Source organism: Cherax quadricarinatus, chromosome 7 (genome assembly GCF_038502225.1).
Source record: "Cherax quadricarinatus isolate ZL_2023a chromosome 7, ASM3850222v1, whole genome shotgun sequence".
In the NCBI taxonomy this organism is placed as follows: domain Eukaryota; kingdom Metazoa; phylum Arthropoda; class Malacostraca; order Decapoda; family Parastacidae; genus Cherax; species Cherax quadricarinatus.
The window spans coordinates 41,569,247-41,641,335 of record NC_091298.1 but is presented as its reverse complement, the minus strand read 5'-3'; the positions used below and the strand labels follow the sequence as shown (position 1 = coordinate 41,641,335).

At 44.0% G+C, this 72,089-nt stretch overlaps 1 long non-coding RNA gene across 1 annotated transcript; it reads left to right on the top strand.

Annotated features, from left to right (window-relative positions):
* Positions 1-61,497: 61,497 nt before the first annotated feature.
* Positions 61,498-66,995, top strand: LOC138852353 (uncharacterized). The gene is made up of 2 exons (XR_011391679.1): positions 61,498-63,425; positions 66,710-66,995. It is a non-coding gene; the product is annotated as an uncharacterized lncRNA (long non-coding RNA).
* The last annotated feature ends 5,094 nt before the right edge of the window (positions 66,996-72,089 follow it).

The following is a 72,089-nucleotide window of genomic DNA, read 5'->3' as shown; positions in this document are numbered from 1 at the left end:
CTTATATCGAGGGACTACATTTGCCGTCTTCCACATCTCGGGTAGTTGCCCTGTTTTGATAGATGTGTGGCACACACAGCACCTCTGCTCCCCCTCTCAGGACCCACGGCGAGATGCCCAGTCCCTCCTTCTCTGTTATATGTAATGTGTACAGAACTTGTTGGTGCACCCTTCCATCCTAAGTTGCTGGAGCATTTTCTGTCTCCGCTGAAAGCACTTCCCTGAATCTCGTGTTGAGCTTCTCACATCTTTGTCGTTTCTTGTGATCTTCTCTCCTTCCTTCTTCATCAGTATGATTACCTTATCCCATGACTGTTTTTTTCCTCTTGGTGTAGCCGCACAACAGCCACATCAGGAGCCAGGATGTCTGTGTTGTATTAGTGCTGGATGTGGTGATAGTGGTTGGATAACTAGATGTTAGCGCTGGTGGTGGTTGGATGAATAGGTGTTGTATTAGTGCTGGTGCTGGTGGTGGTGGTGGTGATGGTGGTGGTGGCTGGATGACTGGGTGTTGTATTAGTGCTGATGGTGGTTGGATGACTGGGTGCTATATTAGTGCTGGCGGTGGTTGGATGATGGTGTTGTATTAATGCTGGTGGTGTTTGAATGACTGGGTGTTGTATTAGTTGTGATGGAGGTTGGATGACTGGGTGTTGTATTAGTGCTGGTGGTAGTGGTGATTGGATGACTGGTTGTTGTATTAGTGCTGGTGGTGTCTGGATGACTGAGTGTTGCATTAGTGCTGTTGGTGGTGGTACCTGGATAATTTGGTGTTGTATTAGTGCTGGTGACTGGATGACTGGGTGTTGTATTAGTGCTGGTGATGGTTGGATGACTGGTGTTGTATTAATGCTGGTTGTGGCTAGCTGACTGGGTGTTGTATTAGTGCTGGTGATGGTTGGATGCTTGGGTGTTGTATTAGTTCTGATGGTGGTTGGATGATTGGGTGTTGTACTAGTGCTGGTGGTAGAGATGACTGGATGACTGGGTGATGTATTAGTGTTGGTGGTGGTTTGATGACTGGGTGTTGTATTAGTGCTGGTGGTGGCTGGATGACTGGGTATTGTATTAGTGTTTGTGGTAGTTGGATGACTGGGTGTTGTATTAGTGCCGGTGTTAGTTGGATGACTGGGTGTTGCATCAGTGCTGGTGGTGGTTGAATGACTGGGCGTTGTATTAGTGCTGGTGATGGTGGTGGCGGTTGGATGACTGGGTGTTGTATTAGTGCTGGTGGTGGTGGTGGCTGGATGACTGGGTGTTGTATTAGTGCTGATGTTGGTGGTATCTGGATAATTGGTGTTGTATTAGTGCTGCTGGTGGTTGGATGACTTGGTGTTGTATGAGTGCTGGTGGTGGTTGGATGACTGAGTGTTGTATTAGTGATGGTGGTAGTGGTTGAATGTCTGGGTGTTGAATTAGTGCTGGTGGTGGTTGGATGACTGGGTGTTGTATTAGTGCTGGTGGTGGTGGCGACTGGATGAGTGGGTGTTGTATTAGTGCTGGTGGTGGTTGGATGACTGGGTGTTGTATTAGTGCTGGTGGTGGTGGTGACTGGTTGAGTGGGTGTTGTATTAGTGCTGGTGGTGGTTGGATGACTGGGTATTGTATTAGTGTTGTTGGTGGTTTGATGACTGGGTGTTGTATTAGTGCTGGTGATGGTTGGATGACTGGGTGTTGTATTAGTGTTGTTGGAGGCTGGATGACTGGGTGTTGTATTCGTGTTGTTGGTGGTTTGATGACTGGGTGTTTTATTAGTGCTGGTCATGGTGGTGGTTGGATGACTGGGTGTTGTATTAGTGCTTATGGTGCTTGGTTGACTGGGTGTTGTATTAGTGTTGTTGGTGGTTAAATGACTAGTGTTGTATTAATGCTGGAGGTGGTTGGACGACTGGGTGTTGTATTAGTGTTGTTCGTGGTTGGTTGACTGGGTGTTGTATTAGTGTTGTTGGTGGTTGGATGACTGGTGTTGTATTAATGCTGGAGGTGGTTGGATGGTTGGGTGTTGTATTAGTGTTGTTGGTGGTTGGATGACTGGGTGTTGTATTAGTGCTGGTGATGGTTGGACGACTGGGTGTTGTATTAGTGTTGTTGTTGTTTGGATGACTGGGTGTTGTATTAGTGCTGGTGGTGGTTGGATGACTGGGTGTTGCATTAGTGCTGGTGGTGGCGGTGGTTGGATGACTGGGTGTTGTATTAGTGCTGGTGCTGGTAGTGGTTGGTTGACTGGGTGTTGTATTAGTGCTGGTGGTGGTGGTGGTTGGTTGACTGGGTGTTGTATTAGTGCTGGTGCTGGTGGTAGTTGGATGACTGGGTGTTGTATTAGTGCTGGTGGTGGTTTTGGTGGTTGGATGACTGGGTGTTGTATTAGTGCTGGTGCTGGTAGTGGTTGGTTGACTGGGTGTTGTATTAGTGCTGGTGGTGGTGGTGGTTGGATGACTGGGTGTTGTATTAGTGCTGCTGGTGGTGGTGTTAGGTTGACTGGGTGTTGTATTAGTGCTTGTGGTGGTGGTGGCTGATTGACTGGGTGTTGTATTAGTGCTGGTGGTGGTGGTGGTTGGTTGACTGGGGGTTGTATTAGTGCTGGTGGAGGTGGTGGTTGTTTGACTGGGTGTTGTATTAGTGCTGGTGGTGGTGGTGGTTGGTTGACTGGGTGTTGTATTAGTGCTGGTGGTGGTGGTGACTGGATGAGTGGGTGTTGTATTAGTGCTGGTGGTGGTTGGATGAGAGGGTGTTGTATTAGTGTTGTTGGTGGTTTGATGACTGGGTGCTGTATTAGTGCTGGTGGTGGTTGGATGACTGGGCGTTGTATTAGTGTTGTTGGAGGCTGGATGACTGGGTGTTGTATTAGTGTTGTTGGTGGTTTGATGACTTGGTGTTGCATTAGTGCTGGTGGTGGCGGTGGTTGGATGACTGGGTGTTGTATTAGTGTTGGTGCTGGTAGTGGTTGGTTGACTGGGTGTTGTATTAGTGCTGGTGGTGGTGGTGGCTGATTGACTGGGTGTTGTGTTAGTGCTGGTGGTGGTGGTGGTTGGTTGACTGGGGGTTGTATTAGTGCTGGTGGAGGTGGTGGTTGTTTGACTGGGTATTGTATTAGCGCTGGTGGTGGTGGTGGTTGGTTGACTGGGTGTTGTATTAGTGCTGGTGGTGGTGGTGACTGGATGAGTGGGTGTTGTATTAGTGCTGGTGGTGGTTGGATGACTGGGTGTTGTATTAGTGTTGTTGGTGGTTTGATGACTGGGTGTTGTATTAGTGTTGGTGGTGGTTGGATGACTGGGTGTTGTATTAGTGTTGTTGGTGGTTTGATGACTGGGTGTTGCATTAGTGCTGGTGGTGGCGGTGGTTGGATGACTGGGTGTTGTATTAGTGTTGGTGCTGGTAGTGGTTGGTTGACTGGGTGTTGTATTAGTGCTGGTATTGGTGGTGGTGTTGGTTGGTTGACTGGGTGTTGTATTAGTGCTGGTGCTGGTGGTGGTTGGATGACTGGGTGTTGTATTAGTGCTGGTGGTGGTTTTGGTGGTTGGATGACTGGGTGTTGTATTAGTGTTGTTGGTGGTTGGATGACTGGTGTTGTATTAATGCTAGAGGTGGTTGTATGGTTGGGTGTTGTATTAGTGTTGTTGGTCGTTAGATGACTGGGTGTTGTATTAGTGCTGGTGATGGTTGGACGACCTGGTGTTGTATTAGTGTTGTTGGTGGTTGGATGACTGGGTGTTGTATTAGTGCTGGTGGTGGCGGTGGTTGGATGACTGGGTGTTGTATTAGTGCTGGTGGTGGCGGTGGTTGGATGACTGGGTGTTGTATTAGTGCTGGTGGTGGCGGTGGTTGGATGACTGGGTGTTGTATTAGTGCTGGTGGTGGCGGTGGTTGGATGACTGGGTGTTGTATTAGTGCTGGTGGTGGCGGTGGTTGGATGACTGGGTGTTGTATTAGTGCTGGTGGTGGCGGTGGTTGGATGACTGGGTGTTGTATTAGTGCTGGTGGTGGCGGTGGTTGGATGACTGGGTGTTGTATTAGTGCTGGTGGTGGCGGTGGTTGGATGACTGGGTGTTGTATTAGTGCTGGTGGTGGCGGTGGTTGGATGACCGGGTGTTGTATTAGTGCTGGTGGTGGCGGTGGTTGGATGACTGGGTGTTGTATTAGTGCTGGTGGTGGCGGTGGTTGGATGACTGGGTGTTGTATTAGTGCTGGTGGTGGCGGTGGTTGGATGACTGGGTGTTGTATTAGTGCTGGTGGTGGCGGTTGTTGGATGACTGGGTGTTGTATTAGTGCTGGTGGTGGCGGTGGTTGGATGACTGGGTGTTATATTAGTGCTGGTGGTGGCGGTGGTTGGATGACTGGGTGTTGTATTAGTGCTGGTGGTGGCGGTGGTTGGATGACTGGGTGTTGTATTAGTGCTGGTGGTGGCGGTGGTTGGATGACTGGGTGTTGTATTAGTGCTGGTGGTGGCGGTGGTTGGATGACTGGGTGTTGTATTAGTGCTGGTGGTGGCGGTGGTTGGATGACTGGGTGTTGTATTAGTGCTGGTGGTGGCGGTGGTTGGATGACTGGGTGTTGTATTAGTGCTGGTGGTGGCGGTGGTTGGATGACTGGGTGTTGTATTAGTGCTGGTGGTGGCGGTGGTTGGATGACTGGGTGTTGTATTAGTGCTGGTGGTGGCGGTGGTTGGATGACTGGGTGTTGTATTAGTGCTGGTGGTGGCGGTGGTTGGATGACTGGGTGTTGTATTAGTGCTGGTGGTGGCGGTGGTTGGATGACTGGGTGTTGTATTAGTGCTGGTGGTGGCGGTGGTTGGATGACTGGGTGTTGTATTAGTGCTGGTGGTGGCGGTGGTTGGATGACTGGGTGTTGTATTAGTGCTGGTGGTGGCGGTGGTTGGATGACTGGGTGTTGTATTAGTGCTGGTGGTGGCGGTGGTTGGATGACTGGGTGTTGTATTAGTGCTGGTGGTGGCGGTGGTTGGATGACTGGGTGTTGTATTAGTGCTGGTGGTGGCGGTGGTTGGATGACTGGGTGTTGTATTAGTGCTGGTGGTGGCGGTGGTTGGATGACTGGGTGTTGTATTAGTGCTGGTGGTGGTGGTGGTTGGATGACTGGGTGTTGTATTAGTGCTGGTGGTGGCGGTGGTTGGATGACTGGGTGTTGTATTAGTGCTGGTGGTTTCGGTGGTTGGATGACTGGGTGTTGTATTAGTGCTGGTGGTGGCGGTGGTTGGATGACTGGGTGTTGTATTAGTGCTGGTGGTGGCGGTGGTTGGATGACTGGGTGTTGTATTAGTGCTGGTGGTGGCGGTGGTTGGATGACTGGGTGTTGTATTAGTGCTGGTGGTGGCGGTGGTTGGATGACTGGGTGTTAAGAACATAAGAACATAAGAACGAAGGAACACTGCAGAAGGCCTACTGGCCCATGCGAGGCAGGTCCAAGTCTCCTACCGGCTTAAGGCAATGCACCCAACCTAGTCAGGTCAGGTCACATTGACTTAAGGGAGGAACACGGCAACCGACCTGGTAGCACAAGCTATCAGGTCTAACTCACACCCACCCACATCCACTCATGTATTTATCCAACCTATTTTTAAAGCTACACAACGTTCTGGCCTCTATAACGGTACTTGGGAGTTTGTTCCACTCATCCACAACTCTATTACCAAACCAGTACTTTCCTATATCCTTCCTGAATCTGAATTTTTCCAACTTAAAACCATTGCTGCGAGTCCTGTCTAGGCTAGATATTTTCAGCACACTATTTACATCCCCTTTATTTATTCCTGTCTTCCATTTATACACCTCAATCATATCCCCTCTAATTCTACGTCTTTCTAGAGAGTGCAGATTCAGGGCCCTTAGTCTATCCTCATAGGGAAGGTTTCTGATACATGGGATCAACTTTGTCATCCTCCTTTGTACATTTTCCAGAGAATTTATATCCATTCTGTAATAAGGTGACCAAAACTGTGCAGCATAATCTAAATGAGGCCTAACCAAGGATGTATAGAGTTGAAGAACAACCTGAGGACTCCTATTATTTATGCTTCTTGATATGAAGCCAAGGATTCTATTAGCTTTATTGCGAACACTTATGCACTGTTGTCTTGGTTTCAGATTACTGCTAACCAGAACTCCTAAATCTTTTTCGCAATCCGTAATATTAAGATCTACATTATTTAGTTTATATGTGGCATGGTTATTGTCCTGTCCAACATTTAGAACTTTGCATTTGTCTATATTAAACTGCATCTGCCACTTCTCCGACCACTGCATCAGTCTATTCAAATCTTCCTGGAGTGCTCGGATGTCCTCGTCAGAATGAATTCGACGGCCTATTTTGGTGTCATCGGCAAACTTGCCGATGTCGCTCTTTATGCCCTCATCTATGTCGTTTATGTAGATTGTGAACAGCAGGGGGCCCAACACTGACCCCTGTGGAACACCGCTCGTGACACTTCCCCACTCTGATTTCTCCCCATTTATGCAAACTCTCTGCTGCCTATTTGTCAACCATGCCTCTATCCAGGAAAAAATTTCTCCTCCTATTCCATGTGCTTTAATTTTCCTCAATAGTCTCTGATGTGGGACCCTGTCAAAAGCCTTACTGAAGTCCATATACACAATATCATATTCATTACCATGATCTACCTCCTCAAATACCTTAGTGAAAAAAGTTAATAAATTCGTAAGGCAGGAACGCCCCTTTGTAAAACCATGCTGAGATTCGTTGATTAATTTATGCTTTTCAAGGTGGCTACGAACTGCCTCGGCAATTATTGATTCCATAAATTTTCCCACTATGGAGGTTAGGCTTATTGGTCTATAGTTCGAAGCTAAGGACCTGTCACCTGTTTTGAAAATAGGTATCACATTTGCCATTTTCCACTTATCTGGCACCATGCCAGTTTGTAGTGATATGTTGAAAAGATTAGCCAAAGGTGTGCTAAGCTCCTCTTTACATTCCTTTAGAACCCTTGCATACAGTTCATCAGGGCCTGGGGATTTGTTAGGTTTTAATTTATCTATTTGCCTAAGGACCATGTCACTTGTGACCCTAATAGTACACAGTTTATTATCGTCCTGTTCTACATAATTTATCATTACTGGAATATCGCTGGTATCCTCCTGTGTAAAAACTGAGAGGAAGTATGTGTTAAAAATTCTACACATTTCCTTATCACTGTCAGTGAGCTGACCCGAGGAACTTTTGAGTGGGCCTATCTTGTCCCTGATCTTACTTCTGTATACCTGAAAGAATCCTTTTGGGTTAGTCTTCGATTCTCTTGCAACTTTAACCTCATAATCTCTTTTTGCTTTTCTAATTCCCTTTTTTATTTCTCTCTTTAACTGAATATATCGATTTCTCAATTGCCCCTCTCCTCTTTTGATTTGCCTATATATACCTCTCTTTTGACCAATCAGATATTTTAATCTATTGTTCATCCATTTAGGATCATTTTTGTTTGATCTGATTTCCCTATTTGGAACATAATTTGACTGAGCAGCCAGAACTATGCCCTGGAAAGCATCATATCGGCAACCATCACCACCTACCTGACCCTTAGTCAGGTCATTCCAGTTCAGCCCACCTAAGTAATTTTTCAGTCCTATGAAATCAGCCAAGCGAAAGTCAGGGACGGAGACTTGATTGCCATTATTAGGGGAATTCCATGATATATTAAAACTGAGTGATTTGTGATCACTTTCCCCAAGCTCATCATTAACCTCAAGATTATTAATTAGTGTTTCCCTACTGGCAAGAACCAAGTCAAGGAGGTTATTTCCCCTAGTTGGCTCTGTCACAAACTGTTTAAAAAACAATCCTGGATCGTATCAAGAAAGTCACCTGACTCTAAATTTCCTGTCAAATTGCTCCAGTCAATCTGTCTATAGTTGAAATCTCCCATTAGCACAACATTTTCGTATGTAGATGCCTTACGAATTTCGTCCCATAGAAGTTTACTGCACTCCCTATCAAGATTTGGGGCCCTGTAAATCACACCCAAAATTAGTTTTTCTCGGCCCTCGAGAAGCTGTAACCAAACAGATTCAGTGGCTGACGCTTCTAATTTAATATCTTGTCTAACACAACAATTTAAATTGTCTCTGACATACATCGCTACTCCACCACCTTTCCTGTTGACCCTGTCAGTGTGGAATAATTTATAGCCTTGTATGTGACATTCAGAGGGCATCTCTCTATCTTTCAGATTGAGCCAGGTCTCTGTTATAGCAATAATATCTATGTCTCCTGCACTTGCAATTAATCTTAGCTCATCTATCTTATTTCTTACACTCCTGCTATTAGTATAGTAAACCTTAAGGGAGCTAGTCCCTTGCTGCCCTCTGCTGTCCCCCTTTGTTTGCTGACCTGATCTATTGTCTTTATTTATAACTTCATGCTGAATGCCTTTTATACATTTACTGTTTCCAACCCAAGTGTTGCAACCTGCTTGTTTCCCACACACACCCATACCTCTATCTTCCATCAGTTTAAAATCATAGGCATTTCACCAATGGCCTTCTCAATCGAGTCTGCAAGTGCTACCACCCCAGCCCCAGAGAGATGTACCCCATCCCTTGCATACATATCATGTTTGCCATAAAAGTTGTTCCAGTTGTCAATGAATGGGATTGCAAGTTCCTTGCAGTATTTGTCTAGCCAGCAATTTACACCAATTGCCCTAGACAACCATTCATTTCCTACTCCCCTTCTAGGCAAGATGCTACATATGATTGGGATCCCTCCCTTAGACTTAATGAAATCTATAGCTGACCTGTACTTATCTAGCAGCTCTTCTCTCCTACCCTTCCCAATATCATTTCCACCAGCACTGAGACAGATGATGGGCTTGCTCCCATTACCTGACATGATATTATCCAGCCTGTTGACAATGTCCCCAACACCAGCTCCAGGGAAGCACACTCTATCTCTCATCTTCTTATTCCTATTACAAAAAGCACGGTCAATGTATCTTACCTGAGAGTCACCAACCACAAGAATGCGCTTACCTCCATTAGCAGGGGCAGTAGTACCCTTACCTTCACTGGCCACTGAAGTACATTCATCCTGAAGAACAGAGAAGCGATTTCCTACCTTCAGATCTTCACTCTTAACTTTCCTTACTCTGATGCGCCTTCCATTACTGTGAACTACTCGCCACTTGTAGCAGGTGCTGGGCTGCACCTCACTGCTGGTAGCCGTTGCTGCCTCCCCAACTACAGCCTCCTCACAGCGAGAGACAGACTGCACCTCGCTGCTAGAAGCCTCATTCCCCACAACTCCAGCCACCTCACACTCTCTCCCAGACCCATTGAGGTGGACCTTCAGCCTCCTAATCTCCTCCTGGAGAAGCAAGACCTCCTCCTTCAACTCTCCAACCTCAATTTTTAAAACACTGCAGAAGCAAGCCATGCTTTGTAACCGTCCACACTAATCCCCAAGGCAGCTCAGGGTCTGTGAAGGCAGCTCAGGGTCTGTGGTATTAGTGCTGGTGGTGGCGGTGGTTGGATGACTGGGTGTTGTATTAGTGCTGGTGGTGGCGGTGGTTGGATGACTGGGTGTTGTATTAGTGCTGGTGGTGGCGGTGGTTGGATGACTGGGTGTTGTATTAGTGCTGGTGGTGGCGGTGGTTGGATGACTGGGTGTTGTATTAGTGCTGGTGGTGGCGGTGGTTGGATGACTGGGTGTTGTATTAGTGCTGGTGGTGGCGGTGGTTGGATGACTGGGTGTTGTATTAGTGCTGGTGGTGGCGGTGGTTGGATGACTGGGTGTTGTATTAGTGCTGGTGGTGGCGGTGGTTGGATGACTGGGTGTTGTATTAGTGCTGGTGGTGGCGGTGGTTGGATGACTGGGTGTTGTATTAGTGCTGGTGGTGGCGGTGGTTGGATGACTGGGTGTTGTATTAGTGCTGGTGGTGGCGGTGGTTGGATGACTGGGTGTTGTATTAGTGCTGGTGGTGGCGGTGGTTGGATGACTGGGTGTCGTATTAGTGCTGGTGGTGGCGGTGGTTGGATGACTGGGTGTTGTATTAGTGCTGGTGGTGGCGGTGGTTGGATGACTGGGTGTTGTATTAGTGCTGGTGGTGGCGGTGGTTGGATGACTGGGTGTTGTATTAGTGCTGGTGGTGGCGGTGGTTGGATGACTGGGTGTTGTATTAGTGCTGGTGGTGGCGGTGGTTGGATGACTGGGTGTTGTATTAGTGCTGGTGGTGGCGGTGGTTGGATGACTGGGTGTTGTATTAGTGCTGGTGGTGGCGGTGGTTGGATGACTGGGTGTTGTATTAGTGCTGGTGGTGGCGGTGGTTGGATGACTGGGTGTTGTATTAGTGCTGGTGGTGGCGGTGGTTGGATGACTGGGTGTTGTATTAGTGCTGGTGGTGGCGGTGGTTGGATGACTGGGTGTTGTATTAGTGCTGGTGGTGGTGGTGGTTGGATGACTGGGTGTTGTATTAGTGCTGGTGGTGGCGGTGGTTGGATGACTGGGTGTTGTATTAGTGCTGGTGGTGGCGGTGGTTGGATGACTGGGTGTTGTATTAGTGCTGGTGGTGGCGGTGGTTGGATGACTGGGTGTTGTATTAGTGCTGGTGGTGGCGGTGGTTGGATGACTGGGTGTTGTATTAGTGCTGGTGGTGGCGGTGGTTGGATGACTGGGTGTTGTATTAGTGCTGGTGGTGGCGGTGGTTGGATGACTGGGTGTTGTATTAGTGCTGGTGGTGGCGGTGGTTGGATGACTGGGTGTTGTATTAGTGCTGGTGGTGGCGGTGGTTGGATGACTGGGTGTTGTATTAGTGCTGGTGGTGGTGGTGGTTGGATGACTGGGTGTTGTATTAGTGCTGGTGGTGGCGGTGGTTGGATGACTGGGTGTTGTATTAGTGCTGGTGGTGGCGGTGGTTGGATGACTGGGTGTTGTATTAGTGCTGGTGGTGGCGGTGGTTGGATGACTGGGTGTTGTATTAGTGCTGGTGGTGGCGGTGGTTGGATGACTGGGTGTTGTATTAGTGCTGGTGGTGGCGGTGGTTGGATGACTGGGTGTTGTATTAGTGCTGGTGGTGGCGGTGGTTGGATGACTGGGTGTTGTATTAGTGCTGGTGGTGGCGGTGGTTGGATGACTGGGTGTTGTATTAGTGCTGGTGGTGGTGGTGGTTGGATGACTGGGTGTTGTATTAGTGCTGGTGGTGGTGGTGGTTGGATGACTGGGTGTTGTATTAGTGCTGGTGGTGGTGGTGGTTGGATGACTGGGTGTTGTATTAGTGCTGGTGGTGGTGGTGGTTGGATGACTGGGTGTTTGTTACAAAAAACGATATTCTAAAAGCTTAGAGATCTCCAGTGAATACTAGAAAGGACTGCCCTTCTAGCATCCAGCCTGTTACTGGGTTTTCGTAACAAGTAGTCAGTATCCTTGTCCAATTATCCATTAGAATTCAGTATGATTCAATAGTGCTTCAGGATTACAACTGGTAGGCTACTAACTAGAGAAATTAAAATTTAATAAATTTATTAAGTCTAGAGGTATATTATCAAATTAAATTAAATTAATCACAGTAATCAAACTAATAATAATCATCTCTCTCGTATACAATATTATTGTGCTGAAAGCACATATCACATTTATAATTCTTAAGTACCGTCTGGTACATTAACATTTAATAAGATATTACAAATATGTGCAAGTAAGTTTGTGTGTAAGTGTGTAAGTTCTCTAAGTAGTTCGCTATATCTCACGACTCTACTAGACTTAAACAAGTCCTCAAATAAACTAACTTCTTGACCAACTGGCAATCAGAACAGTCTGCTTGAACAATAAAAAGAATGCTAAGCCCAATAGCAATATAACAAGCAACAGCGACACAGAATCAGGAACAAGGAGATAATATAACGACACTAAGTAGGGACCATCTGCAGATCCTCCACGGCTGTGGTACAGTGGTCACCACGGCTGTGGTACAGTGGTCACCACAGCTGTGGTACAGTGGTCACCACGGCTGTGGTACAGTGGTCACCACGGCTGTGGTACAGTGGTCACCACGGCTGTGGTACAGTGGTCACCACGGCTGTGGTACAGTGGTCACCACGGCTGTGGTACAGTGGTCACCACGGCTGTGGTACAGTGGTCACCACGGCTGTGGTACAGTGGTCACCACGGCTGTGGTACAGTGGTCACCCCGGCTGTGGTACAGTGGTCACCACGGCTGTGGTACAGTGGTCACCCCGGCTGTGGTACAGTGGTCACCCCGGCTGTGGTACAGTGGTCACCCCGGCTGTGGTACAGTGGTCACCACGGCTGTGGTACAGTGGTCACCCCGGCTGTGGTACAGTGGTCACCCCGGCTGTGGTACAGTGGTCACCCCGGCTGTGGTACAGTGGTCACCCCGGCTGTGGTACAGTGGTCACCACGGCTGTGGTACAGTGGTCACCACGGCTGTGGTACAGTGGTCACCCCGGCTGTGGTACAGTGGTCACCCCGGCTGTGGTACAGTGGTCACCCCGGCTGTGGTACAGTGGTCACCCCGGCTGTGGTACAGTGGTCACCCCGGCTGTGGTACAGTGGTCACCACAGCTGTGGTACAGTGGTCACCACGGCTGTGGTACAGTGGTCACCCCGGCTGTGGTACAGTGGTCACCCCGGCTGTGGTACAGTGGTCACCCCGGCTGCCTCTAAATCACCAAACTCAAGTTCAGCTCCTGGAAGAGTTTTTTTTCTTCTTACCATTCGACTGAGTTACATTATATTTATCTTTCAGTGACTTAATTCTACAATTTAGTGTTAAACATTTAACAATATCCACATAGATTATCCTAATTTTTATGGAATTTTAATTATTTTACTGGAATGTGTTAATTAAACAGGTGCGGGTCACAGATCACCTGGGTATTAACAGACATTTAATCCTTCACCAACGTGAAGGTAGTTCCATTAAAGGAAAATTTATACAAGAACAAAGTAGCTTGTAATATACATCTGTACTTTATTGGTGTTTTATGTCTGTTTATTGTTAGAACTTTGTCTGAGGAAGAGTGTTACTTCTATATTATAATTATTGAATAAAACTAATATTTGTCCAACTTTGCTAACTCAAGTCTCTGCTAAAGTTGTATGTTGTTAGTCTGTGATTGTTTGTAACTACACTGTGTTGTGCATACACTCACGAGGTAAGTTATTTCAAAGTAATTTTGAATTACCGGGAAATAATAAGCAAAGGTGAGAAGAGAAACGCAGAAATAATTAGAGAATGTCTTAACAACACAGGATTAATCAGAACCTTAACTGCTAACAGAAGAATGATGACCATAATGAAACACGTAACAGATGCAAGGGAAGAAAGATGACTGTAAAGGACTAAGCAATAGAATTAATGGAAAAATAATAACAGTCAAGGAACAAGTAACAGAATTAAGAATACAGTGAATTAAATATTATGATATTAGCAAGGTCTATGAGAAGCTAAATAAACCGAGCAAGTAGGTGTTCACCGTAGAATCCTGGACGACACCACAGGAAAAAAATAGTGTGGACCGACAAGAAATGGAAAACCTGCAGATATCAAAGAATGACTAAAGCTACTACTAAGTGAGCAGAATATATCAAAGGCAGTGAAAGCTGACAATATATCTCCACAAGCAAAAATCTTTAAAAGGTCACTGAAAATGAAGCAGAAATGTGGAATGCAGTAAGTATTATACCAGTATTTAAACAGAGAAAGGGAGGGAAAGACCAATACATATTAATGAACTACAATCTGTGTCTTTAACATGCACATTGTTCAAGGTAAGAGAGATGACACTGAGAATTACAGTTATGTAGAAGGTTGTGATTAAAGAATTAAAAAAATATATAGGCATGGTTTTGGAAACTGAAAGACTTGAAAATCCTGTCTTGATTTTTTAAAACTGGCTACTCTCTTTCTGGCAGACTAAATATCAGAAAATAAGTGTTCACATTGCTGACAATATTAATGTTCTTTTCTGTCATGTTAGAGACCATAATCATCCTGTTAACTGGTCCTCTGCTTAAATTGTTTATCTTCTACATTCACAGACGCTGTCTTCCCTCAGTCTTCTACATTCACAGACGCTGTCTTCCCTCAGTCTTTTACATTCACAGACGCTGTCTTCCCTCAGTCTTCTACATTCTCAGACGATGTCTTCCCTCAGTCTTCTACATTCACAGACGCTGTCTTCCCTCAGTCTACATTCACAGACGCTGTCTTCCCTCAGTCTACATTCACAGACGCTGTCTTCCCTCAGTCTTCTACATTCACAGACGCTGTCTTCCCTCAGTTTTCTACATTCACAGACGCTGTCTTCCCTCAGTCTTCTACATTCACAGACGCTGTCTTCCCTCAGTCTTCTACATTCACAGACGCTGTCTTCCCTCAGTCTTATACATTCACAGATGCTGTCTTCCCTCAGTCTTATACATTCACAGACGCTGTCTTCTCTCAGTCTTCTACATTCACAGACGCTGTCTTCCCTCAGTCTTATACATTCACAGATGCTGTCTTCCCTCAGTCTTCTACATTCACAGACGCCGTCTTCCCTCAGTCTTATACATTCACAGACGCTGTCTTCTCTCAGTCTTCTACATTCACAGACGCTGTCTTCCCTTAGTCTTATACATTCACAGACGCTGTCTTCCCTCAGTCTTATACATTCACAGATGCTGTCTTCCCTCAGTCTTATACATTCACAGACGCTGTCTTCTCTCAGTCTTCTACATTCACAGACGCTGTCTTCCCTTAGTCTTATACATTCACAGACGCTGTCTTCCCTCAGTCTTCTCACAACAACCTTTATATAACACTTTACTAACAAGAATCATAATCCTACATGACACTCGGGACTTGATCTGACCTTCGACTCCTCATAACTTTACCTCTTCAGCTTTTTTGTTTGTATTTCTTTACCTTTGTTGCCTCTGACTTCGTGGGTTGTGTCATGTGGGGTTTTAGTGTCGCAGGGATTGTGTTCTACGCCCAGGGACCAGTAGCTCTCCTACTCTGCTCTCTTGTTCTTTTGCACTACTTCTACTAATACTTCTTCTAATAATACTATTACTACTGTTACTATTACTACTACTACTCTCCTACTACACTCGCTGCCTTTAGCTTTTCCTAATTTTCCATTACTACGTCTGCTACCTTCTTATCTCCACGTCTAACACTCCTGCATTACTACTTCTACTACTATTTCTACTACTAATACATCTTACCCTATTACTACCATTACTAATACTACTACTACTACTACTACTACTTCTTTCATCACTGCTACTTCCACTTTCAATACTACTGCTACTATTACTCCATCTTTCCGAACAGTCTTCTGTCTTTCTCTGTCTTGTTTCTCGTTACTAACTATGTCACCATTACTTCTACTAGCACTACTACTACTACTACTACCACCAGCACGCTGTTACCTTTACTATTACTACTCCTGCTGTTATTCCACGCCCTTCACCAACACTACTGCTACTACTACCGCCCCCATCAGCTTCCATTACCATTGCCTAGCCTTCGTTCCCTGTCTCCATCTCGTATATATACCTTCTTCCATTCTGGCTTCAGCGTTACCTGTCAGTAGACCAAGTGGGACCGAAACATGTTCATTATGTTCTCTCTTCTTTAAAATCTGGTTATTTATGTAGTGTTCCAGCCACGATATTGTGGATTCTTATTTATTAAGGAAGCTAGATGTCTTTCAGTGGCTGCGTGAACGAAATACATCAACCTGCTCTTCATCAACGTACACACGTGGACGGATACGATAAAATTTCAACGTGGCATAATATATAAATGTGTATACGTTCGTGTATGTTTGTGTTTATGAATTTCTGCACACAAACACTTTCACATGAATTCGCGTGTGTCTGAATTTGTATGCATATGTATGCATATGTGTATTAGCATATTTGCTTTTGTAAGCTGTTTCCATTTATGCATGTGTAGTTGAATACTTAATATTATTTTGCATACACACACACACACACACACACACGCACACGCACACACACACACACACACACAAACACACACACACGCACACGTACACGCACGAATAGGTAAAAACAAATTTTGGCTTGCCGAATAAGGCAAGCTAGAATTTGCGTATTCAATAATTTTGCAAAAATCATTCTAAACCTAACGAAGAAAATATATGTCATTGTGTTTGTCTATTATTAAATTATTGTAAACTTATTTAAAATATATTAACTTGGATTAGACTAAATTAAATTGCACTTGTTATAATAAGGTTAGGTAAGTTTTCAAAGGTTCTTTTGGTATAAAATTATTAATTTTTACAGCAGCATAAATTAAAAAAAATATATCTTTAAACGTCTAAGAGAATATTTTAGAAAAGTCTTAATTTTATATGAATTATTGCTAACCGACCAGTTTTACCTATTTGGCACGACATATACAAACTACATCAAACTACATCAAGTGCCCTGCAACCACCACCTTCAGCAAGCGCCCTACAACCAACCTCTTGCGCGAAGAAAATAGCAATTGTAAGAAGAATACCTCCCACCAACTCAGCAACATGTAAGTATACTGCTGGTATAACTGTGTGCAGCTGATGTGCAGCTGATGTACTGTGTGCAGCTGATGTACTTTATATTCTCATGAATAACACTACAAACACACACACACCGACACCACCAACACCACCACCACCAACACCACCACCACCACCACCACCACCACCATCACAACAACAACAACCACAACAACAACATTATCGACTACACCACCACCATCAGAAATCAATAACTCAGTGATACCTGACATTGTCAAGCCGATCAAAAGCTGATCTTTAAAGCAATCTCGTGGAAATAAATTTCAAGACTTATCTACATAAAATAAAGTAGAGCGTACCTGCACAGGTCAGTTGCTCTACCAACCTTTCATATAGTAATACCTGACCAAGGTTTAAAATTTGAAGAGATTAGATAAGACATTCTGAGGTCATAAGCGTAAACATTAGATGTCATGACGAACATATAGCTGGTTATGGGACGGCTGTGGCATAATGCCGTGCAGTACTTAACAGCTCACTAACTCCAAAATGTTTAAAAACACTATGAAAACGAGAGTTTTCTATTTACCCCAAGATTCTTCTTGAACTATTATTAGGCTTAAAATTCTCTCCAGATCCCCAACAGAAAAAACTTATTTTTTTTTTTTTGGTTATCAAGTTTGAAAAAAAAATCTTTTCCAGGTTTTGACAAACATTGTTGTATTGACAAATTTGCCGCTAACACAAACTGAATGAACATTATCCTAGATGGATACTGTACTAGCTGGATACTATCCTAGCTGAACACTATCATAGCTGGATACTATCCTAACTGGATGCTATCCTAGCTGGATACTATTCTAGTTGGATGCTATCCTAGATAGATACTATCCTAGCTGGATACTATCCTAGCTGGATACTAGTCTAGTTGTACACTATCCTAGCTGGATACTATCCTATTCGGATACTATCCTAGCTGAATACTGTCCCAGCTGTAAGATGCATCAAACATTAAATAGTTCAAAAGAGATAGATGCAATTTGATCGAGATTAACAAATGGTATTCAAAATTTTTGCACAATTTTAACCATAAAATGTTCAAATCTACTTCTGTCTGCCTTAGTTTCTCTTTCCGTCATCGTCGAGTTCTGAGACAACTTTTAGCGAATGACTGACGAAGCTCCACCACTGAGGTAGCTACACACGCCAGCCGTGCCAAGAATCTGGTCCTGGTTACCGTAACAAAGTTTTAATGTTATGAAATGAGTGTGTTCAAGTTATCAGCGGAATGAAATCGAAAAGTAGGATTAGAAGAAATTCAGGGATACCACTTAGAGGTCTCCCTTAAGGTATACCACTTAAAGGCCCCCCTTCAAGGATATTACTGAAAGGTCTCCTTTCAGGGATACCACTTAAAGGTCCCCCTTAGGGAATACATAATCAGAGAAAATCAAAAGCTTAACATCAATATTCTTCCCATAGTTAAGAGAGGTGACTCACAACACTGGGAGATATTCATAAGATACTCTCACAGGGAGATAGGGAGATATTTATAAGAAAGTCTCGCAGGGTAATGTTCGTGAGATACTCTCACGGAGAGATATTCATGAGATACTCTCACTGGGAGATATTCATGAGATACTCTCACTGAGAGATATTCATGAGATACTCTCACTGGGAGATATTCATGAGATACTCTCACTGGGAGATATTCATGAGATACTCTCACTGGGAGATATTCATGAGATACTCTCATGGGGAGATATTCATGAGATTCTCTCACTGGGAGATATTCATGAGATACTCTCATAGGGGAGATATTCATGAGATTCTCTCGCGGGGAGATATTCATAAGATACTCTCACAGGGAGATAGGGAGATATTTATAAGAAAGTCTCGCAGGGTAATGTTCGTGAGATACTCTCACGGAGAGATATTCATGAGATACTCTCACTGGGAGATATTCATGAGATACTCTCACTGGGAGATATTCATGAGATACTCTCACTGGGAGATATTCATGAGATACTCTCACTGGGAGATATTCATGAGATACTCTCATGGGGAGATATTCATGAGATTCTCTCACTGGGAGATATTCATGAGATACTCTCATAGGGGAGATATTCATGAGATTCTCTCGCGGGGAGAGACCAACTTATCGTCAGGCGAGACTCAGGAACACGAGGACGCAGCTTTGTGACAAAGATGCAGATGAAAGTCAAGAATCTTTAGAACTTTCTGAGCCTATTGGAATGCAATGGAATGAGCAAATACACACAGGAGGCAGGAAACAGGAAAGGGAAGAGAGAGAGAGAAAAGTGGCATCAGGAAGTGGGCTCTAAAACATGGTGGTCCTTGGTCAAGGACCAACAAGGTTATTCACCTGATGAAATTATTCCACCTCTAAATCATCAGGATGGTATCATCTTTACCAGTAGTAGTAAGGATACAACTAACCTTTTTTTGCTGAACACTTTGCTTTCATGATGCAGCTTCATGATTCAGCAAAGGACCCTCTTTGGCTTGCAGAAAGAGCTGTGTCAAAGTTGTCAGCGGTGACAATAAGGCACGATGAAGTGACTCTTCTCCTTAAATTGCTGGACCATTGAAAGGCTGTGGGCCCAGATAAGCTGATTCAAAGACTTATGTGCAGGCCATCTAGCAGCAACTCTAACTCGCATCTATCAACACTGCCTAGCACAGTGTAAATGACCTTCTCTGTGGGAAGAGGCAAATGTAGTTCTTGTTAAAAAAGTCAGCAACTACAGACCAGTGTCATTCCTGTCAATCACTATTAAGATTCTTGAGACAATAATTTCACGGCAGATGAAAGAGTTGCTGCTGATCTGTTCTTAAACCTTTAAACTAATGGCACCAGTCAATTGAAGGATTCCAAAGTCAGCTGAGTAGCAGCACTGGACATAGCTGGTGCTGTCGACCGATATATGGAACCAAGGACTCTTGGTAAAACTGCAAGTACTGGGAACTGCAGTGCGGTTCTAAGTGAATTTCTAAGTGGAGTTCTCAATGGGACAGAGTCCGTAAGACATCCTGTTGATGCATGTTACAAAAAACGCGATTCTAAAAGCTTAGAGATCTGCAGTGAATACTAGAAAGGACTACCCTTCTAGCATCCAGCCTGTTACTGGGTTTTCGTAACAAGTAGTCAGTATCCTTTTCCAATTATCCATTAGAATTCAGTATGATTCAATAGTGCTTCAGGATTACAACTGGTAGGCTACTAACTAGAGAAATTAAAATTTAATAAATTTATTAAGTCTAGAGGTATATTATCAAAGTAAATTAAATTAATCACAGTAATCCAAATAATATCACTTCTTTCGAGTTCAATATTATTGTGCTGAAAGCACATATCACATTTATAATTCTTAAGTACCGTCTGGTACATTAACATTTAATAAGATATTACAAATATGTACAAGTAAGTTTGTGTGTAAGTGTGTAAGTGCTCTAAGTAGATCGCTGTGTCTCAAGACTCGACTAGACTTAAACAAGTGACTGACAAAGTCCTCAAATAAACTAACTTCTTGACCAACTGGCAATCAGAACAGTCTGATTGAACAACAAAAAGAATGCTAAACCCAATAGCAATATAACAAGCAACTGCGACACAGAATCAGGAACAAGGAGGTAATATAACGACACTAAGTAGGGACCATCTGCAGATCCTCCACAAGTCACAAAACTCCCATACTACTGAATCTAAGTTCAGCATAAGAAAATCCCCGACTGTGATAATACACAGAAACCAGTACAAGTTAGGTGAAAAGCTACAGCTCAGGACCTGAGTTACTCAGAGTGTCTATGAGACACACAACCTCAGTACAACGTCGAAAATCACTAAGTCTATACAATGTTCTGTGAACAGAGTTCTACAGAACTAACAAGAATAATGAGACAGACAATCTGTCCAACCACCAAGAGAGTCTATACCAGACTGAATACTTCAGGCGAGGTGAGGACACCCCCCCTCGATCACGTGATAGCTCCGTGGGTCGCTGCCCAGCGAAAAACAGAAGCCGGCAGAATAACGAGCAAAGAGCGATAATTACAGTAGTTAGACAATCAAGACTTGAACTGAGCACATAATATGATACATCCTACCTAACAAATCAAATAACAATATAAAGCAATACATTTACGATTTAGCTATTATCGCAAATATAAGCAATATAAAATTATATGAAAAGATAATAATTATATATATACATAATAATCATTGCAAGCCATTCAGGGGTTGCAACACCCCCCCAACACGACAGACGGTCGCACTAGGAGTTGCATTAATGTTTTTCACATTATTACTGATTACTCATATCAATACAATTTAATATAAATATTAATCAGAGTCTCTCTTGTGCCAAGCACCTCTAAAATTTCACAGCGTCTGTCACTAGGATATGCCCCTAGTACTAGGGCAGTACACAGTATCGTATCTCAGCATATTCGTGGTTATGTACATCAGTGTAGAGACAGGATAACGCAGACAAGCAGGGCACTTTGAGGCTCGATCATAGTAGAGGAGACTGCATTCCACTCTTTAGTAGTGGTTGTGGAATGCTATGCAGTATGGACATCTGAGTATGAAACAGCTTAAGGTGTGTAGTGAGGGGGGGGGGGGTCTGCGGCAGGACAGTGTTGCGCCATACGCAGTACATCGCCCACACGACACTACCCACTCATCACTCAGCTTATGTATCCTCCCACATACATATCAATACTGTGAATATATAAATATAATAATTAGACATGAGTATATATAGTTAATATGGGCTGGAGGGATTAAGTTACTTTACTGAATTTGACATAGCAAGTAACAAAAGATATTTGGGCATAAAATTACGTAAATTTTAAATAGGGAAGTGCCCAAATACACGTCAAAATGTTCCAAGGACACCACAAGAGCTAGAGCTTCTTTCTCAATAGTGGCATAATTTTTCTGGTGTCGTTTAAGCTTAGATTCAGAGTAACATATAGGATATCAGTGGATGTTGACTATTGGAGCAGCACAACACCCACTGCATAGCCACTCGCATCTATATGTAAAAAGAAGGGAAGATTGAAATTAGGACTCAACACTGGAGCAGAGGAAAGCAGATGCTTCAACCTTTTCAACAAATCTGAATAATCACTAGTCCAGATGAACTGAACTTTGCTACTATAGCTCATAGTGAGAGGTGTAGGCTGCTGGCTTGCCTGTCACTTGACACACGTGGCAACGTCGCACATGATCAGCTACTGTTTCCTTCATCTTTGGCCAAGTAAAATGTTTTGCCATTTTACCGAGTGTCTTCTTGACACCCAAATGTCCTCCTGTGGGACTATTGTGAGCAAAATCGATGGCTTGTTCACGAAATGTAACTGGTAACACTACGAGATGCTTGACTGTGGTGGAAACACTATCAGCTGACAACTTACATGTATTTTTCTCCATCAGTACACCGTTACTATAATAGTAACAATTATCGAGATCCTTTGCTTCACTGTCAGTAACTGCTATATCACTCGGTCTTTCCAGTGACTGATCAACAAACTGATCCTTGATTAAATCATCATGAGTTAGAAATTTAACGTCAGTAGTGTCCTGACTAGGTTGATGACCGGGGGGAGTCAGTGTTAATGGCCCTGGGCGCAGAGCGTCACTAAACAACATTCAAGCCCAAATCATTGTCATCAACTAACTCAACAGGAGACAAGGATGGTTGTTGTATCTTTGACATAGCTCTAGTAATTGCGCTGAGAGGAAATAAAATAGGCTTCTCTCTGCAAGCTTCAATGGCATAATTATCATCAGTGTTATTATCAATCACAAGTGGTTCTTTACATATACCAGCATGAAGGATATCGTTCCCTATCAACAAGTCCACTGACCTGATGGGAAATACACCAGTGGATATACCCACTGAAATATAACCAGTATAATAACTTGTTTCAATATAAACTTTGTGCAGAGGCACTTTTATAACAGCCCCACCATAGGCTTCTAACAATACATCTATCTTGGTATAGGTATCGTCAGTTATGGGCAGTACATCTTTTCTTAATAAGGTGAGATAACTGCCAGTGTCTCTGAATGTAATTATCTCAGTTAGATGTGATTCATCAAATCCTACTTTACTTCTCGAAAAGTAAGGACTCATCGCTGAACGAATCTTTTCGTCAGATACACTTTCTGACGCTAGTCATCTGTCCTGAGTAACATTATCTAAAACAGTAGGTTCAGAGGTATTGCTAGGATTTTGGTGCCTTTGTTGCTCGGAAGAGGATACGACTTGTGTGTAAGTAAGTTTATTCAGGTATACACAAATACAGTTACATAGAATTATCATACATAGCAGCATATGTGTAGAGAACCTAGGATAACCCAAAAAAGTCAGAGTGACTTATTTCCATTGGGGTCCTTTTACCTTATTATTATAATATAAAGGTTATAATATTTTCTTATTATTCTATAATGAAGATAACATCTTATTATCATACTAAAAAGACTATCTACTACACGAGGGTCATTAAGACTATCTACAATACGAGGGTCATTACTAGGAATAAGGTAAAATTTACACGTATGTTAGATGAAAAATAGAAAATCATTCCCCTCCCTTTCTGTAGCTACATTCATCAGACACCTTTTGGCACTCTTCTTGAACTGGTTCATGCTATGACTGGCTTTGACATGTGCGGGTAGTCTGTTCCATTCCTTTATTGCTGTACAATAAAAGGTGTTTGAAGCCTGGCCAATGACTGTGGGTACTACAAAGTTGTGCTCTCTCCCCCTAGTACTATGATTGCTTTGGTTCCCAACCTTGACAAAATTGACAGCAAGATATTCTGGACACTGTTCGTGAACAATTTTATAAACATGATTTAGCTTCAGTTGTTTTACTCTGTCTTCAACATTCAGCATATCCAACTGCTGTAATTCATCCTGGCCTACATGATCTCTTGGTCCCAGCCCCAGGATGAATCTTACGATTTTGTTCTGGGTGATTTGCAGTCTATCTTTCATTTTTTTTTGTCAAGGCAGAGTACCAAGAGCAAGCGTAATCCATATGGCATTGTATAAGGGCTAGACATAGGGTCCTGCGAGCCTCAGTAGGTAGACACTGTGCTTGTCTATACAGGAACTTCAGTCTGGCATTCGCTTTCTTTACTACACTGTTCCCTATCAATTCTCCTGTGTGGTTACTCATGAGTCCCTTATAACTTCCATGTGTGGTTACTCATGAGTCCCTCATAACGTCCATGTGTGGTTTCTCATGAGCCCCTCATAACTTTCTTGTGTGGTTACTCATGATTCCCTCATAACTTCCGTGTGTAGTTACTCATGAGTCCCTCATAACTTCCGTGTGTGGTTTCTCATGAGTTTCTCATAACTTCCGTGTGTGGTTATTCATAAGTCCCTCATAACTTCTATGTGTGGTTACTCATGGGTCCCTCATAACTTCCGTGTGTGGTTTCTCATGAGTCCCTCACAACTTCAGTGTTTGGTTACTCACGGGTCCCTCATAACTTCCTTGTGTGGTTACTCATTGGTCCCTCATAACTTCCGTGTGTGGTTACTCATGAGTCCCTCATAACTTCCGTGTGTGGTTACTCATGGGTCCTTCATAACTTCCTTGTGTGGTTACTCATGGGTCCCTCATAACTTCCGTGTGTGGTTACTCATTGCTCCCTCAAAACTTTCGTGCGTGGTTTCTCATGAGTCCCTCATAACATCCGCGTGTGGTTACTCATGGGTCCCTCATAACTTCCTTGTGTGGTTTCTCATGAGTCCCTCATAACTTCCGTGTGTGGTTACTCATGGGTCCCTAATAACTTGCTTGTGTGGTTACTCATGGATCCCTCATAACTTCCATGAGTGGTTTCTCATGAGTGCCTCATAACTTCCATGTGTGGTTACGCATGAGTCCCTCATAACTTCCGTGTGTGGTTACTCATGAGTCCCTCATAACTTCTATGTGTAATTACTCATGAGTCCCTCATAACTTCCTTGTGTGGTTACTCATGAGTCCCTCACAACTTCCGTGTGTGGTTACTAATGAATCCCTCATAACTTCCATGTGTGGTTATTCATTCGTCCTTCATAACTTCCATGTGTGGTTTCTCATGAGTACCTCATAACTTTCGTGTGTGGTTACTCGTGAGTCCCTCATAACTTCCATGTGTGGTTTCTCATGAGTCCCTCATAACATCCGTATGTGGTTACTCATGAGTCCCTCATAACTTCCATGTGTGGTTACTCATGAGTCCCTCATAACTTCCATGTGTGGTTACTCATTAGTCCCTCATAACTTCCATGTGTGGTTACTCATGAGTCCCTCATAACTTCCATGTGTGGTTACTCATGAGTCCCTCATAACTTCCATGTGTGGTTACTCATGAGTCCCTCGTAACTTCAATGTGTTGTTTCCCATGAGTCCTTCATGACTTCCTTGTGTGGTTACTCATGAATCCCTCACAACTTCCGAATGTGGTTACCCATGAGTCCCTCATAACTTCCATGTGTGGTTACTCATGAGTCCCTCATAACTTCCATGTGTTGTTTCCCATGAGTCCCTCATAACTTTCTTGTGTGGTTACTCATGAGTCCCTCATAACTTCCTTGTGTGGTTTCTCATGGGTCCTTAATAACTTCCTTGTGTGGTTTCTAATGAGTTTCTCATAACTTCGTGTGTGGTTATTCATAAGTTCCTCATAACTTCCATGTGTGGTTACTCATGAGTCCCTCATAACTGCCGTGTGGTTACTCATGAGTCCCTCAAAACTTCCTTGTGAGGTTTCTCGTGAGTCCCTCATAACTTCCGTGTGTGGTTACTCATGGGTCCCTCATAACTTCCGTGTGTGGTTACTCATTGGTCCCTCATAACTTCCGTGTGTGATTGCTCATGGGTCCTTCATAACTTCCTTGTGTGGTTACTCATGGTTCCTTCATAACTTCCGTGTGTGGTTTCTCATGAGTCCCTCATAACTTCCGTGAGTGGTTACTCATGGGTCCCTCATAACATCCTTGTGTGGTTACTCATTGGTCCCTCATAACTTCCGTGTGTGGTTACTCATGAGTCCCTCATAACTTCCGTGTGTCGTTACTCAGGGGTCCTTCATAACTTCCTTGTGTGGATACTCATGGGTCCCTCATAACATCCGTGTGTGGTTACTCATGGGTCCCTCACAACTTCCGTGTGTGGTGTTTCATGGGTCCCTCATAACTTCCGTGTGTGGTTACTCATTTGTCCCTCAACTTTCGTGTGTGGTTTCTCATGAGTCCCTCATAACTTCCGTGTGTGGTTACTCATGGGTCCCTCATAACTTCTTTGTGTGGTTTCTCATGAGTCCCTCATAACTTCCGTGTGTGGTTACTCATGGGTCCCTCATAACTTCCTTGTGTGGTTACTCATGGGTCCCTCATAACTTCCATGTGTGGTTTCTCATGAGTCCCTCATATCTTCCTTGTGTGGTTAGTCATGAGTCCCTCATAACTTCCATGTATGGTTACTCATGAGTCCCTCATAACTTCTGTGTGTGGTTACTCATGAGTCCCTCATAACTTCTATGTGTGGTTACTCATGAGTCCCTCATAACTTCCATGTGTGGTTTCTCATGAGTCCCTCATAACATCCGCGTGTGGTTACTCATGAGTCCCTCATAACTTCCATGTGTGGTTACTCATGAGTCCCTCATAATTTTCATGTGTGGTTACTCATGCGTCCCTCATAACTTCCATGTGTGGTTACTCATGAGTCCCTCATAACTTCCGTGTGTGGTTACTCATGGGTCCCTCATAACTTCTTTGTGTGGTTTCTCATTAGTCCCTCATAACTTCCTTGTGTGGTTACACATGGGTCCCTCATAACTTCCTTGTGTGGTTACTCATGGGTCACTCATAAGTTCCATGTGTGGTTTCTCATGAGTCCCTCATATCTTCCTTGTGTGGTTACTCATGAGTCCCTCATAACTTCCATGTATGGTTACTCATGAGTCCCTCATAACTTCTGTGTGTGGTTACTCATGAGTCCCTAATAACTTCCATGTGTGGTTTCTCATTAGTCCCTCATAACTTCCATGTGTGGTTACTCATGAGTCCCTCATAACGTCCATGTGTGGTTTCTCATGAGTCCCTCATAACTTCCATGTGTGGTTACTCATGAGTCCCTCATTACTTCCATGTGTGGTTACTCATGGTTCCCTCATAACTTCCGTGTGTGGTTACTCATAAGTCCCTCATAACTTCCTTGAGTGGTTTCTCATGGGTCCTTCATACTTCCTTGTGTGGTTACTCATTGGTCCCTCATAACTTCCGTGTGTGGTTACTCATGGGTCATTCATAACTTCCTTTTGTGGTTACTCATGGGTCCCTCATAACTTCCATGTGTGGTTACTCATTGGTCCCTCACAACTTCCGTGTGTGGTTATTCATGAGTCCCTCATAACTTCCGTGTGTGGTTACTCATGGGTCCCTCATAACTTCCTTGTGTGGTTACTCATTGGTCCCTCATAACTTCCGTGTGTGGTTACTCATGGGTCCTTCATAACTTCCTGTTGGGGTTACTCATGGGTCCCTCATAACTTCCATGTGTGGTTACTCATTGGTCCCTCACAACTTCCGTGTGTGGTTACTCATGGATCCCTCATAACTTCCGTGTGTTGTTACTCATTTGTCCCTCATAACTTTCGTGCGTGGTTTCTCATGAGTCCCTCATAACTTCCTTGTGTGGTTTCTCATGAGTCCTTCATAACTTCCTTGTGTGGTTTCTCATGAGTCTCTCATAACTTCCGTGTGTGGTTACTCATGGGTCCCTCATAACTTCCATGTGTGGTTTCTCATGAGTCCCACATATCTTCCTTGTGTAATTAGTCATGAGTCCCTCATAACTTCCATGTGTGGCTACTCATGAGTCCCTCATTACTTCCGTGTGTGGTTACTAATGAATCCCTCACAACTTCCATGTGTGGTTACTCATGAGTCCCTCATAACGTCCATGTGTGGTTTCTCATGAGTCCCCAACAACTTTGTGTGGTTACTCATGATTCCGTCATAACTTCCGTGTGTGGTTTCTCATGAGTCCCTCATAACTTCCTTGTGTGGTTTCTCCTTGGTCTTCATAACTTCCTTGTGTGGTTTCTAATGAGTTTCTCATAACTTCCGTGTGTGGTTATTCATAAGTCCCACATAACTTCCATGTGTGGTTACTCATGAGTCCCTCATAACTTCCGTGTGTGGTTTCTCATGAGTCCCTCATAACTTCCGTGTGTGGTTACTCATGGGTCCCTCATAACTTCCGTGTGTGGTTTCTCATGAGTCCCTCATAACTTCCGTGTGTGGTTACTCATGGGTCCCTCATAACTTACGTGTGTGGTTACTCATTGGTCCCTCATAACTTCCGTGTGTGGTTGCTCATGGGTCCTTCATAACTTCCTTGTGTGGTTATTCATGGGTCCCTCATAACTTCCGTGCGTGGTTTCTCATGAGTCCCTCATAACTTCCGTGAGTGGTTACTCATGGGTCCCTCATAACTTCCTTGTGTGGTTACTCATTGGTCCCTCATAATTTCCGTGTTTGGTTACTCGTGAGTCCCTCATAACTTCCGTGTGTGGTTACTCATTGGTCCCTCATAATTTCCGTGTTTGGTTACTCGTGAGTCCCTCAAAACATCCGTGTGTGGTTACTCATGGGTCCCTCACAACTTCCGTGTGTGGTTACTCATGGGTCCCTCATAACTTCCGTGTGTGGTTATTCATGGGTCCCTCATAACTTGCTTGTGGGGTTACTCATGGGTCCCTCGTAACTTCCATGTGTTATTTCTCATGAGTGCCTCATAACTTCCATGTGTGGTTACCCATGAGTCCCTCATAACTTACGTGTGTGGTTACTCATGAGTCCCTCGTAATTTCTATGTGTGGTTACTCATGAGTCCCTCATAACTTCCATGTGTGGTTTGTCATGAGCCCCTCATAACATCCGTGAGTGGTTACTCAAGAGTCCCTCATAACTTCCATGTGTGGTTACTCATGAGTCCCTCATAACTTCCATGTGTGGTTTCTCATGAGTCCCTCATAACTTCCTTGTGTGGTTACTCATGAGTCCCTCATAACTTCCGTGTGTGGTTACTAATGAATCCCTCATAACTTCCATGTGTGGTTATTCATGCGTCCTTCATTACTTCCATGTGTGGTTTCTCATGAGTCCCTCATAACTTTCTTGTGTGGTTACTCATGAGTCCCTCATAACTTCCGTGTGTCGTTACTCATGAGTCCCTCATAACTTCCGTGTGTGGTTACTCATGAGTTCCTCATAACTTCCGTGTGTGGTTATTCATAAGTCCCTTATAACTTCCATGTGTGGTTACTCATGAGTCCCTAATAACTTCCTTGTGTGGTTACTCATGAGTCCCTCATAACTTCCATGTGTGGTTACTCATGAGTCCCTCATAATTTCCATTTGTGGTTACTCATGAGTCCCTCATAATTTTTATGTGTGGTTACTCATGAGTCCCTCATAACTTCCGTGTGTGGTTACTCATGAGTCCCTCATAACTTCCATATGTGGTTACTCATGAGTCCCTCATAACTTCCATGTGTGGTTATTCATGAGTCCCTAAAAACTTCCATGTGTGGTTTCTCATGAGTCTCTCATAACTTCTTTGTGTGGTTACTCATGAGTCCCTCATAACGTCCATGTGTGGTTTCTCATGAGTCCCTCATAACTACCGTAAGTGGTTACTCATGGGTCCCTCATAAATTCCTTGTGTGGTTACTCATTGGCCCCTCATAACTTCCGTGTTTAGTTACTCATGAGTCCCTCATAACTTCCGTGTGTGGTTACTCATGGGTCCTTCATAACTTCCTTGTGTGGTTACTCATGGGTCCCTCATAACATCCGTGCGTGGTTACTCATGGGTCCCTCACAACTTCCGTGTGTGGTTACTCATGCGTCCCTCATAACTTCCGTGTGTGGTTACTCATTGGTCCCTCATAACTTTCGTGTGTGGTTTCTCATGAGTCCCTCATAACTTCCGTGTGTGGTTACTCATGGGTCCCTCATATCTTCCTTGTGTGGTTACTCATGGGTCCCTCATGACTTCCATGTGTGGTTTCTCATGAGTACCTCATATCTTCCTTGTGTGGTTACTCATGAGTCCCTCATAACTTCCATGTGTGGTTAATCATGAGTCCCTCATAACTTCTGTGTGTGGTTACTCAAGAGTCCTTCATAACTTCTATGTGTGGTTACTCATGAGTCCCTCATAACTTCCATGTGTGGTTTCTCATGAGTCCCTCATAATTTCCATGTGTGGTTACTCATGAGTCCCTCATAATTTTCATGTGTTGTTACTCATGCGTCCCTCATAACTTCCATGTGTGGTTACTCATGAGTCCCTCATAATTTCCATGTGTGGTTTCTCATGAGTCCCTCATAACTTCCATGTGTGGTTACTCATGAGTCCCTCATAACTTCCATGTGTGGTTTCTCATGAGTCCCTCATAACTTCCTTGTGTGGTTACTCATGAGTCCCTCATAATTTTCATGTGTGGTTACTCATGCGTCCCTCATAACTTCCATGTGTGGTTACTCATGAGTCCCTCATAACCTCCATGTGTGGTTTCTCATGAGTCCCTCATAACTTTCATGTGTGGTTACTCATGAGTCCCTCATAACATCCATGTGTGGTTACTCATGAGTCCCTCATAACTTCCGTGTGTGGTTACTCATGGGTCCTTCATAACTTCCGTGTGTGGTTACTCATGGGTCCTTCATAACTTCCGTGTGTGGTTACTCATGGGTCCTTCATAACTTCCGTGTGTGGTTACTCATGGGTCCTTCATAACTTCCGTGTGTGGTTTCTCATGGGTCCTTCATAACTTCCGTGTGTGGTTACTCATGGGTCCTTCATAACTTCCGTGTGTGGTTACTCATGGGTCCTTCATAACTTCCGTGTGTGGTTACTCATGGGTCCTTCATAACTTCCGTGTGTGGTTACTCATGGGTCCTTCATAACTTCCGTGTGTGGTTACTCATGGGTCCTTCATAACTTCCGTGTGTGGTTACTCATGGGTCCTTCATAACTTCCGTGTGTGGTTACTCATGGGTCCTTCATAACTTCCGTGTATGGTTACTCATGGTTCCCTCATAACTTCCATGTGTGGTTACTCATGAGTCCCTCATAACTTCCATGTGTGGTTTCTCATGAGTCCCTCATAACTTCCATGTGTGGTTACTCATGAGTCCCTCATAACATCCATGTGTGGTTACTCATGAGTCTCTCATAACTTCCGTGTGTGGTTACTCATGAGTCCCTCATTACTTCGATGTGTGGTTACTTATGGTTCCCTCACAACTTCCGTGTGTGGTTACTCATGAGTCCCTCATAACTTCCTTGAGTGGTTTCTCATGGGTCCTTCATAACTTCCTTGTGTGGTTAGTCATTGGTCCCTCATAACTTCCGTGTGTGGTTACTCATGGGTCCTTCATAACTTCCTTTTGTGGTTACTCATGGGTCCCTCATAACTTCCATGTGTGGTTACTCATTGGTCCCTCACAACTTCCGTGTGTGGTTATTCATGAGTCCCTCATAACTTCCGTGTGTGGTTACTCATGGGTCCCTCATAACTTCCTTGTGAGGTTACTCATTGGTCCCTCATAACTTCCGTGTGTGGTTACTCATGAGTCCTTCATAACTTCCTTTTGGGGTTACTCATGGGTCCCTCATAACTTCCGTGTGTGGTTACTCATTGGTCCCTCACAACTTCCGTGTGTGGTTACTAATGGATCCCTCATAACTTCCGTGTGTGGTTACTCATTGGTCCCTCATAACTTTCGTGCGTGGTTTCTCATGAGTCCCTCATAACTTCCTTGTGTGGTTTCTCATGAGTCCTTCATAACTTCCTTGTGTGGTTTCTGATGAGTCTCTCATAACTTCCATGTGTGGTTACTCATGGGTCCCTCATAACTTCCATGTGTGGTTTCTCATGAGTCCCACATATCTTCCTTGTGTAATTAATCATGAGTCCCTCATAACTTCCATGTGTGGCTACTCATGAGTACCTCATTACTTCTGTGTGTGGTTACTAATGAATCCCTCACAACTTCCATGTGTGGTTACTCATGAGTCCCTCATAACGTCCATGTGTGGTTTCTCATGAGTCCCCAACAACTTTGTGTGGTTACTCATGATTCCGTCATAACTTCCGTGTGTGGTTTCTCATGAGTCCCTCATAACTTCCTTGTGTGGTTTCTCCTTGGTCTTCATAACTTCCTTGTGTGGTTTCTAATGAGTTTCTCATAACTTCCGTGTGTGGTTATTCATAAGTCCCACATAACTTCCATGTGTGGTTACTCATGAGTCCCTCATAACTTCCGTGTGTGGTTACTCATGGGTCCCTCATAACTTCCGTGTGTGGTTTCTCATGAGTCCCTCATAACTTCCGTGTGTGGTTACTCATGGGTCCCTCATAACTTCCGTGTGTGGTTACTCATTGGTCCCTCATAACTTCCGTGTGTGGTTGCTCATGGGTCCTTCATAACTTCCTTGTGTGGTTATTCATGGGTCCCTCATAACTTCCGTGCGTGGTTTCTCATGAGTCCCTCATAACTTCCGTGAGTGCTTACTCATTGGTCCCTCATAACTTCCTTGTGTGGTTACCCATTGGTCCCTCATAACTTCCGTGTTTGGTTACTCATGAGTCCCTCATAACTTCCGTGTGTGGTTACTCATGGGTCCTTCATAACTTCCTTGTGTGGTTACTCATGGGTCCCTCATAACATTCGTGTGTGGTTACTCATGGGTCCCTCACAACTTCCGTGTGTGGTTACTCATGGATCCCTCTTAACTTCCGTGTGTGGTTACTCATGAGTCCCTCATAACTTGCTTGTGTGGTTACTCATGGGTCCCTCATAACTTCCATGTGTGGTTTCTCATGAGTGCCTCATAACTTCCATGTGTGGTTACCCATGAGTCCCTCATCACTTACGTGTGTGGTTACTCATGAGTCCCTCATAACTTCTATGTGTGGTTACTCATGAGTCCCTCATAACTTCCATGTGTGGTTTGTCATGAGTTCCTCATAACATCCGTGAGTGGTTACTCAAGAGCCCCTCATAACTTCCATGTGTGGTTACTCATGAGTCCCTCATAACTTCCGTGTGTGGTTTCTCATGAGTCCCTCATAACGTCCTTGTGTGGTTACTCATGAGTCCCTCATAACTTCCGTGTGTGGTTACCAATGAATCCCTCATAACTTCTATGTGTGGTTATTCATGCGTCCTTCATAACTTCCATGTGTGGTTTCTCATGAGTCCCTCATAACTTCCGTGTGTCGTTACTCATGAGTCCCTCATAACTTCCGTGTGTGGTTACTCATGAGTTCCTCATAACTTCTGTGTGTGGTTATTCATGAGTCCCTTATAACTTCCATGTGTGGTTACTCATGAGTCCCTAATAACTTCCTTGTGTGGTTACTCATGAGTCCCTCATAATTTTCATTTGTGGTTACTCATGAGTCCCTCATAACTTCCGTGTGTGGTTACTCATGAGTTCCTCATAACTTCCGTGTGTGGTTATTCATGAGTCCCTCATAACTTCCATGTGTGGTTACTCATGAGTCCCTCATAATTTTCATTTGTGGTTTCTCATGAGTCCCTCATAATTTTCATGAGTGGTTACTCATGAGTCCCTCATAACTTCCGTGTGTGGTTACTCATGAGTCCCTCATAACTTCCATGTGTAGTTACTCATGAGTCCCTCATAACTTCCATGTGTGGTTATTCATGAGTCCCTCATAACTTCCATATATGGTTACTCATGAGTCCCTCATAACTTCCATGTGTGGTTACTCATGAGTCCCTAAAAACTTCCATGTGTGGTTTCTCATGAGTCTCTCATAACTTCCTTGTGTGGTTACTCATGGGTCCTTCATAACTTCCTTGTGTGGTTACTCATGGGTCCCTCATAACATCCGTGTGTGGTTACTCATGGGTCCCTCACAACTTCCGTGTGTGGTTACTCATGAGTCCCTCATAATTTTCATTTGTGGTTTCTCATGAGTCCCTCATAACTTCCGTGTGTCGTTACTCATGAGTCCCTCATAACTTCCGTGTGTGGTTACTCATGAGTTCCTCATAACTTCCGTGTGTGGTTATTCATGAGTCCCTTATAACTTCCATGTGTGGTTACTCATGAGTCCCTAATAACTTCCTTGTGTGGTTACTCATGAGTCCCTCATAATTTTCATTTGTGGTTACTCATGAGTCCCTCATAACTTCCGTGTGTGGTTACTCATGAGTTCCTCATAACTTCCGTGTGTGGTTATTCATGAGTCCCTCATAACTTCCATGTGTGGTTACTCATGAGTCCCTCATAATTTTCATTTGTGGTTACTCATGAGTCCCTCATAATTTTCATGAGTGGTTACTCATGAGTCCCTCATAACTTCTGTGTGTGGTTACTCATGAGTCCCTCATAACTTCCATGTGTAGTTACTCATGAGTCCCTCATAACTTCCATGTGTGGTTATTCATGAGTCCCTCATAACTTCCATATATGGTTACTCATGAGTCCCTCATAACTTCCATGTGTGGTTACTCATGAGTCCCTAAAAACTTCCATGTGTGGTTTCTCATGAGTCTCTCATAACTTCCTTGTGTGGTTACTCATGGGTCCTTCATAACTTCCTTGTATGGTTACTAATGGGTCCCTCATAACATCCGTGTGGTTACTCATGGGTCCCTCACAACTTCCGTGTGTGGTTACTCATGGGTCCCTCATAACTTCCGTGTGTGGTTACTCATTGGTCCCTCATAACTTTCGTGTGTGGTTTCTCACGAGTCCCTCATAACTTCCGTGTGTGGTTACTCATGGGTCCCTCATAACGAGTCCCTGATAACTTCCGTGTGTGGTTACTCAAGAGTCCCTCATAACTTCTATGTGTGGTTACTCATGAGTCCCTCATAACTTCTATGTGTGGTTACTCATGAGTCCCTCATAATTTCCATGTGTGGTTACTCATGAGTCCCTCATAATTTTCATGTGTGGTTACTCATGCATCCCTCATAACTTCCATGTGTGGTTACTCATGAGTCCCTCATAACTTCCATGTGTGGTTTCTCATGAGTCCCTCATAACTTCCATGTGTGGTTACTCATGAGTCCCTCATAACATCCATGTGTGGTTACTCATGAGTCCCTCATAACTTCCATGTGTGGTTTCTCATGAGTCCCTCATAACTTCCTTGTGTGGTTACTCATGAGTCCCTCATAATTTTCATGTGTGGTTACTCATGCGTCCTTCATAACTTCCATGTGTGGTTACTCATGAGTCCCTCATAACTTCCATGTGTGGTTACTCATGAGTCTTTCATAACATCCATGTGTGGTTACTCATGAGTCCCTCATAACTTCCGTGTGTGGTTACTCATGAATCCCTCATTACTTCCATGTGTTGTTACTCATGGTTCCCTCATAACTTCCATGTGTGGTTACTCATGAGTCCCTCATAACTTCCATGTGTGGTTTCTCATGAGTCCCTCATAACTTCCATGTGTGGTTACTCATGAGTCCCTCATAAAATCCATGTGTGGTTACTCATGAGTCCCTCATAACTTCCGTGTGTGGTTACTCATGAGTCCCTCATTACTTCCATGTGTGGTTACTCATGGTTCGCTCATAACTTCCGTGTGTGGTTACTCATGAGTCTTTCATAACTTCCTTGAGTGGTTTCTCATGGGTCCTTCATAACTTCCTTGTGTGGTTACTCATTGGTCCCTCATAACTTCCGTGTGTGGTTACTCATGGGTCCTTCATAACTTCCTTTTGTGGTTACTCATGGGTCCCTCATAACTTCCATGTGTGGTTACCCATGAGTCCCTCATAACTTCCGTGTGTGGTTACTCATGAGCCCCTCATAACTTCTATGTGTGGTTTCTCGTGAGTCCCTTATAACATCCGTGAGTGGTTACTCAAGAGTCCCTCATAACTTCCATGTGTCGTTACTTATGAGTCCCCTCATAGCTTTCATGTGTGGTTACTTTTGAGTCCCTCATAACTTCCATGTGTGGTTTCTCATGAGTCCCTCATATCTTCCGTGTGTGGTTACTAATGAATCCCTCATAACGTGCATGTGTGGTTATTCATGCGTCCCTCATAACTTCCATGTGTGGTTTCTGATGAGTCCCTCATAACTTCTGTGTGTCGTTATTCACGAGTCCCTCATAACTTCCGTGTGTCGTTAGTCATGAGTCCCTCATAACTTCCGTGTGTGGTTACTCATGAGCCCCTCATAACTTGCGTGTGTGGTTATTCATGAATCCCTCATAACTTCCATTTGTGGTTACTCGTGAGTCCCTAATAACTTCCTTGTGTGGTTACTCATGAGTCCTTCATAACTTCCATGTGTGGTTACTCATGAGTCCCTCATAATTTCCATGTGTGGTTACTCTTGAGTCCCTCATAATTTTCATGTGTGGTTACTCATTAGTCCCCCATAACTTCCATGTGTGGTTACTCATGAGTCCCTCATAACTTAAATTTGTGGTTTCTCATATGTCCCTCATAACTTCCTTGTGTGGTTACTCATGAGTCCCTTATAGCTTCCGTGTGTGGTTACTAATGAATTCCTCATAACTTCCATGTGTGGTTATTCATGCGTCCCTCATAACTTCCATATGTGGTTTCTCATGAGTGCCTCATAACTTCCGTGTGTGGTTACTCATGAGTCCCTCATAACTTCCGTGTGTCGTTTCTCACGAGTCCCTCATAACTTCCGTGTGTGTTTGCTGTGAGTCCCTCATAACTTACTTGTGTAGTTACTCATGAGTCCCTCATAACTTCCGTGTGTGGTTATTCATGAGTCCCTCATAACTTTCGTGTGTGTTTACTAATGGGTCACTCGTAACTTCCTTGTGTGGTTACTCGTGAGTCCCTCATGACTTCCATGTGTGGTTACTCATGAGACCCTCATAACTTCCATATGTGGTTTCTCATGAGTCCTTCATAACTTCCTTGTGTGGTTACTCCTGAGTCTCATAACTTCCGTGTGTCGTTACTCATGAGTCCCTCATAACTTCCATGTGTGGTTACTCATGAGTCCCTTATAACTTCCCTGTGTGGTTTCTCATGAGTCCCTCATAACCTAAATGTGTGGTTACTCATGAGTCCCTCATAACACCCATGTGTGGTTACTCATGAGTCCCTCATAACTTCCATGTGTGGTTAGTCATGAGTCCCTCATAACTTCCGTGTGTGGTTACTCATGAGTCCCTCATAACTTCCATGTGTGGTTACTCATGATTCCCTCATAACTTCCGTGTGTGGTTACTCATGAGTCCCTCATAACTTCCTTGTGTGGTTTCTCATGGGTCTTTCATAACTTCCTTGTGTGGTTTCTCATGAGTTTCTCATAATTTCCGTGTGTGGTTATTCATGAGTCCCTCATAACTTCCATGTGTGGTTACTTATGAGTCCCTCATAACTTCCGTGTGTGGTTACTCATGGGTCCTTCATAACTTCCGTGTGTGGTTTCTCATGAGTCCCTCACAACTTCCGTGTGTGGTTACTCATGGGTCCCTCATAACTTCCTTGTGTGGTTACTCATTGGTCCCTCATAACTTCCGTGTGTGGTTACTCATGGGTCCTTCATAACTTCCTTGTGTGGTTACTCATGGGTCCCTCATAACTTCCGTGTGTGGTTACTCATTGGTCCCTCACAACTTTCGTGTGTGGTTACTCATGGGTCCCTCAAAACTTCAGTGTGGTTACTCATTATTCCCTTATAACTTTCGTGTGTGGTTTCTCATGAGTGCCTCATAACTTCCGTGTGTGGTTACTCATGGGTCCCTCATAACTTCCTTGTGTGGTTTCTCATGAGTCCCTCATAACTTCCGGGTGTGGTTACTCATGGGTCCCTCATAACTTCCTTGTGTGGTTACTCATGGGTCCCTCATAACTTCCATGTGTGGTTTCTCATGAGTCCCTCATATCTTCCTTGTGTGGTTACTCATGAGTGCCTCATAACTTCCATGTGTGGTTACCCATGAGTCCCTCACAACTTCCGTGTGTGGTTATTCATGAGTCCCTCATAACTTCTATGTGTGGTTACTCATGAGTCCCTCATAACTTCCATGTGTGGTTTCTCGTGAGTCCCTCATAACATCCGTGAGTGGTTACTCAAGAGTCCCTCATAACTTCCATGTGTCGGTACTTATGAGTCCCTCATAGCTTTCATGTGTGGATACTTTTGAGTCACTCATAACTTCCATGTGTGGTTTCTAATGAGTCCCTCATATCTTCCGTGTGTGGTTACTAATGAATCCCTCATAACGTCCATGTGTGGTTATTCATGCGTCCCTCATAACTTCCATGTGTGGTTTCTGATGAGTCCCTCATAACTTCTGTGTGTCGTTATTCACGAGTCCCTCATAACTTCCGTGTGTCGTTAGTCATGAGTCCCTCATAACTTCCGTGTGTGGTTACTCATGAGCCCCTCATAACTTGCGTGTGTGGTTATTCATGAACCCCTCATAACTTCCATTTGTGGTTACTCGTGAGTCCCTAATAACTTCCTTGTGTGGTTACTCATGAGTCCCTCATAACTTCCATGTGTGGTTACTCATGAGTCCCTCATAATTTCCATGTGTGGTTACTCTTGAGTCCCTCATAATTTTCATGTGTGGTTACTCATTAGTCCCCCATAACTTCCATGTGTGGTTACTCATGAGTCCCTCATAACTTAAATTTGTGGTTTCTCATATGTCCCTCATAACTTCCTTGTGTGGTTACTCATGAGTCCCTCATAGCTTCCGTGTGTGGTTACTAATGAATTCCTCATAACTTCCATGTGTGGTTATTCATGCGTCCCTCATAACTTCCATATGTGGTTTCTCATGAGTGCCTCATAACTTCCGTGTGTGGTTACTCATGAGTCCCTCATAACTTCCGTGTGTCGTTTCTCACGAGTCCCTCATAACTTCCGTGTGTGTTTGCTGTGAGTCCCTCATAACTTACTTTTGTAGTTACTCATGAGTCCCTCATAACTTCCGTGTGTGGTTATTCATGAGTCCCTCATAACTTTCGTGTGTGTTTACTAATGGGTCACTCGTAACTTCCTTGTGTGGTTACTCGTGAGTCCCTCATGACTTCCATGTGTGGTTACTCATGAGCCCCTCATAACTTCCATATGTGGTTTCTCATGAATCCTTCATAACTTCCTTGTGTGGTTACTCCTGAGTCTCATAACTTCCGTGTGTCGTTACTCATGAGTCCCTCATAACTTCCATGTGTGGTTACTCATGAGTCCCTCATAACTTCCCTGTGTGGTTTCTCATGAGTCCCTCATAACCTAAATGTGTGGTTACTCATGAGTCCCTCATAACATCCATATGTGGTTACTCATGAGTCCCTCATAACTTCCATGTGTGGTTTCTCATGAGTCCCTCATAACTTCCTTGTGTGGTTTGTCATGAGTCCCTCATAACTTCCGTGTGTGGTTACTCATGAGTCCCTCATAACTTCCATGTGTGGTTACTCATGATTCCCTCATAACTTCCGTGTGTGGTTACTCATGAGTCCCTCATAACTTCCTTGTGTGGTTTCTCATGGGTCTTTCATAACTTCCTTGTGTGGTTTCTCATGAGTTTCTCATAATTTCCGTGTGTGGTTATTCATGAGTCCCTCATAACTTCCATGTGTGGTTACTTATGAGTCCCTCATAACTTCCGTGTGTGGTTACTCATGGGTCCTTCATAACTTCCGTGTGTGGTTTCTCATGAGTCCCTCACAACTTCCGTGTGTGGTTACTCATGGGTCCCTCATAACTTCCTTGTGTGGTTACTCATTGGTCCCTCATAACTTCCGTGTGTGGTTACTCATGGGTCCTTCATAACTTCCTTGTGTGGTTACTCATGGGTCCGTCATAACTTCCGTGTGTGGTTACTCATTGGTCCCTCACAACTTCCGTGTGTGGTTACTCATGGGTCCCTCAAAACTTCAGTGTGGTTACTCATTATTCCCTTATAACTTTCTTGTGTGGTTTCTCATGAGTGCCTCATAACTTCCGTGTGTGGTTACTCATGGGTCCCTCATAACTTCCTTGTGTGGTTTCTCATGAGTCCCTCATAACTTCCGGGTGTGGTTACTCATGGGTCCCTCATAACTTCCTTGTGTGGTTACTCATGGGTCCCTCATAACTTCCATGTGTGGTTTCTCATGAGTCCCTCATATCTTCCTTGTGTGGTTACTCATGAGTGCCTCATAACTTCCGTGTGTGGTTACCCATGAGTCCCTCACAACTTCCGTGTGTGGTTACTCATGAGTCCCTCATAACTTCTATGTGTGGTTACTCATGAGTCCCTCATAACTTCCATGTGTGGTTTCTCGTGAGTCCCTCATAACATCCGTGAGTGGTTACTCAAGAGTCCCTCATAACTTCCATGTGTCGGTACTTATGAGTCCCTCATAGCTTTCATGTGTGGTTACTTTTGAGTCACTCATAACTTCCATGTGTGGTTTCTAATGAGTCCCTCATATCTTCCATGTGTGGTTACTAATGAATCCCTCATAACGTCCATGTGTGGTTATTCATGCGTTCCTCATAACTTCCATGTGTGGTTTCTGATGAGTCCCTCATAACTTCTGTGTGTCGTTTCTCATGAGTCCCTCATAACTTCCGTGTGTGGTTTCTCATGAGCCCCTCATAACTTCCGTGTGTGGTTATTCATGAATGCCTCGTAACTACCATTTGTGGTTACTCGTGAGTCCCTAATAACTTCCCCATTAGCTGCCTGACTGCGGTGGAGTGAGGTTGTGCACAGCACCCCTCTGCTGTTTGTCAGGAGAGCTCTCATAGCAACAATATGGCGCTGAGTATCCGACGTAGGATAAACACTGTCGGCGTTGAGCTGCTTCGTGGGGCGATTTCCCCCTCTACGGCGCAGGTGTTACTTCCGGCAATCATCCGGGAAACGTACGGAGTGCAGGATGATGAGGTTTATGGTGTGGCCCTGAATGGGGCCTATCGTCTATTCGTCAAGTTAAATTCGACGGCTGTGTACGAGTCGTTGGTGACGAAATTTGAGCATGTGAGTATTGATGTAACTCCAGCTGTCAAAGTGCGACTCATAGACGTCTCTCGCCACTATACGTGGGTGAAGTTGCGGAATGTCCCCTTCGAGGCTGACGAGGAGGACTTACGGAAGGTGTTTGCTGCTTATGGCACCGTGCATCTGGCAACCCAAGGCAAGTGGGCGGCAGGTGCGTACATGGGACGTCCGGAGGGTAAATTCTCCCTCAAAATGACACTGAGGCACCCGATTCCGTCATACGTCGTGATGCCGGAGTTTAGGACCCAGATTCTAGTGGCGTATGCTGGGCAGCGACGGACATGCAGGTTGTGTGGGGAGTATGACCATATGGCAGCGACGTGTGGGAGGCAGTGGAGGGCGCCGGCGCAAACAGGTGGAGCACCAGTTACAGGTGTGGATGTCGTGGAGGAGAATTCCAAAGGAAATCGAGGAGATGGCCGTCTATGGAGTGACATTGTGGAAGAGTCTCTTGTGGTGCATGATGGGCGTGGCACGAGTTGTGTGGAGTCAAAAATGGCCACTTTGCCGGTGACGGGGGAGGACGTGCTAATTCAGCAAGAGGTGCAAGAGCTGGAGGAGGAGCTCGACGAGGTATTGAAAAATTTACCTTCTTCGGGCGAGGATAATGGCTTGGTCCGAGAAATGGTGCCTGAGTTGAAAGGAGAGTGTGGCGGGACAGGCACGAGAAGGACGGAGGACAACTGCAGGCACAGAGAGGAGTCACCGAGCTCTGTGCGACAGGTCACAGTGGAGGTTGATATTCACTGTGAGGAATCTTCGGAAGACAGTATGGCGGTAGAGAGTGTCACGAGGAAGAGGGCGGCTGCGTCAGACTCAGATGATGTCCTGACACCCGCGCAGAGGTCTGGGAGGAGGGATGTATATTTTCGTGACAGCCAGGATAAGAGGCATCGAAAAGGGGGGGGGGTGGATGGTGACAAACCACATGTTGACCCTGGGGCAAGAGGTCCTGGGAAGGGTGAGAGGAGAAAGGATTGGAAGCTTTAGAAAGGCCTTAAATGCATGACTGTGAATGTGAATGGACTGTGTACTGGTATGAAGAGGGAATGCTTTCGTATTCTCTTACGTCGATACAGAGTGGACGTAGTCTTTCTACAGGAGCATAATTTCAGGGAGGGTAAAGTGCTCGAGGTGGAAGGGTATACGGTGTTGACTCTGCCATCGGCACGTTTGAAAGGTGGTGTGGGTTTATTGATAAAGGAGGCGAGCCCGTTTGTGTTGCAAAGACGTGAAGGGGGTGGGGGGGGGAGGGTGTTGCGTGTGGATGGGTGGTGGATGGGGCAGAGGGTAACCTTTGTAAGTGTGTATGCACCAGCTGAAAATGATATGAAAGTAAAGAGGGATTTTGTGTGTGATGATCTAGTTTTTGCTTTCCGTGGTTTACCTGAAGTGGCCATCGTAGGTGGGGACTGGAATTGTGTGATCAGGAGAGCGGATGTGGAACCTCGAGGGGCGGGGCATATGTTGACAGCATTACGCAATCTATTGGTGGACGTTCAGTTGAGGGATGTGGTAGGTGGGGGAGCGTGGGAGGTGGAGCATACTTTCGTGAGGCGAGGTTACGCGGCTAGGTTAGACAGGTTGTATATATCTCATAAGGTAGTGTCAAAGTCTGTCCGTACTATTGACCTAGCCTTTTCAGATCATAGGGCGGTTGTCGTGGAAGTAGAGTGGGATTCTCTAGCTTGTATCTCTAGGGGATATTGGAAATTAAATACGAGTCTGTTGGAAGATGAGGAGGGGTTGGGGGGTTTTCGGGAGCTGTGGGAGAGATTAACTGAGGAGGTACAAGGTGTGGAGGACGTGGTGACGTGGTGGGATGGTGTGGCTAAGGACCGGATTCGGCATTATTATGTGCGGGAGGGGAAAAGGATTAATTCTTTAAAATTTGGGTTGATTAATTATTTGGAGGACAGGTTACGAGGTTGTTATGTAAAAGGGACAGTAGAGGGTGTCTATCCGATGGACAACATTATGATACTTAAAGAGCGGTTGCGGGAAATTCAGGACGAGCGGTTCCAAGCGGTGAGAGTAATGGCGGGGGTGGAGGAGGTGTTATGGGGAGATAGGCCGTCTTCGTGTGTGTTGCGCAGACAAAAACAACGTCAGCAGGCAACAGCTATTCCATGTTTGGAGGTTCTTGAGTCGGTGGGTGGGTATAGGGCGGGTCAGGTAATCCACACTACGGATGGGATGGGGTTGTTTGCGGATACGTGGTACGAAAAGTATTGGCGGGAGGAAGGGGTAGGATTAGGGGATTTAGAGAGGGTGTGTGGAAGTGTGCCATGTAGGTTAGGACACAGTGATAGGGAAGCTTTGGGGGGGGACATAACTGAGGAGGAAATATGGAGAGCTTTGAGTGCCATGCGAAAGGGCAAAGCACCGGGAATCGATGGACTGCCGGCGGAGTTTTATCAACAGCATTGGGAGTTAATAAAAGGTTTTTTGGTGAGGTTACTGAACTTGATGAAGGTAAGTGGAAGGTTGGGTGAAAGACAGGCAACAGCTGTAGTTGTTTTGGTACCGAAGGGTAAGGAACAGCGTTCGCTCAGGGACTATAGAACAATATCATTGTTATGCGCGGATTATAAGTTATTTGCAAAAATTTTAGGAAATAGGCTCAAGTGTGTTGTAGGGAGGGTTGTATCGGAAACCCAGTTTGGGTTGCCAGGTAGGTCTATGGGGGTGGGACATGGTCTTTTAAGGGATTTCGTGGAAGAAAACGGGGGGGAAGGGGGGGCGGGGTTGGTTGCACTAGACTGGCAAGGAGCTTATGATAGGGTGGAGCGGGAGGCGTTGAGAGCTATCCTTAGGAAACAGGGCTATGGGGAGGAAATAGTGGGATGGGTAGAGGCGTTGTATAGAGGGGCAATGGTGAGAGTACAGATTAATGGAAGATTAGGGGGGAGGATTGTCATGGGCAGAGGTCTTAGACAGGGGTGTCCTATGTCACAGCTTTTATTTGCATGCATACAGGACCCCTTTTATAGAATGGTGGAGCGCCATATGGGCGTTAGTGAAGGGGTTGGGGGGGGTACTGGGGGCGTTTGGCCTGTTCTCATAGGGTATGTAGATGATACTACTGTATTGGTTAGAGAAGGGATGTCCATAAAAGCCTTAGATGGAGTGGTCGACACGTTTGCATGTGCAACTGGTATGAGGGTAAATTCGGAGAAGTCCATGGTTATGGGGTTAGGAACTTGGGGGGAGCGGGTCGAGTGGGGTAGTGCAGTTGTAAAGAAGCGGGTGATGTCATTAAAAATTTGTGGTCTAATCTATGCAGATGATCTTGAGGTTGCACGTGTTAATAATTCGGTCAGGTTGGTAGAAAGGATACTGGGTCGATTGGGAGCATTGCGGCCTTATCATTTGACCCTTGTACAGCGTGCCATTGTAATTAACGTTTTATTGTATAGCAAGGTTTGGCATGTGGCTGCCGTGTTCCCTTTAACGGGGACGGCAATTGCAACTATACTTAGAGGGGTTTTTAAATTTTTGTGGGGTTCAGGTTGTGATTGGCTTAGAAGGGATGTAGTAATGTTACCTGTGCGTCAGGGGGGGTTGGGTTTAATGAATTTAAAGAGGAGGGTCAAATGTATCTTTATTAAAAGGGAGGTGATGAGGGAGGGTGTGAGTGGGGGGGGGTTGGTTAAGGTACACAATAAATTGAAACGCATGTTTTCTGGGACGGAGTTGAGGGAGTGTGAAACTATTTTGAGGGCAGCAGTGATGGTTAGGGATCTGGGTAAGGTAAAAATAAGTAGGTTGTGTAGGATGTCGGCGGAAAGGGTTGTGGCTCCGGTGGAGGGGATTTTCCCCATGTATGACTGGGGTTGTTTTTTTTATATTTTATTTAAAAAAACTGCATATACATAATACATTGTATTACTTACAAAACAAACCACGGTGAAAAATAAAATAAATGGTACATACAGTGAACTTCATACCTCTCCGAACATGAAATTAAACACCAACATTACAAACTAGTCAATAAAACCAACCACATCCACTGTAACTTTATAGAAGTACTTAGTATTGATGACAATACATACATACACATACATATATATACACATACATATATATATATATATATACATATACACATACATATATATACACATATACACACACACACATACATATATATAAATTAAATTAATATACAACTCAGATCGATATACAGAAAAAATACATATAGTTTACTTGCATGTCACAAGTACTTGGCTAAACAGGAGCACCATACCTAACACATACACCACAATATTGAAAACCCAACCTTCCACATCCTTACAATACAGAATTTTATAAACAGAGCAAATACAATAATGATTATAGTATAAAATTAAAAACCATACTAGATATTACAAAACCTCTAGTACACAATCCCGGTACATTTTAAGAACACCATAGATCAAGGCCATATTACAACCATATACATAACCCCACAACCATATACATAACCTATAAACCCTCCTTTTATAATAATCATTATTGCCAGTGCAGACACAGCTGACACTTCTACCCCCCCCCCTCCCCGTATGTACAGTCCCCGTTCTAAATAACATACATTGAATTATCCTAATGAAAGGTCATACCCTGACCTCATCAAAACCTAAAAGTTGGTAGTGCATGAACAAGACAAAAACACAAAATTTACAGACTAAAACAGATATGAAACATTACATTCCTATACACATACACTGTAATAAGTAGAAGAATATACACCACCAATATGATATCAAATATTAATGTTAACCATGAATTACAAACATTCAAAACATTGCATATCGTGAAGTTCACACTCAAAATGCAAGATAATACACCACATGCCACATTAGCGGTACAATACTAGGCTATGTAAATTATTTAAAGAACCCGAGACTAAAATAAAACTAGAGTAGTTATAAGGATAAGGCTGCTGTAATGTGCCAGTCCCAAAAGAACTGACACGTATCTCAGAAAAATTTTTTGTTGATACCAACGTGCCAATCTAATTACTTAAAAACGAGATCCTAAGGGCTCGGTATCCTGGCTTTCAAGGAAATTTTAAACCCAGTGAACATAACCATCAGGCTTAGAAATGTAACCCTGGAAACCACACTTATATCTCACTATGACAAACATTCTCGTGAAACATGGCGTACCATCCATACCTAATTCTCACTACCTTCCTCTTACACACTACATCAGTTCCAGATAAACCAAAAACAACCCCCCCCCCTTTACATCCCCCCATAAGGAGACCACTCCTTTGTCCATCCTCAGGGACCCCGCCTAAGGGAACCCACAGTGAGATTCCTATAACCTTCCGGGAAACTTTTTTCCCAAGACGCCCCATAAACCAACTTATTCCTACACTTCGTCCTATAGAATCTGGCCGCCAACGCTTTTATCCTCATATCACCCCTTAATCCCCTCATTCCCCATGAAATGTCTAGATAATCCACTATGATATACATTATAGCCCTTCCAACATCCCTAGGCACTCCCCTTACATCTAGTAGTAAAGCCCTTAAAAGCGGCAAACGACTCCCCCCCAACAGTCTGATAACCCCACCCATCCATGATCTCACCCCCTCCAAGGAGGTACAAAAAAAGACCACATGAAACGCCGTTTCAACATCACCACAAAACTGACAAAAAGCCTCTTCCACAAACCCCATACTACGTAACACCTCCTTGGAAGCCAGAATCCCCATGATAAACCTATATACTAATTCTCTTACTCTAGCCGGTATCCGAAGCTTACTAAAATCTTTCCAAATAACCCCCCAATCATACGTTGGATACACGGCTACCCCTTGCATAATTCCTTGACCTTTCACTACCCTCACCAACCGTTTCACTTTGATTTTATCCACCTGTTGCACTGTCAATAAAAATCTCAACATATCTTCACAAACCCTCAATTCCTTCCCACTCCACCATTTACGTGCCTCCTCCATAACTCTTCCTACTTTAGCGCCCCTCACACCCCCTTCCCTCATATACCTCCACTTGATATATACAGCCATTACTCTCAGTCCTAAAGGCAACAAACCTAAACCCCCTCTCCGAACATCCGTCATAACTACCTCCTTACTTAACCATGCCCTCCCAAATCCCCACACAAACTTCAGCACCCTCCTCTGCATTTCCACAATATCTCGTACCTCTAAGGGAAAAACCTCTGCCACCCCCCATACCTTGCTATAGACAAGTGAATTTACCACCACTACCCTCTGATGTAAAGCTAAGTCCCTCGCACTTAAACCTCCTAGTCTACTTAAAACCTTACCCGTGACAGACTCCGAATTTACCCTTCTGCATGCCTGCACTTCCGCCAAATACCATATCCCACATACCTTGATTCTGTCAACCACTGTCCATCCTAACCCTATCCCCAAGCCCCCCCCTATCCAATTACCGACCTCTAGTAACCTTGATTTCACCGTATTAACTCTCATTCCGGTATTCATACCAAACATCTGAATCACTCTACCCACCCTCCTTAACTCCTCCTTACCCCTTAGCAAAACAGTAGTATCATCCACATACCCAACGATGCCCCCTTTGCACCCCCCTTCCATCTCCTGATTGTTCATTACCCTCTCAACAGACTCATAAAAAGGATTCTGCACACACGCAAAGAGCAGCTGTGACATCGGACAGCCCTGCCTCAAACCTCTCTCCATTGGTACACTTTCACCCAACCTCCCATTGACCTGTACCCTCACCTCTGCCCCATCATACAGGGTGTTCACCCACCCCACTACCCCCTCCCGAAACCCCAACCTCTCTAAGCAAACCCCTAAGAAATCTCTGTCCACGCAATCATAAGCATTCACCCAATCTAAACCTAGTATTCCCCCTCCCGTACATCTCTCTAGAAAATCCCTAATCAAACCATGTCCATCCCTCATCCTTCTTCCCGGAATTCCCAACTGTCCCCTATGTAACACTAAACCCAACACTTTCCTCATTCTGTTGCCCAAAACCTTAGCAAAAATCTTGTAATCCGAGCACATTAACGTAATCGCACGGTAATCATTCAAAACTCGGCATTCCTTCTTTTTGGGCACTAAAACCGTGACACCCGTTCTTTGTGATTTCCCCATCCTCCCACTACTTAACATACAATTCAAAACCCCCACCAGACAATGCCGTACACTCCCCCAATGATACCTATAAAAATCGTTTGGTATTCCGTCTATGCCTGGGGTTTTACCCTGGCACATCCCAAAAACTGCCTCCTCCACCTCCTCTACATTAATACTACCCTCGATTCTGTCACTGTCCTGCTCACTTAATACCCTATTAAACCCTTCATCCCCAAACCGTCCCTCACCCACTCCCCCGCCAACCCTCCTCCACTTCTCCCTAAACCAAAAATCTGCATACAAACTAATATTTTCCGTGGTGGATAGGCCTTGACCCTCCTCAAAGCCACCCCCCCCTGTACCTGCCTCAATATACGCCAAGGTGGTCTTCGCCTGCCGTTCCTTAAACCTCCTTAATACAAAACCCGATGGCCTATCTCCCCTTAAGACATCCTCCAACCCTGCCCTAACTCGAATTGCCTCAAATTTTTCATTGTGAATTTCCGCCAACCTATTTCGCAAACGTTCCATGTCCTCACTCCGCCCCACCCGTTCCTCTGCATAACAGTCATTTAACTGACCCTCAAGATAATTTTGTAGGCCATAGCTCCACCTAGCCATCTCCTTACCCCGTACTTTAAAAAATTTCGCAATTTCAACTTTAGCCCTCATTTCCCACCAATCCAGCAAATCCATTTCCATATTCCTAGTCTCCCAAAAGGATTTCCACCAATCTTCAAACCCCGTAGGGTCACCCTCTTCCCTAAGTAGCCTCACATTTAATTTCCAGTATCCTGCATAAACTCTCACTATGCCATCTACCCTCAAATCTGCTATAACAGCACGATGATCAGAAAAACCCACATCGATAGTCCTCACCCTCTCCACACCTATGCCCTGCCTAACATAAATCCTATCTAACCGTGCCTCATATCCCCTACGAATAAAAGTGTGCTCCACTCCATATCCCCTACTTCCCACCACATCTACCACTCCAACATCTCGCAAAACATCCCGCAGAACCCCCAAAACACAACCCGCCCCCCTCGGAACCACATCACCCTTCCTAATGACACAATTCCAATCCCCACCAATCACCGTAAAAGCAGGTAAACCTCTCAAGTGATATACCAGAACCTCGCGTACAAAATCCACCTTCACTCTAGTGTTACTAGTTGCTGGCATGTACACACCTACAAAACTAACCCTCCTAGCCCCCCAAAACCCATCCACCCTGACAACCCTCCCACCCCCCCCTCCTCCCAACCCAGGATACGCAAAGGACTGGTCTCCTTTACCGCCACAGCCACACCTCCTTTCAACCTCAAAGCATCACATGTAAACAACCTATAACCTTTCAACAACAACTCACATCCTAACCTATGGTTATGTTCCTGCAAAAAACAGACATCAATACTAAATCTCCTCAAAACCCACTCTAACCATACCCTCTTGACCTCGGTTTTAAGACCGTTTACATTGAAAGTTACACACCTGAATTTTACAAGAATGGCGGCTTACCCCTGTGCCGCTGAGGCTTACTTGGTCCTCCTTTCATAGGTCTCGGTTCTTCTCTATCAATCCCTCGTTCCTGCCCTCCAACCCCTCCCTGTCCCTTCCCACCTAGCTTCCCATTGCCCCCCCCTCCTCCCGGACTTGCCTTTGCTACCACAGCTGCCCACATCTTCTTCCCAGGCCTCTGCGCTGGTGTGAGGACTTCGTCCATGTCTGATGCCCCCGCTGATCTCTTGCGGGAGCTACCCTCTACACACATTTCTTCTGCAACCACATCTTCTTGATGGACCTCCACCACCACATTGCTCTCCTTTCGAACCTCACTCAAGTCTTCCTTACCCTGCTTCTGTTCATCCATCACCTTGTCATCACCTGACCTCACATCACTTTCCACACCATGCTCCGACTCTTCCAAAAAATCCTTCAGCACAGCCTCCAAAATCCCGTCCTGAGCTGACTCTGCATTATCTAACGGTCTGTCTGACAGCGATATTCCCTCCCCCCCCCCGTTTCCACTGGTAGTGTAACACACGTCTCCAAAACCACCTCTGCCCTGTCGACCTCCTCACTCCATAGGCCTGTACCCCGGCTTTCCACTTCACCCGTCACAACATCCGTGGCTTCTAATGGCGTATCCACAGAAGCTGTCTCCTGACGCCTAGGGCCCTGTCTCCTGGGGCATTGTGCCACCATGTGCTCATAAGAGTCACATAAACGGCACGTCTTCCTCTGCCCCGCATAGTGTACAAAAACCTGTGTTCTATGGTTATGCAATGTAACATATGATGGTATCGGTCTCCTCAGGGTCATTTTCAGTGTGAAGGATCCTTCCGGCATCCCCTCATAAGGGCCGTCCCTCCACATTCCCATGCTCGTCGAGTGTACAGTCCCATAACCACTGAACACATCTTGTAGGCTGTATGCTGTTGCCTCAAAAGGTACATTCCTTACCTTCACCCAAGTAAAATACTTAGACACATCATGCAAGCATACTTCCACTGCCGTGTTGATACTCATCCGCCTTTCTTGGAATTCTTCGACGATGGTAGAATAGAAGTCAGCCCTCATGAACTTCACGAAGACCCTTGACATACCGTTCAGTGCCACACCATACAGCTCTTCATTGGGGATGCCATAACAGTCCCTGATAATGTTTGGCAGGAGAACGTTCATCGTGGCGTTGCTTAAAGATCCTCTAACCAGCTCAATGCAGACAGTATTTATGCGCCGGTACAGTCGGTCCGCCATCTTGGTGCTAATGCTGTTTTCCTCACCAGGTGGCGTGCAAGAGAACCTGTAGAAGCGTCCTCTCTCCCCGCAGGTCGAGAGACGAATAGCTAGACGGGTGGTTGAGGGGGGGGGGTATGTGGAATATGTGGCGGGGAGGATTCTGCATTCCATGTAGTGTATTTTTGTGAGGGGTTGGGGAGCGTCAGGGGTTGGTTGAGCAGGGTGCTGCATAAGATAAGTGGTCAATACTTCTCTGTTTTGCGGGCATTGAGTCTTGATGTGGGGGGTATGGATGAAAGTATTATTAGGGCTGTGGGGTACATTATGGTAGATTATGTCTACATTATGTGGGGAATGAGGGGGAAAGGGGTAAGTGAGGTGAAGAGGAGGGTATTGGCTGTTACGTTTTATAAAACGTTGTGCCGTAATAGAGAACTTTATGGGAGGAGGTGGGAGCGGGATTTCTCTGAGGGATATAGAGACATTACATTAGAGGTTTTATTAAATTTGTAAAGTAGGTGGGTGGGGCAGGGTAGGGATGGTATAATGTATTATGTTAATGGCCTGTCAGGGGTGGAAACGGGGTCGCCTCCTGGTATGTAGCAGGTGAATGTGTATGAACTTGGGCGTATGATGCGTATTCATGGTTGTGATGCGTATACTCAATATATGTGTTTGATTTTGAAGTAGGATATTGTTTTATGTATGTTACTCTTATGCACGTTGTTAGATGATTGTAGAGGTGTCAGTGTGTTGGATCCTTGTTTATTAATATATTCTGTGTTTGATGAACATATTGTTTTTACCTTATTCTCAATACAGTACGTTAATTGTATTTAACGTATACGGTGTCCTACTTTATAATTTACAAGTGACAATATATGTATATAATGATGTGTTTTGTTAATCATATAACAATGCAATTGGAATTTTTTTTTTTATATTTTATTAATAACATACAATACATGAACAAAAGCATACAGTATGAGAGCATCGACAGACAATATAAATTCATCAATTTCTATACACTGCAATATGCAGTAATATGTCATGCAGCTGATAGGTGAATACTGCCATATACATAATTCTTTACTACAAAATATAACTATTCAAGTAATACAAAATAAAGAATCCTCTGACTCCTTCCCGACTGCTAATTTCAATATCCACACACAATAATTACATACCGCAAAAATGCAAGCAGTATAACCCCCCCCCCTATTTACCCCAGCTCACCAAAATGTACAGCATTTCACCGTTGTTTATGTAACTTATAAACTAACCATACTAAATTAAACTTAAGAACATATTAAATTGAAAACAATAACAACTCTACAGTAGTGAAAACGCCAGCTGCTGTCCTAATATTATTTATATATACATATGTATATATATACATTAGAAACTGACTTAGTTTACAATGGGAGTCAAATCCTAACTTTATTGCTGTCCCATGCAGCATTCTCAGACTTGTACTCTTATACGCTACTACGATAGCCTTCAGCAGAAGGCATTAATTAACAATATTAAATAACTACTAAGAATGCATGAACTCAGCACTCCCATGCACACCCCAATTACACACAATCGTTCTCTCTTGCACTTATCACTCCCCCACGCACATGCACACCAAACCAACATCTTTCGTTTGGCAAGCCCGTTTGGTACCCCCCCGTTTTTTTATCTAATGCTTTACACAACAATCTAAACCCACTTCCCCCCCCCCCCCCTCACAACTCTAGCAACTCCCCAACAGTTATGGACCTGTAACCCTCAGTGAAAGCTCCCTCCCATCTCCTCCCATAAATTCCCCGATTCCTATTCATTGTCCTACAAAAAATCCTCGCTAAAACTCTTTTCCTCGTCTCCCCATTATCCACCCCTCTCATTCCCCACGATATGTACACGAAATCCACCATGATATAAGCTACTCCCCGTGCCACATTCTCCCCCACCCCCCCTATATCAAGACTCAGCGCTCTCAACACTGACACCCCAGTTCCTCCTATCCTCCTGACCACTTTCCCCAGCCATTCCCTCACACTCCCCAAAAAATCGCAAAAGTATACCACGTGATAGGCTGTTTCCAACTCCCCACATAACCCACACCAACCCTCCTCTACCACACGTCTGTTTCTGAGGACTGATCCAGTAGGCAGAATCCCATGTAAAAATTTAAACATGATCTCTCGCACCCTGGGCCCTAACTTTAGTTTACCGAACAGACTCCATATAGCTCCCCATGCATACATCGGGAACAGCCCCTCAACTGGGGCCGTCTCCTCTACCCTCAATATTCGATATAAATCCCTCACCTTTAATTTGTCTGGCTCGCGTGCCCACAAAAGTGCCCTCAACAAAATCTCACACTCCCTCCATTCCCCACCCACATACATTCCCCTCAAAATATCATGTAACCTTTGCATGCATGTCCCCCTCTGTCCCCCTAATCTTTTCCACTCATTCGCCGCTTGACCTGCGCAGAGTGCGGACGTGTGACTACTGCCCTCTGCTGGCCATTGGAGAAGACATATTTTCACAACATGGCGCAGTCCGTGAGAAGGCGTTTGCACACAGTGTGCATTGAATTATTGCGTGGTGCAATAACGCCTCAGTCTGCACAAGTGCTTTTACCGCAAATTATCCGTGACACCTATGGTGTTGCGGATCAAGAACTGTATGGTGTGGCACTAAATGGTGCCTATCGTATTTTCGTCAAGCTGAGTTCAGCTGGAGTGTATGAACGGCTGGTTGACAAGTACCAGGACAGGAGCGTGGATGTTAATTCAGCGATACGTGTTCGCCTAATCGACGTGTCGAAGCATTACACATGGGTGAAAATCCGAAATGTGCCATTTGAGGCGGACGAGAATGATCTGCGGTATGTATTTGAACAGTATGGACCTGTACACCTGGCTATGGCTGGTAAATGGACGGATGGGGCGTATGCCGGCAAGCCGGATGGTACGTTCACGATCAAGATGGAGTTGAGGCATGCCATCCCGTCTTACGTCATACTGGACGCATTTAGGACACAGGTAATGGTGTACTACGCTGGGCAGCAGAAGACGTGTAGGTTATGTGGTGCATATGACCATATGGCGGCCCAGTGTGGGAGATGGCAGCGGAGAAAGGACCTAGGTCGTGAGAAGGTGACAGAGCCAGAACCAGAGGTGGGTCATGCTGATGAGGCACCTGTACATAGAAGTGGCACTTCCTGGAGTGAGGAAGTGGAGCGTGAGCTGCCACTGGTGGGTACCAGCCCATCACTGTCACAGTTGGTGGGAAGTGAGGCATCTGCCATGGAGAACGGGAAGACTGTGCGGATTGGTGACGTGCGGGTAGAGGAAGGCCTACTGGTGAACGTGCAGGAAAAATCCTTTGAGAAGCAGGTTGCTGAGGATAACTTAAGCATGGTGAGGAGTACTGTTCAGATTGAAGATGAGCAACTTGGAAGATTGGCGAACATGGCAGATGACTCGCCAGGAGTGGTGGAAGTAATTGAGGTGACTGCTGAGATTCACAGGGAGGCATCCAGTGAGTTGGAAATGGATGCAGAGTGTGTCAACCGTAAGAGGGCGGCGACATATTCTGACTCTGATGATGTTTTGACCCCGGCACAGAGACCGGGGAAAAAGCCATGGGTTGATGTGGTGCGTGGGAGCACTAAAGGTACGCCTGATCAGGTGTTGGATAAGGGGAAGCCACCAGTGGGCAGTGGAGAGAAAAGTGGACGCAGCAGACACACTGAAAGCGTGTCAGTGAAAGGTGAAAAGGGGCAGAGGGTGAAATCACATAAGTAGGTTTCCGGTGCATGACAGTGAATATTAATGGATTGTGTGCGAGTGAGAAGCGTCTGTGGGTAAAGGGATTTTTAAGACGTTATGCTATAGACATTGTTTTTGTGCAGGAACATAATTTCAAGTTGGGAAAGGAATTGGAGGTGGATGGGTACAGAGTGTTTGTGATGTATTCGGAGCGAATGAAGGGGGGGGTGGGAATCCTGATCCGAGAGACGAGCCCGTTTGTTGTTCTTAGGAGTGAAGGGGGGGGGGGGTCGTGTGTTAAGAATAGATGGGTGGTGGAGAGGTGAGCGGATGGCAGTCATTTGTGTGTATGTGCCGGCTGAGAATGATGTAAGGGTAAAGAATGAATTTGTGAATAACGTATTGGTATATTATTTGCGGTCATTACCGTCAGTGACAATAGTTGGTGGCGACTGGAACTGTGTGGTGCGCAGGAAGGATGTGGAACCGAGAGGGGCAGGGTGTTTTTTGGCAGGTTTAGGGGATCTATTGAGAGGTGTGGGATTGAGGGATATAGTTGATGGAGGGGATTGCGAGATAGAGCACACTTTTCATAGAAAGGGATATGCTGCACGATTAGATAGGTTGTATGTGACAAGGGGAGTGAGGGTGACGCGGGTGCAGACGGTGAATGTCGTTTATTCAGATCATAGGGCGGTTTATGCTGATTTAAATTGGGACGGTTTGCCTAAGAGATATTTGGGGTACTGGAAGCTGAATGTACGACTACTGGGTGAGGGGGTGGAGGGAGGGGATTTTGAAAGTTTGTGGGAGGACTTATGGGGTGGGGGTAAGAGTGCAAGCGATTTATTGGGGTGGTGGGATGGGGTTGCAAAGACGAGGATCAGGCAATACTATGTGCGAAGGGGAAAGAATGAGGCATGGATGACATTTGGGCTTCAACAGTATTTAGAGGGGCGGTTGCAGGGTTGTTATCAGAGGGGTGCTGTGACAGGTGTGTATCCAATGGAGGAAATTGAAGCATTAAAGTGGCAGATAAGGGATATGCACAATGAGAGATTTGATGAGGCGAGGGTGCAAGGTGGGTTAGAGGAGGCGATTTGGGGTGACAGGCCGTCAGCCTGTGTGTTACGGGGTCAGCGGAGACGCAGGTTGGCAATGGAAATTGATAAGCTGGTAGTACACGAGGACTTAGTTGGGTATACGAAGGGTCAGGAGTTGAGAACTACTGAGGGTATGAGTGGTTTTATGGATAGTTGGTTTGGAAAATATTTGAGGAGTGTAGGAGTGAACGGTGAGGATTTAGAGAGATTGGGAGAGAATGTATCTTGTGTGCTGAGTGGAAGTGATCGTATGGCATTGGGTGGGGATATTGAAGAGGGGGAGGTATGGAGAGCTTTGGAGAATATGGCGAGAGGTAAAGCGCCAGGTATAGATGGGTTACCTTGTGAATTCTATGTGAAGAATTGGAGTGTGTTGAAGGATTTTTTAGTGAACCTGATGAATGTGATGAAAAGTGAGGGGAGGATGGGCGAGTTGCAGCGTACTGCAGTAGTAGTATTGATTCCAAAAGGGGAAGGCCCTACTACAGTGCAGAACTACAGGGCGTTGTCGTTGTTATGTGCTGATTATAAGATATTCGCAAAAATCTTGGGGAACAGGCTGAAGTGCGTGATAGATAGAGTTGTTGCGAGAGGTCAGTATGGGGTGCCTGGAAGGACGATGTATGAGGGACATGGAATAATAAAAGATTTTGTGGAAAGTATGGAGGGGGAGAATGAAAGGGGGGGAGGTGTCTTAGCATTGGACTGGCAGGCTGCGTATGATTGCGTAGAACGAAAGGCACTGTGGCATATCTTACGGAGGCAGGGTTTTGGGGAAGAGATGGTACGTTGGATTGAGACTTTGTATAATAGGGTAGGTGTACGTGTGCAGGTGAATGGGAAATTGGGTGAGTGGGTTTCAATGGGTAGAGGCATAAGGCAGGGTTGTCCTCTGTCTCAACTGTTGTTTGCTTGTATACAGGACCCTTTTTATAGGGCAGTGGGGCGATGTTTAGGGGAGGTACGTGGTGTGGAGAATGGTGGGATGGGAATAATAGGGTATGTGGATGATACAACAATTCTAATGAGCAGGGAGGAAAGTTTACATGAGGTGGAGGATGTAATTGGTGGTTTTGAAGGTGTTACAGGTTTAAAAGTGAATGTGGAGAAATCGAAATTATTGGTCTTAGGGAATTGGGTAGGGAGGGCGCGATGGGACACAGCTGTGCGTTGGTGTGTGGTGGATAGACTAAAGGTGTGTGGGATAATTTATATGGGAAATGCCGGGGAGGCACGGATGCTTAATTCTGGGAGGGTAGTGGATAGGTTGGTGGGTAGGTTAAATGTTTTGAGACCCTTGCATTTGACGATACATCAACGTGTAATAGTGGTGAATGTGATGTTATATAGTATGGTCTGGCATGTGGCAGCAGTATATCCGTTGGCAGGACCGGACATTAATAGAATGCTAAAAAAGGTTTTTCGATATATATGGGGTTCTGGGTGTGATTGGTTGGGTAGAAGTGTTGTTATGCTACCGGTCGACAAAGGTGGATTGGGTTTAATAGATATAAGATTAAGGGTTAAGTGTATATATTTGAAGAGGGGGGTTCTCCGAGTGGAAGGTCGTGTGGGGAAGGGCGTGCAAGCATTATATGAGGAGGCACGCAGGTGGTGGGTAGGATCAGAGATGAGAGAGTGTGAGGATGTGCTGCGAGCTTTATTGTATGTTAGAAATCCGTCTAGGATACGGGTAGGTGTGCTGGAGCGTGCTGTAGGGGTGAGGGTGATTGCAAATGTTGAGGGCATATACCCAATGTATGCATGGGGAGACATTTGGGTAAGGTTGCGGTTGGTGCGCATCAGACCAAGAGTGAGAGAGGTAATGTTTCGTTTCCTTCATGGAATATTGCCGTCTGGTGTGGTGCTTCGGGAGAGAGGGTTGATGGTGGAGGATGTATGTAGGGTGTGTGGGGATAGGGAGACAGCTTTTCATGTAGTATATTTTTGTAAAAATTTGGAGTGTATACGGGAGTGGATGGGTGGGATTTTGAGGAGGGTGGGTGGGGGAGGGATATCGGTATTAAGGGCATTGAGTTTAGATGTGGGAGGTGTGGAAGAGTCTGTGCAGCGTGCTTTGGTGTACATCATAACTGATTTTGTTTTTGTATCATGGGCCATGAGGGGTAATGGGGATTGGATGGTGCGAAAGAAGGTATTGGCTGCAACAATGTACAAAACACTTAGTCGTAATAGGGGGATATATGGAAGTAGATGGGAAAGGGTTTTTCCTGAAGGATATCGAAGTATGAATGTCAGAGGTTTGTTGGCGGAGTAAGGAAAAAAAAAAAAAAAAAAAAAAAAAAAAAAAAAAAAAAAAAAAAAAAAAAAAAAAACAAGGGGGGGGGGGGGATGTGTTCGGATTTTCAGGGGTTGCATCGGGCTCGTCTCAGAATTTGGGAATGTATGAGGAGTTCCGTGATATGGTGTGAAATGGCAGCGTAGTTGTGGAGTGTGTTTTAAGTAAGTTTGTGGTGGTTTGTAAGGGAAAAGTTACGATTTTTATATGGTTATGGAAATGAGCAATATTTGTGTGCATGTGAAAAGTATACTGTCATACTCAGAATGGTATACTGATGTATGTTATGGATAAGTTAAATTTGGAATATGTTGTAATGTATTATCAGGATTGGTGGTTGTATTAAAGCAAAGGACATGCGGGCGTGATAAATATGTCTGTGTACCAAATGTACTGCTAATAATGAGATAATGTAATGTGTGTGATTTTTATCATACATCAAGTGTATATAGCAGTATGTAAGAGAGAATTTCATGTACTCAGTATGGGTTGTATATTGGTATTTGGTGAAGTTCAATGAATATTATTGACGAGTGTTGGGTATATAAGGATGTGTTGATGTACAATGTGTCAAGTAGGGTTAGGATGGTGAGGCAAGAACTGCTGAGGTCTGTAGAATAAGAATATAGTCTTGTTTAAGTTAATGTTTAATAGTAATGACTATGTATATTTCATTATATAGTAGAAGAAGTTTGTTATTTAAAACTGGAAATTATATTTGAAAAATATTACTAAATATACGTGATTGTGTAAGTTCGCTTGTGGTGATGAATGTAGTGTATGGACGTGAGGTGGGATGAATGTAGTGTATGGAAGTGAGGTGGGATGAATCATTTGTTATATTGTACTGTGTTTAGTTTTTCTGTGGTGAGGTGTGGAGATTATTTTCAAACCTTTATTTGTTTCGTAATTATTGAGGTGTTACGTATTATGTATTGATATGAAGTTTAATATACAACAATAATAAGTGTGTAAAGAATTTTTGGATAATTGAGAATGTCTTCGTACATACAATTTTATGTAAAATGTCAATACCTGTGACATACTTTGGGTTATATTGCATATTGTGTTTATGGCTGCAATTTTGGATGTAATAAACCCACCTGTATATGAAGCTGTGGGCTGTCTTAGTTTAGTTCTTATGTATAAGTTTAGTGCTACGGTAGGGAATGTGGAGTTTTCTTTTGTTATATATAATGGATACGTTTCATTGCTTACATTGTCTACATGTATAACTATGTATTGCGTTTTTCAATAAAATATAAAAAAAAAAAAAATCTTTTCCACTCCCACCTGACAAAAATGCATTTCACCCTCCTTCCCAGGTCCAACAGACCTAAACCTCCCTTCCTCACCGGCAAAGTCACCACCTCCCTCGTGCAATTGGAATTAGTCGGTTATTGGTTATCATAGGTGTAGGGGTTTTCATGTATGGGTGAGGAGGGATATTTTGTGTTATCTCAAGTTCATGTTTGTGTGGTTGTTCATGATTATTCTGTGTAAGACCTGTTTTTGTCTTTATCTATTTCTTGTATTGTATTGTTCTAAATAAAATATAAAAAAAAAAAAATAACTTCCTTGTGTGGTTACTCATGAGTCCCTCATAACTTCCATGTGTGGTTACTCATGAGTCCCTCATAACTTCCGTGTGTGGTTTCTCATGAGTCCCTTACAACTTCCGTGTGTGGTTACTCATGGGTCCCTCATAACTTCCGTGTGTGGTTACTCATTGGTCCCTCATAACTTTCGTGTGTGGTTTCTCATGAGTGACTCATAACTTCCGTGTGTGGTTACTCATGGGTCCCTCATAACTTCCTTGTGTGGTTTCTCATGAGTCCCTCATAACTTCCGTGTGTGGTTACTCATGGGTTCCTCATAACTTCCGTGTGTGGTTACTCATGGGTCCCTCATAACTTCCGTGTGTGGTTACTCATTGGTCCCTCATAACTTTCGTGTGTGGTTTCTCATGAGTGACTCATAACTTCCGTGTGTGGTTACTCATGGGTCCCTCATAACTTTCGTGTGTGGTTTCTCATGAGTGACTCATAACTTCCGTGTGTGGTTACTCATGAGTCCCTCATAACTTCCGTGTGTCGTTATTAATGAGTCCCTCATAACTTCCGTGTGTGGTTACTCATGAGTCCCTCATAACTTCCGTGTGTGGTTTTTCATGAGTCCCTCATAACTTCCTTGTGTGGTTACTCATGAGTCCCTCATAACTTCCGTGTGTCGTTATTAATGAGTCCCTCATAACTTCCGTGTGTGGTTACTCATGAGTCCCTCATCACTTTCGTGTGTGGTTATTCATGAATCCCTCATAACTTCAATGTGTGGTTACTCGTGAGTCCCTAATAACTTCCTTGTGTGGTTACTCATGAGTCCCTCATAACTTCCATGTGTGGTTACTCATTAGTCCCTCATAACTTCCATGTGGGGTTACTCATGAGTCCCTCATAACTTCCATTTGTGGTTTCTCATGAGCCCCTCATAACTTCTTTGTGTGGTTACTCATGAGTCCCTCATAACTTCCGTGTGTGGTTACTCATGAGTCCCTCATAACTTCCTTGTGTAGTTACTCATGAGTCCCTCATAACTTCTGTGTGTGGTTATTCATGAGTCCCTCATAACTTCCTTGTGTGGTTACTCATGAGTCCTTCATAACTTCCGTGTGTGGTTATTCATGAGTCCCTCATAACTTCTATGTGTGGTTACTCATAAGTCCCTCATAACATCTATGTGTGGTTACTCATAAGTCCCTCATAACTTCCATGTGTGGTTACTCATAAGTCCTTCATATATTTCTTGCACCATCAAGTGCAAGAAATATGTCTGTTTTGTTTTTATGTTGAGTTTAAACCTACATTTCATTACGATGAGTATAATAATGTTATTTTAAGTCAACTTTGTGGTCACCTTGCATTTGTTTTCTAAGACATACGTGACTTACAGGGAAAGGATTCTAACCTGGAATCAAGACACCAGAAAAATGACAATAATTATAAACACAAAGAAAAGCACAGATATGTGAACACATGTCTTAACATGTGTGAGGGAAAAGTAGGTGTAAGTGGGGTTAAGGTTGTTCGGGCAACCAGGAACCATTAGCGAGTTACGTTGCGCGCGCACACACCCCCCCCCTCTCTGGCGGGCTGGGGCAAAACTAGTTCCTGGTGTCCGATTTGTTAAAGTTTCTACTCCTGGTAATATTTACCTTACCTGGTGTGGATTGAAGTTTGGAGAGTCACTTCACCTCCACTCTTCTCCTAATCAGGTAGGGTGATCTACCAGGAGTATTACTGTTTGTTCTTTTCTAGTGTTTGCTGGTTACCAGTAATGATTTTGGCATTTATCATTCTTTTTCTTTCTTAAATGTTATATTATCATGACTATGGGTAACCAGTTTTATTTTCTCTTATTTGTCAGCTCTGTTCCTGGCGTGGTCTTCCAGGATAGACGCCAGATAAAGGGGAAAGACGTGTGTTAATAATACTTATTAACATTATTCTACAACTACCGGCCCTTACCTATTCTACTTGTGCTCCATCCAAGTGGTAGGAGATTCCAGAACATCGGATTACCATCTGCCCAGGATAACCTACATAAATAACATCAGAGGAACTATCCAGGGCCATACCTACTCCTACCCAACTACAAGAACTGAAGGCCATTTTTTTTTTATTATATTTAAATTTTAAGTAAAATTCTCAAATCATTTTTCTTGTTTTTCCTAAATCATTTCTTTATTTATTTTTCCATTAGTTTCTTTTGTTCAGTAGGAAGGCGTTCCACTGACAATGGCGACCTTGCCAGGATCCGACTCTTGAAGCAACATCGTCCTGATGGTTCAACTGGTTGTCAGTATAACATTTAAGATAGAAAAGGGTGAGTTAGTTGAGGTGTCAAGTCATTACTGGTAGTCTGGTTGACTTACCGTTGTTTGGTTCTAAGGTTCGGTTTAGAAGTTTACCTATTTGTTGGACCTGGGGAACTTTGATAATAACCCCTCCTGTGTGAACCGTGTGTATTTTGCTTAGTGAAGGCTATTGAGCCCACAAGTGTATTCTTCCAGGGAGAAATATTTATTTCATTTTAAACTTTGGGAAGTTTAAAGTGTGCGGACTGTCCCTCTTTTGTAACAGACGTTACTATTAATTTTAATTGTCAGTTGAAGTTGGGTGCTTAATATTTCTTTTTACAAGATGGATTCTTTAGATTTCTGGTTGAAAGCTGGAAAGGAAATGGGATTTACTGGACAAAGCCTTGATAGTTACATTACTGCTAAAATGGCTATTGAAGAGAAAAAGGAACAGGAAAGACTAGCTCGAGATGAGAAAAGACTAGCTCGTGAAGAGAAAAAGGAACAGGAAAGACTAGCTCGAGAAGAGAAAAAGGAACAGGAAAGACTAGCTCGGGAGGATAAAATAGAACAGGAAAGGATAGCTAGAGAAGATAGTTCAGGCAAGAGAGGTAGCCTTCAAAATGAAGGAAATTGAGTTAGAACAATCAAGGTTGGAATTAGAAGCCAAGAAGGTAGAACTATCTAAGCAGAAAATAGATGAAGGGGTACTGGAATACCCTTCCCAAGAACCTATTAGGATGCCTCAAATACCACCTTTCTCAGAACAAGATGACATAGCGGCATATATTACTAGATTCGAGAGTACTGCTACTCTGTGACTGGCCAGTTGATTCTTGGGCTACTAGGCTTGGCTTACTACTGTCAGGTTCAGCACTAAACGTCTATTCCACTCTACCCTCTGATGTTATTTCTAGTTATAGCCTGCTGAAGAAAGCTATACTACAGGCTTTCAAAAAAACTACTCATCATTACAGGTCGGAGTTTAGACACATTAAAATAACTCGCCAAAATTACATGCAATTCTTAACAACACTTTTCAGATTATTTGATTCGTGGATTGATAGTGCTGAGGTTGACCACGATTTCGAATCTTTACGAGACCTGATGGTAAGAGATCAATTCCTTTCTTCTGTAAACTCTGACTTACGAATATTCATTAAAGAACGAAACTTTCATACGGCTGCAGAAATGGCACAAGCTGCTGATATATATGCGTGCGCTCATAATAACTACCCTAAAGAGCGTAGCAGATATAAGCCTGTTGTGCCTAAGCAATCTGAGGGATCCAAACCCTCCGTACCTAAGAATTCCACGGCCTTCACAGTAAAGTGTTTCAACTGTAATGAGTGGGGTCATAGACGTCCCGACTGTCCTAGAAAAAAAGGTGAAAATGTCGGTAAATGTTTCACTGAATCAAACATAAACGCACCTTTTAGTGAAGGTACAGTCAATGGTATGAATGTGTCAACCATTCTTAGACACAGGATGTTCCTGTATTATCTCAAGTAAGCTCTTCCCTAACCTAGATTCTTCACGTTATAAGTCCACTAAGTTAACTGACTATTTAGGAAGAAGCGATTCTTTTCCAACAGTCAGATGTTTTGTTAGGTGCAAATGGTTCTCAGGATGGGTAGATGCTGTAGTTGCCCCGATAACCTCATGTTCTGTTTTGGTTGGGAACATACAAGGGGCTACTTTCCCATCTGAGAAGGACTGTTTGGAATTTGGAGTTTCCAAGGAAGGGTTGGAACCTAATATCTCTGTTTCTTCACAGATAGTTCCAGATGAGATTCAGTTGGGTAACCTAAATCAGAGAGCTGATGGTTACAAAACTCCGGTAACACCTTTAGTAAGTCAGTCACTTGAACTGGACAACGCAGACGCCAGTGGGAAACTACGTGTGGCACAATCTATACAACTAGACTCGATTAACGTCGTTACCAGAGCTCGGTCTAAGGTAAAACCTATCCACCCATTAGTTCTTTCCAAAGGAAAGCCAATCGAGCTGTCTCATATAGTTTTGGAGGGTCTTCAAAAGACTTGTCCTTCCTTAGAGGAATCTCGGAAGTTAGCTTTAAATGGCAAGGTGACCCAGAGAAAGAAATTTTCTTACAAGTTTTGAGTTCAAACAAAATCTTTTGTACAAGACTATAGTGTCTGGGGACAAGCCCAATGACGTTGGTCGAAGCCTGTTAGTCATTCCGCAGGATTGCCGTGAAACTATTTTAAAGATTTCTCATGACTTGCCAGTCTCTGGCCATTTTTCACATAGGAAGACCTATAATAAAATCAAGGACCTATATTTCTGGCCTAGCATGTCCTCTGACATCTATAAGTACTGCAGATCATGTCACGTATGTCAACTTTCCACGCAGAAGGGTAGAACTAGGAGAGTTCCTATGGTAAAGATGCCAATTTTCTTAGTCCCTTTTGCAAGGGTTGCAGTAGATATAGTTGGTCCTATCACACCTCGCTCATCAGGTCATAAATATATTTTAACTATGATTGACTACGCGTCCAGCTTCCCAGAGGCGGTACCCTTAAAATCCATTACGTCCATAGAAGTCGCAGAAGCCTTATTTTCTATTTTTTCACGTGTAGGTATACCTCGTGAAATTGTCGGATAAAGGGGCTCAATTCACTTCAGAATTAATGGAACACGTTTATCAACTTGTGGGTGTTAAACCTCTTTTCACTACACCTTACCATCCGATGTGTAACGGAAAAGTGGAACGACAACATGCCATCCTAAAGTCAACACTAAAAAAACTATGTATTCTTAAACCAACGGACTGGCATAGATTTTTACCATGTGCTCCTTTCGCAATGCGCGAGATTCCAAGTGATTCCCTTGGTTATTCCCCTTTTGAATTGCTTTATGGGAGACAAGCTCATGGTCCACTATCTATTTTGAATGAACTTTGGTCCAAAGATATCAAACCTGAGGTTCAAAACAGCTATCAGTTTCTTTTAGATCTAAGGGAAAGGTTGGAAGAAACCGCCGATTTGGTCAGTAAAAACCTAGAGATGTCTATGGAAACGTACAAGACCTATTTTGACCATAAAAGCTCCAAGCGTACGTTTAATGTTGGTGATGAAGTTTTAGTTCTCCTACCTGACAAATCCAACAAATTGCTAATTACCTGGCGCGGACCGTATAAAGTAGTGAAGGTCTGCAATAAGGTAGATTATATCTTGGATGTCAAGGGTAGAGAAAGAATGTATCACGTCAATATTTTGAAACGGTACCATCGAAGAGAAGTTAATCTTTGCGTAAATTCCTTTGACGAAGATACTTCTTTCGGCTTGGATACAAGTGGTGATTCGTACGAATGTAGAGTTTGTATTATAGATGAGTCTTTTACAGAATCGAAGGAGCTACTGGATATCTTAACGCATGATCCCTCACCAAAGAAGTCAAATGTCAACATTAACAACGACTTGTCAAATAAACAAAAGTCTCAAGTAAGTGCCTTAGTAAATTCATTTTCTGACGTATTCACAGAGGTACCAGGACTTACCACCACTATTGTACACAAGATTGAATTGTCGGATCATGAACCAGTAAGGCGGAAAATCTACCCTGTTCCCGTTCACTTACGGAAAACTTTTGATAATGAGGTTGACAAACTATAACTTAAACATCATAGAACCTTCGAAATCAGCTTTCTGTTCACCAGTTATGGTTAAGAAACCCGATAATTCTTACCGACTTGCCCAAGATTTTCGTTATTTAAATACTATAACTAAATGGGATGCAGAACCCATGCCAGTAATTGATCATGACTTGTATAAATTCCATGACTGCAAATTCTTCTCGGAATTAGACATCTCACAAGCATACCATCAAGTGCAGTTACACCCAGACTCGAAACCATACACTGCTTTCCCTACTCATAGAGGTCTAATGCAATACCGCACAATGCCTTTCGGCTTGGTTACCGCGTGTGCCACGTATTAGGCTTATGAGAATAGTTCTTTCTGATCTAAAGAATGTATCAGTGTATTTTGATAATATTTATATCATGACAAATGTCTGGGAAGACCATCTAAATACACTAGCGCTTGTTTTGAAAAGACTAAGAGCTCATGGACTTACAGTTAAACCACAAAAGTGCTTTCTTGGCTATCATAAGGTACAATACCTTGGGTTCATTATCTCTGATAACAACTTTTCACCACTTCCTAATAAGACCAAAGCTGTTTTAGAAAGTACGTTCCCTGCTACCAAAAAGTTAAGATGTTTCCTTGGATCTGTAAACTTCTATAGAAATTTCGTACCAAATCTAAGTAGCTTAACTTCAGTTCTTACAGACTATTTGAAAAAGGGTGTCAAGGAACCTCTTAGTTCTGAGGAAGCCAACCAAAGCTTCGAAGAGATTAAGAGTATATTTTCAAACCCCCCCGTCCTAAAATTACCAGATATTAATAAAATATTTTGTCTCCGAACAGATGCCTCCCATTCTGGACTCGGGGCTGTACTACTTCAATATTATGAGGAGACACCTTTCCCAGTATCTTTCGCCAGTAAGAAGCTTCTGCCCAGAGAAGAAAGATATTCCACTGTGGAGAAAGAATGTTATGCTTTAGTATGGGGTATAAGTAGATTTAAATACTACCTATACGGTAAACCCTTTGTGCTTGAAACAGATCACAAGCCACTGATGTACTTGGAAAACTTTAAAGGGTCAAATAGCAGACTCTTGAGATGGGCTCTGGCTATTCAGCCCTATAAGTTTAAAGTCGTTTATATTTCTGGCTCTGAAAACCACTTTTCAGATTGGCTGAGCCGAGGTTGTATTTAGTGCTTTTCCCTCTGTTCGTTGACTTATTGACTCCGTCCATAAGTTTTGGAAGGGGGTATTGTGAGGGAAAAGTAGGTGTAAGTGGGGTTAAGGTTGTTCGGGCAACCAGGAACCATTAGCGAGTTACGTTGCGCGCGCACACACACCCCCCCCTCTGGCGGGCTGGGGCAAAACTAGTTCCTGGTGTCCGATTTGTTAAAGTTTCTACTCCTGGTAATATTTACCTTACCTGGTGTGGATTGAAGTTTGGAGAGTCACTTCACCTCCACTCTTCTCCTAATCAGGTAGGGTGATCTACCAGGAGTATTACTGTTTGTTCTTTTCTAGTGTTTGCTGGTTACCAGTAATGATTTTGGCATTTATCATTCTTTTTCTTTCTTAAATGTTATATTATCATGACTATGGGTAACCAGTTTTATTTTCTCTTATTTGTCAGCTCTGTTCCTGGCGTGGTCTTCCAGGATAGACGCCAGATAAAGGGGCAAGACGTGTTAATAATACTTATTAACATTATTCTACAACTACTGGCCCTTACCTATTCTACTTGTGCTCCATCCAAGTGGTAGGAGATTCCAGAACATCGGATTACCATCTGCCCAGGATAACCTACATAAATAACATCAGAGGAACTATCCAGGGCCATACCTACTCCTACCCAACTACAAGAACTGAAGGCCATTTTTTTTATTATATTTAAATTTTAAGTAAAATTCTCAAATCATTTTTCTTGTTTTTCCTAAATCATTTCTTTATTTATTTATTTTTTCCATTAGTTTCTTTTGTTCAGTAGGAAGGCGTTCCACTGACAACATGCACCTTGGGACAGAAAGAATAAACAAGCAATTTATTAACTCTCCATCACCAATATTAGCCATCAACTAGCGATAATTTCAACTAATCATCAACCATCCCTCACTTTAACTCACTACAACACATTATCATATATTCAAAACATCTCACCTTCACCCATCAGTATTTTCAACTTATCAAAGTTGATAACATATCTCCATCGACTGTCTCCGACCGCAACTAACAATTAACATTAAATCACTTCAATTTACCATCAACCATCTATCACAACAACTATCAACCATCCCTTGCCTAAAATTTCCATCATCCATACACCATTACAACTAACTTTCAACCATTCATTTCGGTTCATTAACAATTCATGACGATATCTCTCCAGCAGTGCCTCAGTATATGTGTTCAGTATATGTTCTGGCTTAGATCAAAGTACATGTTACATATAGTCAATTTAAGGATTTTTCTCCCAGTCGGCTTAAATCTGTTGCATGTTGTTTTGAGAGAAGTTTATCATTTTCCATGAATTTCTGTGAGCTCCGTTGATCAGTTCATTAACCCTCACTTAAATGCCATGGTAATTAAGAAAAATATATTAGTGCTTTGTTTTTTATTTGTGTTAACTGTTTTGCGAGAGCTGGTGGTTAATGTTTATTGATCGGGAAGATTATTATGAAATGTGTTGATGAATAGAAGGAAATCAGATTCGAAAGAAGGAAGAGGATCAAGATCTCTTCACAGGCCGAGACACCTCCCTCAAAGTTACTGTAGCTAGATTGTAGGGACGATCTCTGGTGTTCTCACTCTCATCAGGTCGAGATTGCACTCTCTTCATTCTTTTTCGATTTTTTTTAATTCAACTCTGGAGAGTAAAGGAAATCAAGTCCCAAACATCTCAGCTGATACGGATTCCATTATATAATAATCTTTCATATGTAAAAAACAATATCTTAAAATGTTTTAGATGGTAGTATAATGATGTTTTAATAAATTGACAAACCGGGTCGAGCCCAAAACACTTCCTTTTTAAAGCTGCCCAAAATGATAAATGTTAATTACACGTCAGTTTATAAGAAATTATTATTTGCGAGCACTGTCAGCCTCAGAGTTACAGACACTGTCACGTGGAGGCCAGTGGCTCGTCTTTAAGGTCCCCCCCCCGCACTTACTGTTTTTCAATGCTTTCCTCAGGTTCATGTGTCCCGGAGTCTCCCTTCCCCACTTTCCGAAGGTCTGCCTCAGCAACCATTATCTCCTTTCCCAGGTCCATGTGTCCAGGAGTCCATCTGTCCGCCTCAGATGATCCTCCTTCCCCACTTCCCCAAGGTATTCTCGCTTTTCCCAGGTCCACGTGTCCAGGAGTCCATCTGTGTCCCCTCAGATGTTGTCCCTTCCCCGCTTTCCCAAGGTCTGCCTTAGCAACCAGTATCTCCTTCTTTCCCAGGTCCATGTGTCCAGGAGTCCATCTGTCAGCCTCAGATATTCCCCCTTCCCCACTTCCCCAAGGTATTCTAGTTTTTCCCAGGTCCATGTGTCCAGGAGTCCATCTGTGTCCCCTCAGATGTTCTCCCTTCCCCACTTTCCCAAGGTCTGTATTAGCAACCAGTATCTCCTTCTTTCCCAGGTCCATGTGTCCAGGTGTCCATCTGTCAGCCTCAGATATTCCCCTTCCCCACTTCCCCAAGGTATTCTCGCTTTTCCGAGGTCCATGTGTCCAGGAGTCCATCTGTGTCCCCTCAGATATTCCCCCTTCCCCACTTCCCCACTTCCCCAAGGTATTCTCGCTTTTCCCAGGTCCATGAGTCCATCTGTGTCCTCTCAGATTTTCTACCTTCCCCACTTTCCCAAGGTCTGCCTTAGCAAACAGCATCCCCATCTTTCCCAGGTCTGTGTCCAGGAGTCCATCTGTCCTCCTCAGATATTCCCCTTCCCCACTTCCCCAAGGCATTCTCGCTTTTCCCAGGTCCATGAGTCCATCTGTGTCCCCTCAGAAGTTCTCCCTTCCCCACTTTCCCAAGGTCTGCCTTAGCAACCAGTATCTCCTTCTTTCCCAGGTCCATGTGTCCAGGAGTCCATCTGTCAGCCTCAGATATTCTCCCTTCCCCACTTCCCCAAGGTATTCTCGCTTTTCCCAGGTCCATGTGTCCAGGAGTCCATCTGTCCGCCTCAGATATTCCCCCTTCCCACTTTCCCAACTTTCCCAAGATCTGCAACCAGTATCTCCTTCTTTCCCAGGTCCCATGTGTCCAGGAGTCCATCTGTGTCCCCTCAGATGTTCTCCCTCACTTGCCCAAGGTCTGCCTTAGCAACCAGTATCCCCATCTTTCCCAGGTCCATTGTCCAGGAGTCCATCTGTCCGCCTCAGATATTCCCCCTTCCCCACTTCCCCAAGGTATTCTCGCTTTTCCCAGGTCCATGTGTCCAGGAGTCCATCTGTGTCCCCTCAGATGTTCTCCCTTCCCCACTTTCCCAAGGTCTGCCTTAGCAACCAGTATCCCCATCTTTCCCAGGTCCATGTGTCCAGGAATCCATCCGTGGGCCCCCAGATGTCTCCCCTTCCTCACTTCCCTTAGGATATCTTCCAGTCTCAGCCTTCCCCAGGTTATTTATCCCGAAGTCAGCTCAGCCACTCTCAGTGATCTAGCTAGTTGAGAACGAGGCCTTGTCTAGCTGGTCTAATGCCGAGACTGTCCAGGTGGGTGGAATTACAGGAGGGGGGACACAGAAATCTGCGTCCTGTAATTACACCACCAAGACAGTCTAGACCGTAAGTCAGCCAGACGCAGCCAAGCTACCGTCCAGTTAGGCCACCAAGGTCTGGCCACTCAGTGAAGTTTTGGGAGTTATATTTATATTATAAAATTTTTCTACATCAAATATAAGAGTTTTTACTTAATTAGCAGTTTAAATGTGTTTGTGAATGTTTTTGTGTATGTTTATGAGTGCTCGTTTGTTAGTGTGTTTGTCCACCTCCACGAGAACTGAAATAAGTGTTGAACTTCTTATTTTCATTTGGGTATTTATCGTATATATCTGCAAGACGCGCAGTGAGTTACAAGCGCCGCGCACAATGGAAATATAACACTTTGTCCAACGTTTCTAGGTTATCCTGGATAATTTACGAATATGTTACTGTGCATAATCATTTGTGTAACTATTTATGTATATTTGTACCTAAATAAACTTACACACTCTTATTTTCACGCTCATTTGCACATTTGTGCAACGGCAGCGTGCGTGGTCACCATCATTCATACACACACAAAACAACGCAACTGCACGCACACACAAACATGTATAAAAAACAGTCATCAACCTCTTACACTAATATGAATGCAATCACAAGCGCGCGCGCACGCACGCACGCACGCACGCACGCACACACACACACACACACACACACACACACACACACACACACACACACACACACACACACACACACACACACACACACACACACACACACACACACACACACACACACACACACACACACACACACGTGAACGACCTAACGGAAGGGATAGACTCAGAAGTGTCCTTGTTTGCAGACGATGTGAAGTTAATGAGAAGAATCGAATCGGATGAGGATCAGGCAGGACTACAAAGAGACCTGGACAGGCTACAAGCCTGGTCCAGCAACTGGCTCCTTGAATTTAACCCTGCCAAATGCAAAGTCATGAAGATTGGGGAAGGGCAAAGAAGACCGCAGACACAATATAGTTTAGATGGCCAAAGACTGCAAACCTCACTCAAGGAAAAAGATCTGGGGGTGAGTATAACACGGAGCATATCTCCTGAGGCGCACATCAATCAGATAACTGCTGCAGCATACGGGCGCCTGGCAAACCTACGGATAGCGTTCCGATACCTCAGTAAGGATTCGTTTAAGACTCTGTACACCAACTACGTCAGGCCCATACTGGAGTATGCAGCACCAGTTTGGAATCCACACCTAGTCAAGCACGTCAAGAAATTAGAGAAAGTGCAAAGGTTTGCAACAAGACTAGTCCCAGAGCTACGGGGATTGTCCTACGAAGAAAGGTTGAGGGAAATCGGCCTGACGACACTGGAGGACAGGAGGGTCAGGGGAGACATGATAACGACATATAAAATACTGCGCGGAATAGACGAGGTGGACAAAGACGGGTTGTTCCAGAGATGGGACACAGACACAAGAGGTCACAATTGGAAGTTGAGGACTCAGATGAATCAAAGGGATGTTAGGAAGTATTTCTTCAGTCATAGAGTAGTCAGGCCATGGAATAGCCTAGAAAGTGATGTGGTGGAGGCAGGAACCATATATAGTTCTAAGGCGATGTATGATAGAGCTCATGGGGCAGGGAGAGAGAGGACCTAGTAGCAATCAGCGAAGAGGCGGGGCCAGGAGCTGTGACTCGACCCCTGCAACCACAAATAGGTGAGTACACACACACGCACACAGTTTTCCCTGAGGTATGTTTATTGTCTTCTCTGAGGATGAGGGTCCCCATTCCAGCTATAGAGGTGGCACTTCCCTATATTTAATATATATATATATATATATATATATATATATATATATATATATATATATATAAATATATTTAATAAATATATATATATATATATATATATATATATATATATATATATATATATATATATATATATATATATACATGTATATATATACACACACACACACACAAATTTGTACCCCTTCATATATGCGCTCTCCCTCATGGTTGTTAAAATTGTTTGTTTTCTCAACATAAAATGGAAAAGTTGGAGGCAGCAAAATTCAGACTTGCTCAATGTTCGAGAATTCAGGAACTTTATATTTCAATATTCTAAGAGAGAATATTGATTTTTGACATTTTAAAGACATTTTGAAGACATTTTGAAGACATTCATTTTGAAAGGTGTGGAAAGTGACAAGTTTGAGACACTTTTGGGAAAAGTAAAGAAGACACTCATGAATTATCTTTCACTTCTCTAACTTCTTCAGGTTTTAAAAAAGTGACAAG